The 72,089-nt window shown below is 44.0% G+C and overlaps 1 protein-coding gene across 6 annotated transcripts; it reads right to left on the bottom strand.

The window, feature by feature from the left end:
* Positions 1-19,105: 19,105 nt before the first annotated feature.
* Positions 19,106-65,569, bottom strand: LOC121271345 (transportin-2). 6 transcript variants are annotated; one of them, XM_041177290.1, is made up of 24 exons: positions 65,443-65,569; positions 50,557-50,669; positions 48,895-48,970; positions 48,363-48,512; positions 45,248-45,488; positions 45,074-45,155; positions 43,906-44,028; positions 42,600-42,718; positions 41,880-41,940; positions 41,345-41,507; positions 39,373-39,525; positions 38,111-38,336; positions 37,632-37,803; positions 36,878-36,964; positions 33,027-33,134; positions 29,428-29,586; positions 26,244-26,331; positions 25,548-25,646; positions 23,885-23,980; positions 22,860-22,935; positions 22,504-22,603; positions 21,943-22,017; positions 20,581-20,713; positions 19,106-20,052 (listed from the first exon to the last, which is right to left on the bottom strand). In XM_041177290.1, the coding sequence occupies exons 2-23, from the start codon at positions 50,653-50,655 to the stop codon at positions 20,606-20,608; spliced, it is 2,661 nt and encodes an 886-aa protein (XP_041033224.1). In that variant the 5' UTR covers positions 50,656-50,669; positions 65,443-65,569; the 3' UTR covers positions 19,106-20,052; positions 20,581-20,605. The 6 variants fall into 6 exon arrangements, with proteins under 6 accessions (XP_041033224.1, XP_041033225.1, XP_041033223.1 ...); XM_041177291.1 differs by lacking the exon at positions 65,443-65,569 and adding an exon at positions 53,813-53,882; XM_041177289.1 differs by lacking the exon at positions 65,443-65,569 and adding an exon at positions 53,654-53,803.
* Positions 65,570-72,089: the final 6,520 nt, after the last annotated feature.

Here is a 72,089-nt window from a genome sequence, read left to right as displayed (position 1 = left end):
AAACATCCGTAAGACAAAGGTCCTCTACCAACCTGTCCCCTCCACACTGCATTCCACCCCCCCCCCCCCAGGTTATCAAAATTCATGACGAGGCCTTGGGCAATGTGGAGCACTTTCCACACCTTGGAAACCTACTGTCAACAAGGGCAGACATCGACAACGGAGTTCAACACTGCCTTCAGTGTGCCAGCGCAGCCTACGCCCACCTGAGGAAGAGAATGTTTGAAGACCAGGACCTCAAACCCGGAACCAAGCTCATGGTCTACAGAGCAGTAGTGGTACCCGCTCTCCTATGTGGCTCAGAGATGTGGACTATATACAGCAGCAGGCACCTCAAAACTCTGGAGAAGTACCACCAGCACAGCCTCCGCAAGATCCTGCAAATCCATTGGCAGGATAGGTGCACTAACGTCAGTGTTCCCACTCAGGCCAACATCCCCAGCATCGAAGAATTGACCACATTGGATCAGCTCTGCTGGGCGGGCCACATTGTGCACATGTCTGACACGAGAATCCCAAAACGAACGCTCTACTCAGACCTTCAACACAACAAGTGAGCCCAAGGAGGGCAGAGGAAACACTTCAAGGACACCCTCAAAGCCTCCCAACCGATATATGGGAATCACTGGCCCAAGACCGCCCAAAGTGGAGGGAAAGCATCAGGGAAAGAGTTGAACACCTTGAGTCTCATCAGCAAGGGCTAGCTGAAGCCAAGCGTTGACAGGAAAAGGAGCGCATGGCAACCCGGGCACCCCGCCTACCCACCCATTCCCTCTACCACCGTCTGCCCCATCTGTGACAGAGACTGTAGGTTGGGCATGGGACTCTGCAGTCACCTGAGAACTCTTTTTTTAAAAAATGTGTGGAAGCAAGTCATCCTCCATCCCAAGGGACAGCCTAAGAGTCCTTTTCTACAAAGGACCATCTCAGAGATCACAGCAAGCAAGTGTAGGTCCCAGTTTTATCCTTCTTGATATGAGCTTTTAGTGGGTTAAATGAGCAACCCTAAAATAAGAACGTAACTTTAAACTCTCTTTGGTTTAAAAATCTCTCTGATCCTCATGACTCAAAGTGCTTTAAACTTAAATAAGGGCAATTACAAGGGTGTGAAGACAAGAACTGGCTACGGTGAATTGGGAAAATAGGTTAAGGGATGGGTCAGTTGAAATGCAATGGCAGACATTTAAGGAGATACTTCATAACACTCAGTGAAGATACAAATCAGTGAGAAAGAAAGATTCCAGGGGAAGAATGCACCATCCATGGAAGTTAAAGATAGTATCAAATTGAATGAAAAAGCATACAATTCTGTGAAGATTAGCAGTAGGTCAGAAGATTGAACAGAACTTAAAAACCAGCAAAAAAAAATCACTTAAAAGTGATAAGGAGGGAGAAATTTAAAAATAAATTAATTAGAAATATGTAGCTGTAATGACCATCAGATCATACTTATTTATTTCTATTCAGACAGTAAGATTTTCTTTAAAAAGGTAAAGAGTAAAACTAAGGAGTGTTGGTCCTCTAGAGAGAGTCTGGGGAATTAATAGTGGGGAGCAAGGAAGTAACAGAAGCATTGAACAGATATTTAGTGTCTGTCTTCACTGTAGAAGGCACAAATAACATCCCAGAAATACTTTTAAATCAAGAGGTGAAAGTGGGGCGGGGAGGAACTTAAAACAATCACAATCACCAGAGAAACGACACTAAGAAAAATATTGAAACTAAAGGCTGGACTTCATCCTTAGGGTCCTAAAAGAAGTGGCTGTGGAGATAGTAGATACATTGGTTGCAATTTTCCAAAATTTCTTTGATTCTGGAAAAGGTCCCAGATGGGAAATAGCAAATGTAACTCCTCTATTCAAGAAAGGAGGGAGACCAGAAAGCAGGAAACTACAGGTCAGTTAGCCCAACCTCTGTCATAGGGAAAATGTTAGAATCTCTTAAGGAGGTTATAACAGGGCACTTAGAACATCTCAAAGCAATCGAGCAGAGTCAACATGGTTATGTGAAAAGGAAATCATGACTGACTAACTTATTAGTTCTTTGAGGAAGTAACAAGCAATGTGGATAAAGGGCAACCTGTGGATGTTGTGTACTGTACTTGGACTTCCAAAAGGTGCTTGATAAAGTGCCACATCAAAGGTTACGACACAAAATAAGAGCTCACGGTGTATGGGATAACATTATCATAGATAGATGATTGGTTATCTAACAGGAAGCAGAATAGGAATAAATGGGTAATTTTCAAGTTGGCAAGCAGTAACCAATGGAATGCCACAGGGATCGGTGCTGAGGCCTCAACTATTTACGATCTATATCAATGGCTTGAACAAAGGGACAATGTATAGTTGCTAAATTTGATGATGACACAAAGATAGGTAGGAAAGTATGTTGTGAGTGTGATATGAAAAGTCTCAGAGATCTTGGTAGGTTAAGTGAGTGGGCAAAAGTTTGGTAGATGGAGTATAATGTGAGAAAATGTGAACTCATCCACTTTGGCAAGCAGAAAAACAACATATTATTTAAATAGAGAGAGATTGCAGAGGGATCTGGGTGTCCTAGTCCATGAATCACAGCATTAGTATGCAGGTACAGCAAGTGATTAGGAAGGCAATGGGAATGTTGGTGTTTATTGCAAGGGGAATGGAATATAAAATTAGGGAAGTTTTACTCCAGCTGTACAGGGCCTTGGTGAGACCACATCTGGAATACTGTGTAAAGTTTTGGTCTGCTTATTTAAGTAAGGATTCAATAGAATTAGCAGTTCAGAGAAGGTTCATTCGATTGATTCCTGGGATGAAGGGGTTATCTTACAAGGAAAGGTTGGAGAGGTTGTGTCTCTATTCATTGGAGTTTAGAGGAATGAGAGGTGATCTTATTGAAACATATAAGATCCTGAAGGGACTTGACAGGGTGGATGCTGAGAGGATGGTTTCCCCTTATGAGAGGCTAGAAGGAAACTAGAACAAGACTAGAACAAGAGGACAGAGTTTAAAAATAAGGGGTGGCCCATTTAAGACAGAGGATTTCTTTCTTTCAAAGGGTCATTGGTCCCTGGAAGCAGGGTCATTGAATATTTTTAAGGCCGAGTTAGATAGATTCTTGAAAAGGGAGTCAAAGAGTACCAGGGTAGAGAAAAATGGAGTGAGGCAAAAGTCAGATTAGCCATAATTTTATCAAATGACAGGGCAGACTCGGGGGGCCAAATGGCCTACTCCTGCTCCTAATTCATATGTCACCCCCACAGTTCTCTGGACTAGAAATCTCCGAAGCTTCAAAAGCATCAAAGATGAAATTCCACATCTCAATTTTAAATGGACGGCCCCTTATGCTGAAATTGTATCCTATAGTTGGAGATCAAAACAACAGCTCAGCATCTACCCTTCAGAGTCTCATAGGTTCCAGTAAGATCACCCATCATTATTCAAAACTTCATTAAGTATAGGCTCAACCTTTCCTCTTAAGACATGCACGTCATCCCAAGCATCGAACTAGACTGCATTCAGTAGCACTGGAAATGAAGAGTGCTTACATCTTTTAAATCCATTTGTGGGACGAGTGTTGGTGGCAAGACCTGCATTTATTGCCCATCTATTGAGCATGTTGAAAACAGAAACCTGGAGACGAATGGCATCAAGGAATATGGAGATAGCGCAGGAAAGTGGTATTGAGGTAGATAATCAGCCATGATCTAATGGCAGAGCAGGCTTGACAAGCTGAATGGCCTATTCCTGTTCCTATGTCCCAATCCCTAACTGCCCATGAGAAGATGATACTGAGTCACTTTCTCGAATTGCTGCAGTCCATGTGGTGTAGGTAAACCCACAGTGCTGTTAGGAAGCGTTCCAACATTACAACTGAGTGAAAAAACAGCAAAAATTTGCAATTCAGGATGGTGCGACTCAGAGGGGAACTTGGGATCAAATTTGGGAAGATGTGGAAAGCCAAAGAGTAGAGACAAGGCAAGAAAGACAGGTATTAATATGGGAAATGATAAACAGACTGTGACAGGAAGGGACAGGGAGTGCAATTCTAAGCGCAAATCAGATAAGGCTAGACCTACAAAAATAATAAAAATGGACAGAACTAAAGGCTCTGTATCTAAACGCACATGGCATTAGAAATGAAACAGATAGTGCAAATAGAAATAAGTATAATTTGATAGTCATTACAGAGACATGGCTATAGGATGACATAGATTGGGACCTGAACATTAAGGGTTATGTGACATTTAGGAAGCTCAGGAAGTTAGGAAAAGGTGACTCTTAATTAATGATATTAGCACATTAGAGGAGGATGACCTAAACTTATGAAACCAGGATGTAGAAGCGGTTTGGGTTGATATGAGAAATGATAATGGCAAGAAGTCACTTGTGGGAGTGGTGTAAAGGCCCCATAATTGTAACTACATTGTAGGACAGACTATAAAAGAGATAATGGGAGTTTGCCAGAAAGTTTCAGCAATCATCATGGGGTCTCTTAATCTACATATAGACTGGAAAAATCAGATGGGCAAAGATAGCGTAGATGAGTTCATGGAATGTTTCCGGGATAGTTTCTTAGAACAGCACGTTCAGAGAGCAGGCTATACTAGACCTGGTATTGAGCAACGAGATAGGATTAATTGATTAACCTTCTAGTGAAGGCACCCCTGGGTAGCAACGATCACAATATGATTGAATTTTACATTCATTTTGGAGGGAGGAATGAGTGTGTCTAAGACTATTTTAAACTTAAATATGGGCAATTATGAGGGCATGAAAGCAGAGCTAGCTAAAGTGGACTGGCAATTGAGGTTAAGGGATATGTCAATAGAAGTTCAGTGGTGGACATTTTTAAGGGATCTTTCAGAATACACCGAACAGATACATTCCAATGAGAAAGAAAAATTTCAAGGGGAATATAAATATAAAAAAATTAAAGACAGCATCAAACTTAAAGAAAAAGCATATAATTACGCAAAGACAGGTGGCAGGTCAGAAGATTGGAAAGAAAGAACTGCAAAGAATGACAAACCACTAGCTAGTAATATAAAGACGGATAGTAAGAGTTTCTGTAGAGATTTAAGTAAAAAGAGTTAACAAGGTGAGTGTTGGTCCTAAGGAGAGTGCGTGTGTGATAATAGAAAGCAGGGAGATGGCGGATGAATTAAACAGGTCTTCACTATAGAGGACACAACTAACATCTCAGAATTCCATAGATTCGTCACTCTCTAGCTAAAGAAGTTTCTCCTCATCTCTGTTCTAAAAGGTCTTCCCTTTACTCTGAGGCTGTGCTCTTGGGTCCTAGTCTCTCCTACTAATGGAAACATCTTCCCCACGTCCACTCTATCCAGGCCTTTCACTATTCTGTAAGTTTCAATCAGATCCCCCCTCATCCTTCTAAACTCCATCGAGTATAGACCCTGAGTCCTCAAACGTTCCTCATATGTTAAGCCTTTCATTCCTGGGATTATTCTCATGAACCTCCTCTGGACCCTCTCCAGGGCCAGCACATCCTTCCTGAGATATGGGGCCCAAAATTGCTCACAATATTCTAAATGTGGTCTGACCAGAGCCTTATAAAGCCTCAATAGCACATTCCTGCTTTTATATTCTAGTCATCTCGAAATAAATGCCAACATTGCATTTGCCTTCCTAACTACCAACTCAACTTACAAGTTAACCTTAAGAGAATCCTGGACTAGGACTGCCAAGTCCCTTTGCACTCCAGATTTCTGAATTCTCTCCCCATTTAGAAAATAGTCTATGCCTCTATACTTCCTACCAAAATGCATGACCTCACACTTCCCCACTTTGTATTCCATCTGCCACTTCTTTGCCCATTCTAAGGTGCCCAAATCCTTCTGCAGCCTCCCCGCCTCCTCAATACTACCTGTCCCTCAACCTATCTTTGTATCATCCGCAAACTTAGCCAGGATGCTCTCCATTCCTTCATCTAGATCATTAATGTATAAAGTAAAAAGTTGTGGTCCCAACACTGACCCCTGCGAAACTCCACTAGTCACTGGCCGCCATCCTGAGAAGGACCCCCTTATCCCCACTCTCTGCCTCCTGCCAGACAGCCAATCTCTATTCATGCTAGTACCTTGCCTCTAACACCATGGGCTCTTATCTTACTGAGCAGCCTCCTGTGCGGCACCTTGTCAAAGGCCTTCTGGAAGTCCAAGTAGATAACATCCATTGGCTCTCCTTTGTCTAACCTACTCGTTACCTCCTCAAAGAATTCTAACAGATTTGTCAGGCATAACCTTCCCTTGATGAAACCATGCTGCCTTTGCTCTATTTTATCATGCACTTCCAAGTATTCTGAAATCTCATTTTTAATAATGGACTCTAAAATCTTACCAACGACCGAGGTCAGGCTAACCGGCCTGTAATTTTCCGTCTTTTGCCTCACTCCCTTCTTAAACAGGGGGGTTACATTAGCGATTTTCCAGTCCTCATGGACACTCCCTGACTCCAGTGATTCCTGAAAGATCAACACTAATGCCCCCGCTATCTCCTTCAGAACTCAGGTGTAATCCATCTGGTCCAGATGATTTATCCACCTTCAGACCTTTCAGTTTTAGAGTTATATGGTCATAGAGTTTTTTCCTAGCACCTTCTCCTTGCTAATGGCCACCATACTCACCTCTGCCCCCGACTCTCTTGAACTTTGGGAATGTTACTCGTGTCTTTCACCGTGAAGACTGACGCAAATTACCTATTCAGTTCCTCCGCCATTTCTTTGTTCCCCACTACTACTTCTCCAGCGTCATTTTCCAGTGGCCCAATGTCCATTTTTGCCTCTCTCTTACCCTTTATATATCTAAAAAAAACCTCTTGCAATCTTCTTTTATATTACTGGCTAGTTTACCCTCATATTTAATCTTCTCCCTCATTTCTTTTTTAGTTGTCCTCTGTTGGTCTTTGGTTTTGTAAAAGGGAAATCATGTTTAACCAATTTATTAGAATTCTTTGAAGGAGTCACATCTGCTGCGGATAAAGGAGAACTGGTAGATATACTGTATTTAGATTTCCAGAAGGCATTTGATAAAGTGCCACATCAAAGGTTACTGAGGAAAATAAAAGCTCATTGTATAGTGCATAACATATTAGCATGGATAGAAGATTGGCTAGCTAACAAGAAGCAGAGAGTTGGCATAAATGGGTCTTTTTCTGGTTGGCAGAATGTGACCAGTGGTGTGGCACAGGGATCTGGGGCCTCAACTTTTTACAATTTATATAAATAACTTGGATGAAGGAACTGAAGAACTGGTGGCTAAATTTGCTGATGATACAAAGACAAGTAGGAAAGTAAATTGTGAAGAGGACATAAGGAGGCTACAAAGTGACAGATTGAAGGGGCAAAGATCTGGCAAATGGAGTATAATGTGGGCAAATATGAAATTGTTCATCTTGGCAGGAAGAATAAAAAAGCTTATTATCTAAATGGTGAGAGATTGCAGAGCTCACATTCAGAGGGATCTGAATGTCCTAGTGCATGAATTACAAAAGGTTAGTATGCAGGTACAGCAGGTAATTAGGAAAGCTAATAGAATGTTATCATTTATTGTGAGGGGAATGGATTACAAAAGTAGGGAGGCTATGCTTCAGTTGGACAGGGCTTTGGTGAGATTATTTAAAGAAAGATGTAATTACGTTAGCAGTTCAGAGAAGATTTACTAGACTAATACCTGGAATGGGTGGGTTATCTCAAAGGAAAGGTTAAGCTTGTATCCACTGGAGCGTAGAAGAGTAAGAGGCGACTTGATTGAAACCTTTAAGATCCTGAGGGGTCTTGGCAGGATGGATGTGGAGAGAATGTTTCCTCTTGTGGGAGAATCCAGAATTAGAGGTCACTGTTTAAAAATAAGGGGTCACTCATTTAAGACAGAGATGAGGAGAATTTTTTTGAGGGTTGAGAGTTTTTGGAACTCTCTTCCTTAAAAGGCAGTGGAAGCAGAGTCTTTGAATATTTTTAAGGCAGAGCTAGATAGATCCTTGATTAACAATGGGGTGAAAGGTTAGCAGGGGTAGGCAGGAATGCGGGATTGAGGTTACATTCAGATCAACCATGTTCTTATTGAAGGGCGGAGCAGGCTTGAGGAGCAAGTGGCCTACTTTTGCTTCTAATTAGTATGTTCATGGCATTCCTATGCACCTACTGCCCTTTTTCTACATAACAGAGATCACAATGGAGCCTTGGTGAGTTGCTGCCGTGCAGTCTTGTACATGCTTGTCTCCTAGCTCTAGCCTTGAAGAGACTAGAACCAGGGGCACAATTTAAGAATGAGAGCTCTCTCTTTTAAGATGGAGATGAGAATCTTTGTCTCAAAAGGTCATTAGTTTGTGAAATTCTCGTTCCCAGAAAACAGTAGTGGCTGGGTCATTGAATATATTCAAGACAGAGTTAGATAGATTTTTGATAGACGGGAAGTTGGTTAATTGTGGGGTGGGGGTGGTTGGCAGATAGGTAAGTCAAGTTAAGGCCACAATCAGATTCCTCATTAACAAGGGTGAAAGGTTATCAGGGGTAGGCAGGAATGTGGGATTGAGGTTACATTCAGATTAGCCATGATCTTATTGAATGGCCGAGCAGGCACGAAAGGCTCAGTGGTCTACTCTTGCTCTCCATTAATATTCGTAAATCAGCCACGATCTTATTGAAGGGCTAATGGCCTACTCCTGCCCCTAAGCCCCATGGCTCCTATGGTATGGGCACCTGAGATAAACGAATAGACTTCAGTCCTAGATCCATGGTTGATATTTTTATTCGCTAAGCTCAATCAATCTAAATTTCCATCCTAACTGGATTGAGTGCAAGTCCTTTCCCATGCCCATTTCTCTCCAAGAACCAGACTGTTCAACTTTGTAGTCATATTTGACCCAGAGATGGGCTTCCAATCACATCCTCACCCTCACACAGATCACTGATTTCCACTCGAGTACACTTGAATCTTGGGAACAAGCTTTTGGTCATTTACCCTGATATCTCATGTGGCTTGGCATAAAATCGTTACTTTATAATGTTATGAAGTGCATTATGTAAATGGCACTATATAAATACAAACTACTGCTGATCTGAACATCATATCACATAGTACATTTCTTCAAAGCCTACAGCTGATCACGTTACTCACCCTCGCAGGAGTGCCAACCATACAATGCCCAAGAAAGGAGGGAGAAAGAAACCAAAATTGAAGACTCAAATAAAAACAAAATGGTGGAAATGCTCAGGTCAGGCAGCTTTTGCAGACAGGAGTTCAAGTTACCAGTTCAGGTCACTGTCCTGTTGTCAGTTATGGAGCTGAAAAATTAACTGTCCTCTCTAGTGAGAACGTTTGACCATCTGTCTCCAGCTCTTGGTTTTTGTTTCAGGTTTCCACCATCTGAAGTGTTTTGCTCATTTTATCAGAAGGGCTGAGTCAGGTCAGTCACAGTGTGAAAAGATCGTGTTACAATGTGGACCAGAGATACAGAACATAGACAAAAAGGTGTCTCATATGAGCATGGAGCAGGAGTAGGCCATTTGGCCCCTCAAGCCTGCTCCACCATTTAATAAGGTCATGGCTGCTCTAATTGTAACCTCAAATCTGCATCCTGCCTACCCCTTACTCATCAAGAATCTATCCACATCTGCCTTAAAAATGCCCAAAGACTCTGCTTCCACCACCTTTTGAGGAAGCATGTTCCAAGGACTCACGACCCTCAAAAAATTTTGTCTCATCTGTTTTAAATGCATGATTCCTTACGTTTAAAGAGTGACCCCTAGTTCTAGATTCTCACATATCCATCCTGTCAAGGCCTCTCAGGATCTTAAAGGTTTCAATCAAATTGCCTCTTACTCTTAGCTCCAGTGAATACAAGCCTAGCGTGTCCAACCTTTCCTCATAAGACAACCCACCCATTCCAGGTATTAGTCCGGTGAACCTTCTCTGAGCTGCTTCCAATGCATTTACATCCTTCCTTAAATTTAGTGACCAATACTGTACACAGTACTTCAGGTGTAGTCTCACTAGTGCTCTGTATAACTGAAACATAACCTCTCTACTTTTGTATTCAATTCCCTTTGCAATAAATGACGACATTCTATTAGATTTCCTAATTACCTGCTTTACCTGCATATTAGCCTCTTGCCATTCATGCACTAAGACACCCAGATCCCTTTGAATCTCACAGCGCTGCAATCTCTCCCAATTTAGATAATATGCTTCTTTCATTCTTCCTGCCAAAATGGACAATTTCACATTTTCCCATATTATACATCATTTGCCAGATCTTTGCCCACCCACTTAACCTATCTATAATCCCTTTGTAGCGTCTTTATGTCCTCTTCACAACTTACTTACCTATCTTTGTTTCATCAGCAAATTTGGCAACCATCCCTTCCATCCAAGTGATTTATATAAATTGTAAATAGTTGAGGTCCCGAAACTGATCCATGTGGTATGCCATTTGTTACATCGAACCAACCTGGAAAAGACCCATTTATGCCTATGCTCTGGCTGGCTAACTGGAAGCAATCTTCTATCCATGCCAATATGTTATCACCTATGCCATGAGCTTTTATTTTCCACAATAACCTTTGATGTGGCACTTTATCAAATGCTTTCTGGAAATCCAAGTACAGTACATACACCAGTTCTCCTTTATCCACAGCATGTTACTTCCTCAAGGAACTTCAATAAGTTGGTTAACATAATTTCCCTTTCACAAAACCATGTTGACTCTACCTAGTTACCTTGAACTTATCCAAGTTATAACTTATTTAATAATAGCTAACATTTTCCCCTGTGACAGGTGATTGAGCCAAGTTGTGCTGCAACTGTACATTTTTGAAGGACTCAGTTAGAACATAAGAAATAGGAGCAGGAGTAGACTATTCGGCCCCTCAAGCCTTCTCCGCCATTCAATAAGATCATGGCTCATGATCTTGTGTTTCGATTTCCACATTCCCATCTAACCCCAATAACCTTTGATTCCTTTGCCTAACAAGAATCTATCTACCTCTGCCTTAAAAATATTCAATGGCCCTGCCTCCACCACCTTCGGAGGCAGAGAGTTCCAAAGTCTCTCAACCCACATGAAGCTAGGACAAGTACCTCCTCCATCACTAACTGTGTTGTGTGTTGGCTGTGATTCAGACAGGCACAGCCTGAAGCTTTATAACTCAGTGACACAACAGGCAACTATTACCCAGGGAACCTACACTCTAGCAAAAAGCAATGGCAACAACTGAGCAAGGACAGGAAAAGGAATTTGAGAGAGTGCTGAACCGCTGATGTGCAAGTTTCATATTTAGTTCTTGTATACCTTGTACACAACCCTGATGACTAGGCATGTCAATGTAAACACTAGGTGGAGTCTACAATATAATACCACAGGAAGGAGTCACTGAGTGAGTAACACAAGTAGCAATGAGTAACAGGGTGGAAAAAAAAATGATTGCGGAGAATTTGAGGCTTGGAGCAGCTGAATCTCAGTCTTTGCTACAAGTGGCAATATTGCTCCAAAACTAGATGACCAGGAACCCAGGCTCTGCAGCTAATATCTCAAACACAAACCCAAGGCTCAATCCCACAGTTCCAGGCACTGACAGCTTGCATACACTCCCACCAGTTTTGCAGTTAGTAACTCTGTACTCCATTTCCTGCACATTGATGCAGAGAACACATGGATTTGCAAATTACAGACCAACATAGTAATCCACATACCTCAAAGGCACATTAGTTTCAGTTTAACTGGCTCCACCATTACCAACTACTGGGATTGCAAGATTTTTTTTTTATTCATTCATGGGATGTGGGCATTGCTGGCTAGACCAACATTTATTGCCCATCTCTAATATGCCCTTGAGAAGGTGGTGGTGAGCTGGCTTCTTGAACCGCTGCAGTCCATGTAGTGTAGGTACACCTACAGTGCTGTTAGAGGGGGAATTCCAGGATTTTGACCCAGTGACAGTGAAGGAACAGCAATACATTTCCAAGTCAGTGGGAGGGAAACTTCTGCTGCCCTTGTCCTTCTAGATGGTAGAGGTCATGGGGTTGGAAGGTGCTGTCTAAGGAGCCTTGGTGAGTTACACATAAACTAGGAGGAAGTAAGCCATTTGAGCCTGCTCTGCCATTTAATATCATGGCTGATCCTCTATCGCAACCCCATATTCCCACTTTTTCTCCATACCCCAATGCCCCTAATATCCAAAAATTTATCAATTTCTTTTTTGAACATACTGAGTGACCTGGCCTCCACAGCCTTCTGTGGTAGAGAATTCCACAGATTGGCCATGCTCTGAGTGAAGACATTTTTCCTTATCTCAGTCCTAAATGGTCTGCCCCATATCCTGAGACTGTGGCCCCTGGTTCTAAATTCCCCAACCAGGGGAAACATCCTCTCTGCATCCAGTCTATCTAGGCCCATTAGAATTTTATACGTTTCAATCGGATCCCCTCATTCTTCTAAACTCCAATGAATACACGCTCAGTCGAACCAATCTCATACTATAATCCTGCCATCCTCAGTATCAGCCCAGTGAACCTTTGCTGCACTCCCTCTATAGCAAGTATATCCTCTCTTAGGTAGGGAGACCAAAACTGCAAGCAATACTCCAGGTGCGGTCTCACCACAGCCTTGTATAACTGCAGTAAAACATCCTTACTTCTGAACTCAAATCCTCTTGCAATGAAGGCTAACATACCATTTGCCTTCCTAATTGTTTGCTGCACCTGCCTATTTACTTTCATTGACTGGTGTACAAGGACACCCAAATCCCTTTGTACACCCAATATTTCACCATTTAAATAATAGTCTCTCTGTTTTCACACCGAAGCGTATAACTTCACATTTATCCACATTATACTACATCTGCCATGTGTTTGCTCACACACACTTGTCTAAATCACCCGAAGCCTCCTTCCATCCTCATCATCCCTGCAGTGCATCTTGTAGATGGTACACACTGCTTCTACTGTGCGTCTGTGGTGGGAGTGAATGTTTGTGGATGTGGTGCCATTCAAGCAGGCCGCTTTGTCCTGTATGGTGTCAAGCTTCTTGAGAGTTGTTGGAGCTGCACTTTGCAATGTCTGACCATCCAGCTTGGCTCAGATCATAGCACTCTGTCCTTGGAATGAGACGGCAGTGGGTGTCAGCCCCTTGGGCTGTCTTTTGGATGTTAAAGTGAAACAATGCCTGCCTATCCCAATGGTCTAGAATGTTGTTGCAACATTTGAGAAACGAGAAAATCCATGAACGTCTTCAACATTCAATTATTTTCAACAGGACCAAATAAAAAAAATCAGTTGCCCACTTATTCATTTTATTTGTGTGGATCCTACTGAGTGCAAACTATCAGATGCTTTTAACCTGATAACACCAGTCAGCTCAAGGAGCAGAACCTCATCTGATTAGGCATTTTACAGCCTTCTGGACTCAATATCAAGTTCAACAACTTTTGACTGTGAACTCTGTCCTCCATTTTGATTTTTTCCCCCATAAATTAAGGGTACAATTCTAAAGGGGATGGAGGAACAGAGGGACCTGTGTGTTTATGTGCACTGCTTTCCTGGAGAAAAGGCGGCTGAGAGGGGATTTGATAGACACATTCAAAATCTTGAGGGGTCTGCATAGATAGGAAGAAAATGTTCCCACTCATGAAAGGATCAAGTACAGAGCACTGATTAAAAGTAATTAACAAAAGTGAGAGGAGGAGAAACTCTCTTACACAGCGAATAGTTAGGCTCTGGAATGCACTGCCTGAGAGTGTGATGGAGGCAGATTCAACTGAGGCATTCAAAAGGGAAATAGACTTATCTGAAAAGGAAGAACATGCAAGGTTATGGGGAGAAGGCAGGGGAATGGTACTAGGTGAATTGCTCTGAGAGCCAGTGCAGATGTAATGGACCAAATGGACCTCACTCTACACTAACAATTCCATGATTTTGTTCTACCTGACCAACAGCATCAAACCGATCACATTCCTACCTCCCTTCAGTTCCACAGTGGAGCCATATTGGACTCTAAACATGAACTCAGTTTCTCTTTCCACAGATGCTGCTTGAGTTTTTCCAGCATTTGGTTTTTATTTTGGATCTCAAGTATCCACAGTATTTTGCTTTTAACACCAGCAGTCCATTGACTTGGAAGCACTTTCAGATCTCAAGAGATTATTGCCCCTGCAGGCTGACTGTCACTGCAGCTTTACGTCAGGTGCTGGATGGGTAGAATGCAGCAATTTGCAGTTTTTGAACTCTGATACCATTTGGCTGTAACAACATCTGACACAAGCAGAGGTCAGAGATGCACAATGCTGCCCTCTGCTCATCATTGTTCTTTTTTAGTCAGACAGATCTTATCCCAGGTCCCAACCAGTTCCCAATAGAAACAGAAAATGCTCAGCAGGTCAGACAGCATCTCTGCAGAGAGAAAGAATTAACATTTCAGGTCAATGACCTGTTTCTCTGTGAGCTTCAGCTTCACACCATAAAGATATAACCTTCAGGTGCAGACTCACAAGTGGCCTGATGGCCAATATGGCTGGGAGAGGGAGAAAGGGTGTGTGTGTGAGAGAGAGAGGAGAGAAAGAAAGAGAAAGGAGGAGGAGAGAGAAAGGAGGAGGAGAGAGAAAGGAGGAGGAGAGAGAAAGGAGGAGGAGAGAGAAAGGAGGAGGAGAGAGAAAGGAGGAGGAGAGAGAAAGGAGGAGGAGAGAGAAAGGAGGAGGAGAGAGAAAGGAGGAGGAGAGAGAAAGGAGGAGGAGAGAGAAAGGAGGAGGAGAGAGAAAGGAGGAGGAGAGAGAAAGGAGGAGGAGAGAGAAAGGAGGAGGAGAGAGAAAGGAGGAGGAGAGAGAAAGGAGGAGGAGAGAGAAAGGAGGAGGAGAGAGAAAGGAGGAGGAGAGAGAAAGGAGGAGGAGAGAGAAAGGAGGAGAGAGAAAGGAGGAGGAGAGAGAGAGGAGAAAGAAGAGAGAAAAGAGCACCCCAAACAATGTTGAGATCGTTATTCTTCATAATACAAACAGGAATAAAAACACAAGACAGATACAAAATAGAGTCACGAGAAATCAATTTTAGTCCATAAGAAAAGAAAAGCAAATTTATACATAAAATGAGAAAATAATCTCAGTTGAGCAAAGGTGCAAGCGGCCGGCATTACACTGATTGCATTACAGGAAACACACTGCACGTTTACAAATATACAACTCAAATTAAAAGGAAACAGCAGCACAACACTGGTACAAGAGAGGAGGGAGGGAGGGAGGGAGGGGATAATTCAGTGAGCCAAAAAAGTTCAGCAATGAGAGCATCTGAGAAACAGGTCATCCTTCAAGGCATACAGCCCCCTCAGCATCCACCTAATGTGAAGACTGGCACCTGCCTCCACACACCCCCAATGCTCACTCAGCACCCATCTAATGTGGTGAAGACTTTCCCTGACAAAATTACACCTTTGCAATCTTGCCTGTGCACTGGTGTGGACAGTGGTTGTTTTGTTCAGGCTAGCCTTGCTCTAGTACCCCCCCACCCCAACCCCTCACTCTCCAGATAGCCATGAGTTTAAACACAATGATTTCCTCTTGATGCTGCACCCAATTACCAGGATCAAAGACTCTAAATAGTATTAGTGAAGGAGTGGTGTTTCAACAGAGCTCAATGCTTGGATTTTCCCAGTAGTGGCAGCCAAGAAGGAGTGGGCAATAGGAATTACCACCTGAATACAGTAAGGAGGTGGCAAGTACAGTCAGCAGGGAATGGCAAAGGGCAGTGGACTAGATTGTAGCCTGTTCTCAGATACTCCCTTTGCCTGAACCAATTTTCACAGTTTAAAGACAGTATTTCTTCCTTCACACAATCCATTTTGTAAACTCAATCCCACAAAAAATGCTACTAATTGAGACTGTTAAAAGCAGTGAAGAATTAAATATGGTTAGCTTTCTCTCTCTGGATAAACTGAACTTCAATTTACCATCAACAGGATATTTTAAAAATGTTAAACCGTTTCTTATAAGCCACTGCAAGTAGTATTAGTGACACCAACACACCCCACATCCTGCAGCACAAAGTGATTCTCAGCAAGGAACAGCAGAGAGGGGGGCCAGCAAGGAGGAGGAGGAAGTGCAGCGGCAAGGAGGAGGGGGGCAGTGGTGAGGAGGGGGGTGGGAGGGTAGCAGCGAGGAGGATTGGGGGGTAGCAGCGAGGGGAAGGAGAGGGGGTGGGAGGGTAGCAGCAAGGAGAGTGGCGAGGATAAGGGGGATTGGCGGGGTAGCAGCAAGGAGGAGAGGTGGGGGATGCAAGAAGTGGGGAGAATTCAATATGGACAAGATATTTCAACCGTCTTTGTATAAAAAAATTAAAATGGTACAACGGAACTGTTACAAATAAACATAGCTCAGTTCCCTGGAAAAGTTCATCATTGCCAGATGAGCAACCACTCTACAATCCCATGTGGAAGGGGGTTCCACCTTCTCTTTGCCCCAGTTCCATCCGTTTGCAGCAGCAGCACATCAAGGTCCACCCCTTCAGCCAGTAACTCCTGTTAAAAGGTTTTGATTTCCCTCCTTTCCCATGGAAATGACAGTGAGTAGAGACAAATAAAACCTTAGTTACTCAGTTGAAACAAACCACTCCCCTTCCCCACTCCATCACCTGCCAGGATATACTCAGGATACATTTTGATTACATTAGCATGACAAAGATACAATGCTGTTTATTTCTATGTATGATATTTAAGATAAGCACCATACTGCGCATGCAACATTCACAGCCCAGAAGTGGCTAGTCAGACAGCCCCAAGGTACAGCCAGGTAAATCCAACCATTTGCTTCCAGAGGTCAGGCAAACGAGCACCATGAACCCTTGAACAGATTCATTTATCTATAATGCTCACTCTCACCTCAGTGCTGTGAGGGGCCACAGCTATCAGCTAAACACAAACTTAAATAAATTAATAGACTCACATAAACACACAATCGACTGGCAGGAATATCAAGCAAAGAATTCATCAGGGTTCCTTGGAACCAACACAAAACAAGGACATCTTCCCACTGTTGATGTCTGTTCACAAAAAAAGATTTTGGGTCACTTTTGAGAGATCAGGGCTATCACAGTGTCATTTCTTTCTCCCATAGGGAATTCCATACCTATCAACTGCCAATAAAATCCCAGTCAACTGCAGGTGGTTCCTGTTACTCCAGTCTGGTGGAAATGCTACACCATTCCTTCAAGGGCAGTTCCAGGGTCTGTCACAGCAGCCAAGTGCCAGCATCAACCATGCCTGACACCAGACACTGCTCCATAAACAATTAAAATGTCCAAGTGGTATGATTCTATTCAATGGGGAAGGTGTTCCTTCTGGGAATGTTTGTAGGAAGTTCAAATCTATGACATCAACCAAAAAGAATGGAGTTGGAGGTCCCTCACAAGGTTAAAAAATACAAGGAATGAAATGCCCATTCTTTACAGACAGATAGACAAAGAAACAGAAAACTCAGTCAGCATGCTGCAGCGAGGATTGGAACCAGACGGTGAACACAAGCAGCCTAATATTCCTCCTCATTCACCACATAACAGCAAGTGATTAGGAACAAGCCCCATCCTGCCAACATCAGGTCCTTTGAACACAAGGGTCAACATGATCCGTAACTTCACCCAATGTTGTGTGCAGTTGTGAAAATGTACCACTGACAATGCTCTACACACAACTCCATGCCCCCATTACAGCCCCTTCACTTACAATCGCCAAAGCACATTCTTCACCTTCCAACATCAGCATTCGTTAAAAACATGACTGGACTTGGATGGCAGACACCTCAGCTTATTTGAGACACCATAAGAATGGAGCACAGGGCATCGCCACCTCTCGCCAACTCAGTGATGGATGTTGGAGACACGAGTAGCATTTAGCCAAGTCAAACCATACACAGAATTGCTCATTCAATTGTTAAAAATAGTTAAGAACTTGCCAAACATTTTCAGTGAGGACAAAAGATGCTAGCTGAAATTAGTACATGCAGGAATTGTTACAGAACCTTGCACTGAAAGAGGAACTCCTCCCCCACACCTTAGCTCAGGACGAGCTACAGCCCAACAATTGCGACAGCAATTCATACAGGTGATTCAGTCTGAGGTCCCCTGTATGGTTTGTCCCAATCCTGGCTACTATAACACACCCTGACAGCGATCATGTGTTTGTGCGCATGTGCGGGGTTGAGTCAAAGACAGAGCAGCACAGACTGTCAAAGTTCATACAAACAAAGGAGACACTGGGAGCCTGTGGGCCCCACGGAACTGATCAGTGGTGACCAACATAGAGGGAGAAGGCCCATTTCAAAAAATGGGGAATGGAATCAGGGAGCAGAAATCTTTTCAGAATATTGATCCAGGAATTACACAGGTGCATTTGAATTTGCATCAAAAATGTTTCAATAATCACTCAAATTGATCAGCGAGGTAACATTGCTGATTAATCGTGAGAGGGGAAAGACATGTCACTTCAAGCAGCTACCAGCCAACATCACACTCTGACGGGTTCTCAGGGCTGTTATAACAGGGCTGTGTCCGTCAGTTCCAGGCCTGGTCTTCAGTCTGCAGGTTTTTACCATGACAAATTGCCACAGGGGTGATCAAAACAGGAAACCATCTGTATCCTTTTGGTGAGAGCAAGTTTAAAGAGAGGGTGGGAGGGTACTTCCAACATGAAATCTAATTCCAACGTGCGTTTGACACCAATGACTAAGATCGGAAACAAACTGCCAAAAATTCTAATTGAAAGGGTTTAATCTGGGAACATGAAATCCCTGTCAATGCACTGATTAAAAGGGATGCCACAGTAAATATACTGCACCACCAACACACCCTGGGCCCCCCCCCACCTCCCCCCCCCAACACTTCCACCCACCCCCCGCAATGATGCAACTGCCCTCTCTAGCTCCAATTCCTTGCTGTCATTACTAGCTATTCAACACTTGTGCTTCTCCCCTCCTCCAATACAGCAGCTACGGACTGGTCAGTTCCTAGGTCTATCCAGTCAAAAGTCAACACTTCACCAGTGTCCAATGCAGCACATGGGTCAAATTGTTCAGTTACATGGAGCTAACTATTAATATTTAAAAAAAAGGTCACAAGTGCAACTAAGAGTCTTTTTAGAAAAGGTTTGGGTTTTTCTCTTTTTGACCACTTGCCATTTTAGTTTACACTTCCGTTTTAAGGATAAGACGACAAGAGAACGCAGCAGCACATTATCACAAAAAACAAACCCAAATGGTTCATTGTTTGACAGGGCATTGCCACAGCATGACAGCACAGACATGCTTCATTACAGTATCAAGGTACAGGCTTTCATACCAGCCTCTCCTACCCACTTCCGGCCTCTCGAGGGGAGCGGAAGGCTGACCGTCGGTCCACGTTGGAACGATCCTTTACAACCCAATCAGAAAAGATAGTGAAGCCTTGATCTACACACACACATTACCACTCATTACGTTCTATTCAGAGATCACTAGACTATTACAGCTCACCTCCATGCAGTCTAGCTTTAAACAGTGACTCTCTTTTTGACGACTGCTGGGGTATCTATGCGACAGTACAAAGCTCGGTATGCTTTCTAGTTTTAATGTGTTAAAAAAAGTTTGTTTTCTTTTTAATTTTAAAAACTTCTACCCTTAAACCACGGCACAAGCATCAGGCTTGTAATGTCCCAAATTTAGATGGACAAGGCCGATTGATTCTAGCTGATTTTATTAATCTTGTGGAATTCTTCACTACGCTTGCCTATATTTTAATTTATTTTCCTAAATTTCCCACACTTTGCCCCCTCCCGAGTTGTCCAACTGAGATTTGACCCTCGGGATCTTTGGAATGTCCCGTGTGTAGTGGCAGATTCCCTCTTCAGAAAGAAGGCGTACCAGATCTTGCTGCCGAATTAATCCAGTTTGCTCTGGTTTAGAGGCTGTTTTTCCCCCGATATTTTCGGAGAAAGGGGGCGTGTTTTTAGTCCCACCAACTCCACCCTAACCCCCCAATGACAGGGCAGTGCAACTCTTAGATGTGGATGATTTCCCAGTAGCCCTCCCAGCAACAGAAACCTGATGAAAGAGAGAGAGAGAAAAAGAGAGACACTTTAGTATTAATCCAGAGCATATCAGAAATTAATAAATAGCATTCAAAGTAGTCACAAGGACTCTAACAGTCAATGAATCAGCTTTAAATTCCACAATTAAGCTGCACAATAATTGTTCCTCCCCACTTCCCCAAAACAGACCTTAGCAGTGCCCAGAATCTCCGCCAGTTCACAATCTGCCAGGACAGACCAGTGCCCGGCATCGAGATTCTTTTCAGCACTGGAGTAGAACGTGAATAGGGGAGGGGGGCAAAAACTTCCCAACCTCATTCCCATTTCAAATCCCTTTAAGAGAAGGCTGTGCTTTCCAGCCCAATGCAGAGAAAGAACATGAACCACACACCAGGAAAGGAGACAGCTTCCAACAACACTCCAAATCCCAAAGGATCTCAAAGTGAACAAGTTGGGTCAGGGAGATGCTGCCTGTTGGAGAAAAGCCTGACTGCACTCCTCAGGACAAACCCAAACCTATGCCTGATCTCAGGATGCCCACCTGACGTTGTGTCCCTTAATTTCAGCTATACGCCATAGAACGCAGACAGCCGCTCCTTCAGAAGTGGTGGGAACTGTTCTGAAAATTGTTGCCAGTTCTCCTCACCAACTTGTTCCTTGAAGCCATGCAGGATCTGCAAGATGAAAAACACCAACCACAATGTTAGAAAGTAGCAAATAATAAGTCTCTGTGAAACCTCATCATTCACTGAGCTCTTCTGGCAGTAATACAAGTGAATAAAGACAAAAAGCATCATGGATAAACATCCCCTTTCTTCCCATGGCTTTAACTGTAGCAAGTAGTACAAATTTGAAAGCAGGGTAAATGCATCATTCAATGTAACAGTCACCCATATGTACTACAGGCTTCCTGCTTCAATCCTGAGTCTGTACCACGAGTTGTGCACTGGTGCTTGGGAGAGCCTTCAGCAGGCCTAAACACCGCTGTACTGGATTACTCATCACTCACCTATGTTGGAAGGGACTTGGCTGCCAGGAACAACACACCAGCTTGAATGTATATAACTATCTCTAATGTAGTAAAATGTCCTAGTGAACTTCACCAGAGTGTAATCAGTATAATTAAAACTAAGCCAGAGGTGAAGACATTAGGTCAAGTGACCAAATGCTTCAGCAGCTTCTTAGCAAGTTGGAGAGGAAACTTCACAGCTTATAGTCTTAGCAGCTGAAGTTTGGAGGCAGGAGGAACTCAGTAGAAGAAAGGCTGATTTAGGGACAGAGGCAAGGAATGAACAGAGGTGGAAGCAGTTTATCTTGATCGAGAGGATATGGGGAAGTTCAGCTCCTGTTCAAATAGGCCACCAAAGTTTCGAACAGTGGGTTGGAATGGCCAGGAAACAGGTGGGGATGAGGACAATAACTTCAATCTTCCTGATATTTAATTGGAGGGCATTTCAGCTCATTCAACGTGCCACATGGGACAAGCACTTTATCACAGAGGCAATGAAGCAATTGAGAGAGGAAGAGTTGGGTGCCACGAATGTACACATCAAGATTCTTCACTTGGGCAAGGCCGAGAGACCCAGAAACATCCACCCCAAAGGCATGCCATACCAGATTAAGCCAAGAGAAATGCTGAAGTATTGATGTGAGTTAAAGTCCCCCAATCCAGAGATTAGATCGCTAAACACCATATCCACCATAGTAAGAGTGAAGGGACAAATGAGTTCCTGGCTGGTTTTTGAGTATATTACCATCGTGCTGTGCATCCCACCCGACAACATCAACACTTCACATCAGTGCATAGTTCAAATGCCGAGGAAGTATCTGCCACTTGGAGTAGCTGCAGTGTTTGGTTGTGGGCAACTGGAAGTGCAGGAAAGAGGACAGAGTTCACACCCACCTTATAAAACATGTCACGCAGGTCATCCTTTGGACTCACCCATGAAGCAACAGCATCGCAAAAGAAGATGAAGTCCTACAAGAAACAAAATGCTCAGTTTTAATCTGTTAACTCGTACACCGTTGAACTGGATGTACAAGGCCCAGCTATATATAGAAGCTGCTTAAACCAGGCATCAGCAAATGGACAAAGACAAATGGGCTGCAGCAAGTGGAGGAATATTCCACATTAACTCAAAATACCTCAGAATGCCTAGAATTGTGATCATCACAGCTCTGCTGCTTCTCACAACTGTGTGGAGTCCCAGAGACACAGACACTCCGAAACCGCACCCACAGTCATACATGTGAACCCAATAAGTGTCAGCATGAGCCATTCTAGATGAGGTCAATCCTGTCTTTCCAATATCTATATTTTGCAGGAATTACTAGATTGCAATCAGAAGCAGGAACCCTGGTTGATGCTGTCCTCTTTAACCAAGTGATCCAACACCATGGTCACTCAGGTTGAGATCAACCAACTCAGCACAGTCACACTTCAGACAGCAAAACATTTCCTTACCTGCACTACACCCCCTGGATTCACTCCAATCATCATACAGATCCCACGGAACGCAGAATCCTTCTCTTCATTATCACGGATATTTCTCAAAGACGTGCACCTGGGAATTACAAAGCCACACTGTGGGAGTCCGAATGTAGAGAAATGTGAAACTCCACCCTACTCATGCCAGGATCTGGGTTTCAGCCATGACCAGCTCTCAGCGAAGCTGGCACACAGCACTGACCCAGGCTGGCCTGAAAAGTCAAAGTGGTTAGTTCACCTATGAGGTCAGAGAACCCACCTCTGGACTGTAAACAGTGAATGGTTCTGGAACCAAATGGAGGGGAGGGAGGGAAAAAGAAATTAACACTCACCATGGTCTGATGAACTGTTGTAGCATGGGCGCAACTTCCTGGGGACATACATAACCTAGACGGCCAATGGTTATAGCTGCGGGGAGGAGACAGGAAAATCAACCAACAGCATCACCACTATTAGTCAGAGCTTCTCCCAGAGTCAACATGCTCAGAATAGAAAAGTTCAACATTCTTTAGTTCAGAATTCAAATGTCTGCCTTTTCTAATCATCACAGCAGTGTTGCAAGTGCCAGTCACCACCTCATCCGTCCATTTGATAAAATACACTGGTGCTCTGTCCTGTGAGCCTCACCTGGTAGTCACAGCTACAGATCCTCAGGGGGACACAGAAGAACACTCTCAAGATGGTAAAGGGCTTCCATTTTGATGAAAGACCACTGGGGCTGCAGAAATGTATTGCAGATAAGGGTTGGCTTACAGGGTGGGGTAGCAGAACAGGGAGACAGACATTGGCTCACTATCGAAGCTATATGAGTGCAATAATTTCAATGGCAGAATCATATCCAAAACAAGGAAGTTTGTGCCACCATGCTGCATATTTTCAGGAAGTTATGAGATTTTATAACAACAAACCTGCCCCAAAAGCAATTATGAGAAACCCACAAAAATTACATTGCACTTGCCTCCAGAGTAGGGACAGAAGGAAAGAGGCAGTAGTCTCCAAGTGGTCCAAAATGCCCTGGAGCATCGCCATTGGGTTGGAGATTGTATTAAATATCTGTTGTGAAGTGAAGCATAGGTGCATCGAGTGCCTACAACACCCAGTTCTCACACAGTTGAATGCCGGCCTCATTCCAAAGCTGCTGGCTATAGCTCAATGACGGTGGTTATTTTCCAACCTTCACTGCACTCACTCAGGCACCATGCTTATTACACACTGCTTTCATGAGGTCAGCATCTCAGTGGTGGGCATGGTTAAACCAGGAAAATTGTTTGACCGATTTTGGTAATGCTTGTGCTCCTTTTTGATCCCAAGCTCAGGGCCAGGACCCCCAGGGAATGTACATCAGTTTGTAGCTTACCAGTGTTCTCAAGTAGAGTCTTGGGAGTGTTCGGTCTGTTGATGATCTCCACCAAGTTATTCAGAACCAGTGACACATATGGCTGCATCTCAGCACCTGCCAGGGTAGGAGATTAATATTCAGATTCCAACTCCACTGATATTCCAGTAATTGAAGGGCAATTAGGGATAGGCAATAAATGCTGGCCCAGCCAGCGAAGCCCACATCCCATGAATGAATATTAAAAATTACTTGCATTACAGCATCTTCAACACACTAAAATGCACTACAGCGTTCCACAGGAGTTTTATAAAACATTCCTTCATCACTTCAAGATTCTCTTTCTTATATATTCATGGAACGTGAGCATCACTGGCCAGACCAGCATTTGCTACCCATCCCTAATTACCCTCAGGGTGGTGGTGGGGAGCCATTGCACCCCATGCATTGTAGGAACACCCATGTGTTGTCAGGAGGGAGTTCTAGTATTTTGACCCAGCGACAAGGAAGAAATGGGGATATATTTCCAAGTCAGGATGGCTTGAGACTTGGAGGGGAACTTGTAGGTGGTGATGTTCCCATATACCTGCTGCCTTTATTCTTCTAGGTGATAAGAGGTCACAGGTTTGGAAGGTGCTGTTGAAGGAGTCTTGGTGAGTTGCTGCAGTGCATCTTGTAGATGGCACACACTGCAGCTACTGTGCATTGGTGGTGGAGTGGGTGCTTTGTCCTGGATGGTGTCAAGTTTCTTGAGTGTTGTGGGAACTGCACTCATCCAGGCAAGTGGAGAGTATTCCATCACACTCCTGACTTGTGCCTTGTAGATGGTGGACAGGCTTTGGGAGGTCAGGTGGTGAGTTACTCACCACAGGATTCCAAGCTTCTGGCCTGCTCTTGAAACCACAGTATTTATACGGCTAGTCCAGTTACATTAATGGTCAATGATGACCCACTCCCCCTCTCCAGGATGTTATTTATTTTTAAGTTCAAACTTTACATTCCTTCTGCCCTTCAAGGCCGACAGTGAATTCATTAATCTGAAAGTTACTACTGTTAAATTAGGTTGCTGCTATACAGTGCAGTCAGTAAATTTATATTCTTCATCAGTGCTATTCCTTTCCCACATTAGTATGCAATTTAAAGTTTCATGACCATGATATTCTTATAGATCACTGAATCAAAGGGCCCTCACATTGTACCCCTTGCTGGGGTAGTTCCACTGGAGCAGGGATTATGATTACATCAGCCTGGGTCTATGGGTTTGAGGTTTATGATTATCTCACCCAGTTTCCATTGTTCACTCAAGCTCAATGAGTGTCTGTGGGATGTAGATGACCTCAAATCTCAGCCCAATCCTCTCACATTTACATGGAGCCAGTCACTGGGTATGATCAGGATCCATTTCCTAGTCCAAAAAAATACCTAACGTGCATGTGAAGTCCTAGGTCAAGATTAAGCAATTGCAGCCACAAGTGAGGTTAGCTTTACAGCACAGGCCAGGGTCAATAGCTGGTGGATTTTGGTCTGTGGGGTTCATAGCACATTAAGACAGACCATATCTCACTAGGCCATGCAGCAGTGTCTATATTACATCTCTAGTCAGATTATATTATGAAAACAAAAGATTCAGTAAATGGTCCACCACTCTCCTCCAGCTCTTCAGACTTCACCGAAAGCAACTCACCCATCTGCATGCAGATTTCTCCGATTGCCCAGGTGGCATTATTGCACACAGAAATAAACTCTGGGTTCAGGTTGGTTCCCAAAATTGGCATGAACTCAGCTAAGAGATGGGGAGAAGAAGGAAAAGAGGAATGGCGTTAAAAACAAAATCACATCAATCCAGCAATAACAGGGAAATATTTCAGCCCTCAGCCCACTTTACAAAGCTGCATCTTCTCCACCCTACCAAGATCACCTGGAACCTGGATTTGAGGGTCCAGATCATCCTGAGCTCAGCACCGGGAGCAAGGATTAAAACAGCTCCTCAGTACAAGGACAACTTGGCTATGCCAATGGTAAGGGGCAACCACCATTCCTGCTGCCCACAAATCAGCTGGCTGCTAGTCACAGGCCATATACCCACCAACTGGACAGGGAGGAATGGGATGGCAGCAGGCACCTGAGGGCAGGTAAAAGAATATTAAAAGAACTCTGGATTAGACAGTATGAATATATGAACTATCATAGAGGTCAGTAACACATTATGCATGACATCCAGAGCAGGAATTACTTCCAAACACTGAAGAGTTTCCCCACGACCTTTCACCCCCGCCTTCTTACCACCTCACGGCAGGGCTTTAAGAGGCCAGTAAGAAACCAGCTCTATACAATAGAAGGTATACAGAAGCCCTGGTGTCTTAATATCGACTGCACTCACCTATACATGGCTTCACATGCTGGAAACAGGCTTTGGTGAGATCACCCAAAAGTGCAAATGAACTCTGCCGAACCTCAGGCATTGTATCCTAGAGAGAGAGAGATAAGGCAGCACAGGTCACAAACCCCCATAATATAATGATCAAAGCATCATTGCATCAACCTCCCAGCACACCCTCACCCTGTTCGGCAAGGCAGGCTTCCTTTATGAATAGGAGTTTCCTTTCACTGCCCAATATCTAGTTAAGCAGGGAGTTAAAAGTAAAGAACTGCAGATGCTGCAAATCCAAAACAAAAACAGAAACAGAAATACTTGGAAAGACTCAGCAGGTCTGGCAGCATCGGCGGAGAAGAGCACAGTTGACGTTTCGAGTCCTCCTGACCCCTCAACAGAACTAAGTAAAATTAGGAAAGGGGTGAAATATAAGCTTGTTTAGGTGGGCGGGGGTAGTTGTTGGAATAAGAAGCCAGTAATAGGTTGAGATAACCAAAAGATGTCACAGACAAAAGGACAAAGAGGTGTTGAAGGTGGTGATATTATCTAAAGGAATGTGCTAAATAAGGGTAGAAAGCAGGACAAGCAAGGTACAGATAGCTCTAGTGGGGGTGGGGGTGAAGGAATACTTAAAAGGCTAAAAGGTAGAGAGAAAACAATGGGTAGATATACATTTAAAAATAATGGAAATAGGTGGGAAAAGAAAAATCTATATAAATTATTGGAAAAAAAGAGGGGGGATCATAAAGGGGGTGGGGATGGAGGAGAGAGTTCATGATCTAAAATTGTTAAACTCAATATTCAGTCCGGAAGGCTGTAAAGCGCCTAGTCGGAAGATGAGGTGCTGTTCCTCCAGTTTGCGTTCAGCTTCACTGGAACAATGCAGCAAGCCAAGGACGGACATGTGGGCATGAGAGCAGGGTGGAGTGTTGAAATGGCAAGTGACAGGGAGGTCTGGGTAATGCTTGCGGACAGACCAAAGGTGTTCTGCAAAGCAGTCACCCAGTCTGCATTTGGTCTCTCCAATGTAGAGGAAACAGCATTGGGAGCAATGAATGCAGTAGACTAAGTTGGGGGAAATGCAAGTGAAATGCTGCTTCACTTGAAAGGAGTGTTTGGGCCCTTGGACGGTGAGGATAGAGGAAGTGAAGGGGCAGGTGTTGCATTTTCTGCGGTTGCATGGGAAGGTGCCGTGGGTGGGGGTTGAGGAGTAGCGGATGATGGAGGAGTGGACCAGGGTGTCCACTTTACCCCCTGGCAGCATTCCGTGGGGATCATTCCCTCCGGGACACCCTGGTCCACTCCTCCATCACCCGCTACTCCTCAACCCCCTCCCACGGCACCTTCTCATGCGACCGCAGAAGATGTAACACCTGCCCCTTCACTTCCTCTCTCCTCACCGTCCAAGGGCCCAAACACTCCTTTCAAGTGAAGCAGCATTTCACTTGCACTTTCCTCAATTTAGTCTACTGCATTCGTTGCTCCCAATGCAGTTTCCTCTACATTGGAGAGACCAAACGCAGACTGGGTGACTGCTTTGCAGAACACCTTTGGTCTGTCCACATGCATTACCCAGACCTCCCTGTCGCTTGCCATTTCAACACTCCACCCTGCTCTCATGCCCACATCTGTCCTTGCTTGCTGCATTGTTCCAGTGAAGCTCAACGCAAACTGGAGGAACAGCACCTCATCTTCCGACTAGGCACTTTACTGCCTTCCGGACTGAATATTGAGTTTAACAATTTTAGATCATGAACTCTCTCCTCCATCCCCACCCCCTTTCTGTTTCTTCCCCCTCCTTTTTGTTTTTTCCAATAACTTATATAGATTTTTCTTTTCCCACCTATTTCCATTATTTTTAAATGTATTTCCACCCTTTGTTTTATCTCTACCTTTTAGCCTTTTTAGTATTCCTTCACCCCACCCCCCACTAGAGCTATCTGTATCAGTTCTGTTGAAGGGTCATGAGGACTCGAAACGTCAACTCTTTTCTTCTGCGCCGATGCTGCCAGACCTGCTGAGTTTTTCCAGGCAATTCTGTTTTTGTTTTGGATTTCTAGCATCTGCAGTTTTTTGTTTTTATTTCTATCTGTACTTTGCTTGTCCTGCTTTCTACTCTTAATTAGCACATTCCTTTAGATAATACCACCACCTTCAACACCTCTTTGTCCTTTTGTCTGTGATATCTTTTGGTTATCTCCACCTATTACTGGCTTCTTGTTCCAACAACGCCCCCAGCCCCCTTAAACCAGCTTATATTTCACCCGTTTCCTATTTTTACTTAGTTTTGTTGAAGGGTCATGAGGACTCGAAACGTCAACTGTGCTCTTCTCTGCCGATGCTGCCAGACCTGCTGAGTTTTTCCAGTTATTTGTTTCTGTTTTTGATCTAGTTAAGCGGGGCTGCACAACCAGGTTAAGAGTACACTCCTCAGGACTAATGCTCAGACCAGATTATGAGACAGACTTGAAGGTGCTGTCTAGCATTGAATAGTTCAGACCACAGCAGTAGGGCCGAGATCAGATAATATGTTCGTCCAGCCATCCCAAGTTCATCTTCAAAAATTTATTCACCCAGTGCAGGCTCAGACAGCCACAGCAGCAAGGCTACCTTTTCACAGACCGCTGATGGTAGCACTCTCACTGCAGCCAGAGGTCAACACTTCAAGCACTGCTTGAGCACATAAATTAACACAGTATTGAGGGAGGCACTGTCTTTCAGGTGTGACATTAAACCAAGACCTCATTGGGTGGTTATAAAAAGATATCTTAGCATTACTGGAAGAGCTGAGCTCTCCTACAGTCCTGGAGAATGCTTTACTGCTCAGCACTGTTCAAACAGAACAGATGGGTGGCATAAGTCTATGTTCCTTCACAGCAAGTGTATGCACCTCACAGTATCCCTCCAACAGACACATGCACACAAAGGACAATAGATTTAAAAGGTTATCAGCAATACACATAAAAAAGTTCAAAGGTTGTTCAGCATGTTCCGATTCAGATCCTTTGCAGAGTTGTTTACCTTTACACAAACACTAGGAACAATTAGCTTGTCATTTATCTGTGACATTGCTGTGTGAAAATTGGTCATCTACATTACAGTGACTACACACTCTGTGAAGCACATTAGGAAATCCAGAGGTCACAAAAGGCCCTATAGAAATCTAAGTCTGAGTTTCCTTTTCATTCACCTGCATACACTGGAAAAGAAGGGTCATGATGTTGCTCCGTGCTACCAACTGCTCAACGTGACCACCCAAACCCTCCGCCAGGCCGCTCAGCAGGTCCAGTGCTACAATCATGAAATCCTTGTCTGGAGCCTCGTACTGATCTGGTTGCGTGTTATACATCTGGAAACAGCCAGAGCAAAAATCTATCAGTGGGAAACAGGTAGTCTACAATTATGCAAAGTACATGAGGGTGAGCATCAGCTGTTGGTTTTGGGGTGCACGATGATTACTGCCCTCATATGAAACCAGTGGGTAGTATAGGTCCAACAGGGCCAGGTTGGTGTCAGCATCTCATGTTCCCACACAAAAGAATCACTCCACATTTCACATCAGCCCTCCCAACCGATCGTTTTAGTGTGAAAGGAATAGAGGGAACAGAATTCTTAAAGTGCATTCAGGAAAACGTTTTTGGCCAGTATGTAGCAAGTCCAAGAAGAGAGAGCATGGTCTGGTCTTAGTTTTAGGAAATGAAGCTGGAAAGAGTGACAGATAAAGAGCATTTTGGTGGTAGTGATCATAATTCAGTTAGTTTTAACATAATTATAGAAAAGGACAAAGATAGAATGGGAGTTAGAGTTCCAATTTGGGGCAAGGCCAATTTTACTAAGCTGAGTGATTTAGCAAAAGTGGACTGGAAGCAGCTACTTGAATGCAAACCAGTGTCAGAGCAGTGGGAGGCAAAAGGGGAGATCCAAGGGGTTCAGGGTAAACATGTTCCCACAAAGAAAGGGGTGGTACAGCCAAATCTAGAGCCCCTTGGATGTCAAGGAGCTTAAAGGGTAAAATGGTAGGAAAGGAAAACTTATATCCAATACTGAGGACTCAGTACTGAGGGGAATATAGAAAGTGGAGGGGTGAAATCTAAAAGGAAATCAGGAAAGCAAAGAGAATGTTGGCAAGAAAGAAAAATCAAGGTGAACACGAAGATGTTTTTATCAATGCATTAAGAGTAAGAGGGTAGCCAAGGGTAGAGCAGGGCCTGTAAAAGACCAAAAAGATAACCTATGTGTGGAGGAGGAGGATGTGGGTATGGTTCTGAATGAATACTTTGCATTTGTCTTCACAAAAGAGGAAAATGATGCAGACATTGTAGTTGAGGAAGAGTATGAAGTATTGGGTGTGATAAACATAGGGAGAGAGGAAGTATTAATGGGATTAGCATCCTTTAAAGTAGATAAGTCACCAGGGCCAGATTAAACATAACCCAGGCTGTTAAAAGAAGCCAGGGAGGAAATTGCAGAGGATCTGGCCATCATTTTCCAATTTTCACTGGATACAGGTGAGATGCCAGAGGATTGGAGGCCTACTAACATTGTACCTTTGTTTAAAAATTGAGTGAGGGATAGACTGAATAATTACAGGCCAGTCAGTCTGACCTCAGTAGTGGGCAAATTATTGGAATCAATGCTGAGACACAGGATAAAACTGTCACTTAGACAAGGTTCAAGGATAGTCAGCATGGATTTGTTAACGGAAGCTTGTGTCTGACTATGTGTCAGACTGAACTGAATTTTTTTGAGGAAGTAACAAAGGGGGATTGATAAGGATGGTGCAGTTGATGTGGTCTGCATGGATTCTAGGAAGGCTTTTGGCAAGGTCTCACATGGAAGGCTGGTTAAAAAAAAACCCATGGGATCCAGGGGAATGTAGCAAGCTGGATATAAAGTTGTAAAAACAAAAAAACTGCGGATGCTGGAAATCCAAAACAAAAACAGAATTACCTGGAAAAACTCAGCAGGTCTGGCAGCATCGGCGGAGAAGAAAAGAGTTGACGTTTCGAGTCCTCATGACCCTTCGACAGAACTTGAGTTCGAGTCCAGGAAAGAGCTGAAATATAAGCTGGTTTATCTGTCTCTCTATCTCTCCGCCCCCCACACACACACCTTAAACCAGCTTATATTTCAGCTCTTTCCTGGACTCGAACTCAAGTTCTGTCGAAGGGTCATGAGGACTCGAAACGTCAACTCTTTTCTTCTCCGCCGATGCTGCCAGACCTGCTGAGTTTTTCCAGGTAATTCTGTTTTTGTTTTGGATATAAAGTTGGTTCAGTGACAGGAAACAAAGGGTACTGGCTGACAGGTGCTTCTGTGACAGGAAGGCTGTTTCCAGTGGGGTTCCGCAGGGCTCAGAGCTAGGTTCCTTGCTTTTTGTCGTCTAGATTAATGATTTGGATGTAAACACAAAGGGAATGATCAAGAAGTCTGCAGTTGACACAAAAATTGGCCATGCAGTAGATAGTGAGGAGGATTGCTGTACCATAGGAAGACATCAATGGACTGGTCAGGTGGGCAGAAAAGTGGCAAACTGAATTCAACCCAGACAATTGAGAGGTGATGCATCTGGAGGAGTCAAACAAGGCAAGGAATACACAATAAATGCAGGGAGACAGAAGTGTAGAGGAGTGAGAGACCTTGGCGTGAATGTCCACAGATTCCTGATCCCAGGGCAAGTTGATAAGGTGGTTAAGGCAGCATATGGAACCCTTTCATATTCTATGCCTTGGCTAATAACTAAGAGCAGGGAGGTTATGCTGGAACTATGTAAAACATTAGTCAGGCCACAACTTGAGTACTGTGTGCAGTTGTGGTCATCTCATTACAAAAAGGATGTAATTGCATTAGAGGGGGTACAGGAGATTTATGAGGATGTTGCCAAGACTGGAAAATTACAGCTATGAGGAAAGATTGGATAGGCTGGGGTTGTTTTCCTTGGAACAGAGGAGGCTGAGGGGAGAATGATTGAGATGTACAAGATTGAGGGGCCTGGATAGAGCAGATGGGAAGGGCCAGAGAGGTCAGTGGCTAGGAGGGCACAGATTTAAAGTGATTGGTGAGAGGATTAGAGGGAAGGTGAGCAAAGTTTCTTTCATCCAGAGGATTGTAGGGGTCTGAAAATCACTGCCTGAAAGGGTAGCAGAGGCAGAAATTCTCAACTCCTTTAAAAAGTGTCTGGATATGCACCTCAAGCACCATAGCCTTCAGGGCTACAGACCAAATGCTGGAAAATGGGATTAGGCTGGGAGGCTTGTTTTTTGGTCGGCGTGCACATGATGGGCCAAGTGGCCTCTTTCTTTGCTGTAATCATTCTATGATTCTACAAACACCACCTATATGCAGTAGATAAAGGAGTTAAACTGTCTACAGCAACAGTGAATAAAAATAGAAGTTGACAGTTTGGTTAGTATGGGTTTCTGGTCCTGCTCAGCTATTAGCCAAATCTCTATTTCAACAAACACCCCAACCACCCCCTATGCCCACCTCTCCATTTTCAAGTATTCTACTGATTAAACAGCACCCAAGCAAATCTACATTAAAACCAAAAGAGGCTGAAGATGAGACCATGGAACTTTGGGCCACTATTCCCAGCTCACACTAGTTCATCCACTGCAGCAGCTACAGACAGCATGCATTCTGCGATGATGTACCTTACTACTGAATCTCAATCTGTGAAGCTACTTTGGATGAGGACGAGTGCAGAAAATTCACAGATTGAGAGACTCCCACAATCAAACTTCACAATGCATGTTCTCCTCATTCAAATGCCAGTTAAAAAGAGCTTACCATGGCTTGGGCGAGTGTCTTCTGCACAAGTGTTACACAGCGCTGATACACAGGCTCACAGTAGGGGAGGAAGCCACTCTGAAGAGCAGTGGCCACTGAAGAGAGGCACTAAGGAAGAATAAAGAGCAATGAATATCGATACCACAAATGAAAGGCAGAGAGTTAGAGGGCAATAGCAACAGCCATCAAGGTAACCACATCTGTAACAAAACCTTTAGCATTGGCTGTACATCAGATAACTTATCTTCGGATCACAGCCTGGAGTCAAGGAGATATGGAAGCTTCAACAGTAAGAGCAGCAAAAGCTAACTGAACAATCTAAAACACTCTCTACAACATGACAGCTTCCAGTAAAAAACCGCACCCCAAAAAAAAAACTGAATTCCCTCATCTCCTGGAATGTTAACTATGGCTGGGATTCAATATCAAAGGAGCAGTGAAAGTGAATGTGACAGAGAGTTTTATATGTCCAATGTTGTCCAAATGAGGACATCCATTCACACTTTTCAGAGGAGAGTTCCTGGACAGTGATCAAGAGCAAGGAGCCCAGGTAGTGTACCTCTCCAAGCCGAGATGCCCCTGGTGCTGTGATTAGCACTGACCAAGGGTTAAACTAGCAATCTTCCTGCTTTGTGAGGATCAGTACTATAAACAAAGTGCACCAATTTAAGCAGCATTTAAAGACAATAGTAATGCATAAAATGTAACTTCCATGGAACATTCAGCCCAAATAGTCTATGCTATTGATTATACTCCACGCAAGTCTCCTTCCATCCTACCTCATCTCACCTTTTCAGCTTAGCTTTCAATTCCCTTTTCTTTCATGGACTATATATTTCCTTTTGAAACCATTAAAACTTCATTGTGCTCCACATTCTAACCACTGAGTGAAGAAATGTATTCCCATTTTCCTATTGGATTTATTAGTAACAATCTCGTCATTATGTCAAAAATGCAAAACGCTAGAAATACTCAGGTCAGGCAGCATCTGTGGAAAGAGAAACAGAGTTAATGCTTCAGACTGATGGCCTATCATCAGAACTGGAAAAGGTTTTATGCAAGCAAAAAGTATTGCTTAAAAAGAAACATGTCTAAGCTTTTCGTCTTGCACTCACAAGGACACTCCAATAAGGGGAAAACAACAATTTATACTTATGTGAAGAGAGCTGATTGATTGGCAAATGGCGTTGCCATGGAGAATGCACCACTGAAGGTGACTGACAATTAAACTGCCAAGCATGGTTTGAAATTTAAACCAGGGAGCTTGACCCTGATTGGTCAAGGCATTGTCCTGAGGAATGAGTCAGCGAATGGCTGTCACTTATTTTGTTTAGCTGAAACAGGCGCAGCGCACGTACATGTTCTTTCTGTCTGCAAAGATCAGGGCCCTGTGTATTAATATATGTAGTTTATAGTACACACAAATGCACCACATTACGAGCCTGACTGACCATCTTACATTGGTTGCCAGTGTAATTCTTAGCATACTGAGGGTTATTTAGCAAATGTTGTCCAATCACAGAATCACATCTAATGTTGGACACTGTGTTTTGAGGTTTGCAAGCACAGGCTGGTTGGGTATGGTCTGTACCTGCCCATTGCGATCAGCAGCTGGGACATGCTGCTTGATACAATCCGCCAGTCTTTGGTACACATGGCCTACATACCTAGGCCCCTTGAGCTCCATCCCATGCTCAATTCACCTATGAAATGGAGCAGTCAAATGAACTCTTCCTTGATAGACTAGTTGAGAAATCTGCCAAGGGATTCTCTACTACAATCTACCACAAGCCTATCTTCACTGCTCAATATACGCATTAGGATTCTTACAGTTTCACAGCTAAGATTGGTCTTATTGGCAATCATGTAAAATAGGGCCCAAGCCATTTGCTTGATGTTGAAATAGGGCTCAAAGGCATCCTGCAGGATAATGGCTACCCTGATCAGATCAGATCATTTCACCCTGTATATCACGCAAACTCATGAACAGGCCTAAGGCCATCACTTTCAGCCCTGAAAAGTGCACAGTCCGCCTCAGATTGCCCTAGAAGAGAAAGGTATCTCAAAAATTTGAGTAACAGGTGAAGCTAGCTGTTGCACACTGCTACTATGCAGTAGCAACATGAGTGGTATTTGCCATTAACAGGATGCTGCCGTTGAGCCAAAAAGACGTTCTGCTTATCACACAAACAAGTAATGTGGGATATGAGTTTCAGTGCCAGTGTGATGCCAGGTATATAGACCGTATGTCCCAAACACTGGCAGATTGCATCAAACAGCATGTCCCAGCTGCTATTTGCAATGAGCTAGGTTCAGACCATATCCAACCAGCCCATGAGATGCAAAACTCAAAACAGTGTGCAACATTAGGTGTGATTCTGTGATTGGACAACATTTGCTAAATAATCCTCAGTGCGCTAAGAATTACACTTACAACTAATTTAAGATAGTCAGTCAGGCTCGTAATGTGGCACATTTGCATGTAATAGAAGCTACATATATCAATACACAAGGCCCTGTTCTTGGCAGACAGAAAGAACATGTACACACATTGTGCCTGTTTCAGCTAAACAAAATAAAGAGACAGCCATTCGCTGACTCATTCCTCAGGGTAATGCCTTGACCAATCAGGGTCAAGCTGCCTGGTTTAAATTTCAAACAATGCTTTGCAGTTAACTGTCAGTCACAATCAATGGTGCACACTCCATGGCAATGCCACTTGCCAACCAATCAGCACCCTCTTCACATACAGTATAAATTGTTGCTTTTCCCCTTATATTGGTATTCTTGCGAGTGTCCTGATGAGTACAAGACAAATAGCCTAGACATGTCTCTTTCTTTCAGCAATACTCAAAGTTCTGTACTACGAAACAAAAGTCAGAAAAGCAGGGAGGGTGGCGGGAGGTGGGGTGAGAAAGAACAAAAGGAAAAGACTTGATAGGGTGGAACGCAGCAAAAGATTAAATAACAGGAGATGGTAATAGGACAAGTAAAGAGACAAAAGATTGGTCTATCTTTGATGCTGAAAAAAAATGGGAGTGGGGTTATGATCTTTTATTTCAAATTTTCAGCATCTGCAGTATTTGCTTTTGTATTTAAAACCTCTACTTTTCGATTTTCTCCATCCTATCCAATCTATTTATAATTGGAAATATCTGTTAGGTATCCTCTATGTCTTCTCTATTTTTTAAAAGAAAAAAAAAGCCCCAGCTAGTTGAATCTTCCCCGATTGCTGTAATCTCAGAGTTTGGTAAAATCTATTTTGTGCTTTTCGCCAATGTTTCCATATCCATTTTTATAAGATGGAGACCAGGACTGTACAGAGCACTGTAAGGATGGCCTGAGCAGGGTCAGGCAACATTGGACCTTCAATGTTTTTGGGGTGGGGTGGGGGAATGCTTTATTCAGGTAATATTAGAGTGACAGGGGCACAAGTTTTCCACTGGTTAGTGAACTGGTAACCAGGTGAATCAATTTAAGATCACCGGGAAAATATGAGATGATAAGCAGGACATTTTGCTGCAGCTTGATGTTAGGACACAAAGTTCCTGGCCAGAAAGCGGTGGAAGCAGAATCCATAACTTCATAAAGCATGAGGGATAAATATTCAACAAAGATGTGTTTTAAAGAGCTGAGGAAAGGAATTAGGTGGGTCAAAGAGGGTTACAGTCACAAGGGACCAAATAGCCTCCTCCTGTGCTTTAAAGCTCTAGGATTCTATTAACTTAAACCCTGTGCTTTTTAGTGGCTGCAGATGCAGAGATAGAATATGCAGCCCATTGATCTTCATGTAAAGCTTCAGCACTACCTCAATTGTCGCTGGGTTACCATACTGCTCAATGGACACTCACCTCCAGCAGTGGGAAGAGATCTTTATCTTCATCCTTCAACTCGTTCCATTTCTGAATGAGAGGGGGCATTAGTTTCTGGATGTATTCCTGTGGGTGCAGAGTGGAGCATTCTGCCATTAATGCATGCAGAACTCAAGTATCCTTGTCCCTCCAACACAGTAAAACAGCAGCACAGCAGCCACACACACAATGAAACCATCTCCCTCTTGTTCAGTCAGATTCCAGGGAACAGGCAATCACCAATACATAGTTAATTTCTTTAAGCTGCAGCCTCAAAAGTCAAAATTCAAGCAAAAACTAATGTATGGAGTGAGCACACCAAGCCAGAAAGACCCAGAACAAAGACTCCAGGAAATGGTCTCCATTACCACAGGTCAGCCATATCGTGTTGGCAGTTCTAACAGCTTTAAGCTATCCAGCAATCAGTAAAAGCAGGTGCTGTCCTGTGCACTGCTATAACTTCAGGTGGTGGAGAATGAATTGCACCTCCTGAGCCAACACTGCCAATTTAGAGCAACATGCTGAGTGACAAATGCAGTGAGCAGCCGGAGCCCATTGCTGCAAGGGTTAATTTACAACTCTTGCTAATGTCCTTTAGGCCTCGCTCCCTTACCCAAGAGTTCCAAATAAAAACATTGCCTGAATTATGCATTGGCTTCAGCACCCCAGGCTGGCGAATTTGAAATCAATGCATTGCATACTTTGACCCCGCCCCAGCCACTATATAAAAGTCAGATCCACAGCAACTGCCTACTGGCTGATTGAGGTGATGTCCCACAGAGTCGGCCAATGTACCAATGGCATCGTACAGAATCAGCAAATTCTTGTGCTGGTACTTTCCAAATGCAAAGACCAGTGTGTCGAGGATGTAACTGAGATATGGGACCAGCTCTGTGCAGGCCTCCTCCTCCAACGTAGCAAACGCACTGCAGGCAGAAGAAAGGCAGAGTCAGGGACACAGATTGGAGTTGGCAAGGTCAGTCAGGAGAAACTTACAACCACTCAAAACAGGAAGTGAAAAGTAGCACTGTTACTGAATAAGATCTAAATTCGAACACCACCCTCCCCCACCAACTGCTAAATCCCCAGCAGAATAACCCTAAGGATCCTCTATAACAGAGGACTGATACTGCAGTCTCCAATTCAGACACTATGAATACACATATTATCACTCTATTCATCACTTCTAGAGTCACAAGCAATACAGAGCTGAAAACACAAGGCCTAATTTACCTGCATGCTGCCTCCTGTACTCGCTTATTTCCATCCAGGATTCGCTTCAGGAGTTCAGTCATCAGTGGTTTCAGATACTGGTCTGGCGGCTGGCTGACCACCCAGTGTGCATAGCGGCTGAGCGTCCAGCAGGCGATTGAGCGCACTAGTGCCTTCTTATCCGGCAGACACTGTATGAGGTGTGGGATCAACTCAGGGAGGTACGGAACCATCCCTTGCATACAACCTAGGGGTAGAAATAAAGCAGGATTAGGCACAAACTAACAGGGTGAGGATGAATAGGATCACTATCCACATTGTGTGGGGTTATTAACAGGCTCTACCGTATATCGCAAGAGAGTCATGAGTTTTTGGAGGTGGAAGCAGAATATTTGAATATTTTTAAGGCAGAGGTAGATAGGTTCTTGATAAGCAAGGTGGTGAAAGGCTATCGCAGGTAGGCAGGAATGTGGGGTTGAGGTTACAATCAGATCATGATCTTATTGAATGGCAGAACAGGCTCAAGGGGCTAAATGGCCTACTGCTCCCAATTTATATGTTCACCAGGAATAGACAGAAATAGATATGGGGAGGGGTGCAAGATCGATATAACTGGAGGAGGAGGAGGGTGCATTGTACGCTACAGGTACAGAATCTCAAAACCAGCGACTTCAGGACTGAGTCCATGCCAGATTTCATGTCTTGCTGGTTTTCGGGTTGGGCAGTTCAGACCAGGTCAAGGTCAAGGGTTGCCTGGACCACTTAGTGTGGGAAAAGACGGGTGTTGGCATGTCACTGCAACACCTAGCCAAACAAGCCAGTAAGTTATATCTTACTCAACTAATATTAAAATTCATGCATGGCAGCCTTAAAAAATGTCCGGTTTTTGGATAGTCAGATTTGAGACACTGTACTTGTACTTACAGATTCAGATCAGGTCAAATCAAATTCAAAGCTCAACTTGTTGTGTGCCTGATTAACTCAGACTCTTGTATTGAGACAGATCTTAGAGCTGAAAGTAGCACATTTGAAGCATTGGGGGGAAAAAAGCATTTATAAAACTTGTGGAATCTAGGTCTAACTGCAACAGCCTGAGTTATAAACTGAATGTTATGTAGCAGTACAAGGACAAGTTGAAACCAGCTGTCCAGAATTCAGGCACAAACACATCAGGCATTAGAGGCTTTCTCACTGATTTCTGCACTCAGAGAACATGCCGCTTTAAGAGCTGCTCTCACTCTCAGCTCAGCTCACATTTCCAACATTCAATTCTTGCTTCATACCTTCTGCGATTGCTCCCAAAACCAGGATTCCGGACTCTTTAATAACCCAATCTGGATGGAACAGCAGCCCCTTTAGTAGTGGCAGAAGATGAGGAAGAAGATCGTCCCGGAAAACATTGGCCAAGACATCCAGAGCAGCAGCTGAGCATTTCCCTGAAAGGAAAACAGTAGCATGAAGAGCAGTGTTCACCCAGTACATACACACCAGTGTGCACAAGCACAGTCACACAACCTAGAGTCTGTATAGTCACCCAGTGTGTTTGCAAACACAACCATTCCAGAGTAAACAGCATACCAGGCCCACCATTAGGTCAAACTACTCCAATGTGACAAATGTCCAGCTAATGGTTCATATTAATACTTAGTGGCAATGTTTAGTTCTGGGAAGATTGTTGTTGTGAAGGTAAGGTAACTAAAACGCTCAGCTTCAGAGACTGCCAAAACATCTAAAAGAAAATGGCAGTTCAGAAGGTTACCCATGATTGTCTAAAGCAGTCAGAATAGAAGAGATGGAGCCATAAAACAGCAGGTGGGCTTACTTAGCTGGAGATAAGATGTCTAACACTGCTTGGAAAGAAGTGCAGTCCAGAGGAGATGTTTTGTTTTCGGAGTTAGAGCTAAATTAGTTTAAAAGCATCCAGTGAACCCTGAAAGGTGATGTCATTATGCAGATGGGTGGAGCTTAGTGTGGTTCTCTGGTTTCAATTTATCTGTGTTTCCTGGGAGAGGTGGTCAGTTGTAATTTGAACCTTATTGATTTGCAGCTCCCAGAAGCCCTGGGAGCTGTTCAGTGCAGTTAGGGCCCAGAAAAGTCCTGGGGAGCTGAGAAGGTGGTAGAAGATCATTGGCTCCATGCTAGGCAGATAGGGCTCAGAGAAGCCCTGGGAGACATTTATAGCTCAGCACATTTGGGAGACTGGAGTCCAGAGAAACCAAGGGGCAGCGCCATATTAGTGAAGTTAGCAATCTGCGAAAGGTAATTAGAGGCAAGAGTGCAGCTTTGTGAATCACATGGAACAGTCTCAGCAGGAGAGATTTAACTATCCGGAGGTGAGCAATTGTTGAGGCAGTCCAAGGTAGGGTGGCTTTTGAAGGAATTCAGGAGGCTAGATTTTCAAAAGTGAAGAGTTGAAATCCCACTTGGTGGAGAGAAAGTTTTAATGAGATTTTGAGACTCAGCGTCAATAAGATCTGGGTGGGTTGCGCAGTAATCTGAGAGATGTATCTTAGTCACGTCTGCCATGTAAATTTGCAGTGTGTTGTGTTAGATCACAGCTTGCCTGTTAATTCATATTTACCTCATGTTAATTCTAAATATTAGAGTAGAAGAGATATTGCAGATTGCTTTTTTTTCTTTGTATGGTTATGGTAAAGCTTATTTTTTTTGTTTAAAACCATGGAATCTTCTGGCTTTATTCTCCCAGTGAGTAACTAAGATTTCAAACTTTTTCCACTTTAGACAACATGTTACTGGTCCCTAACTGGATCATAACAAATGCCTACACTAGACCTCAAACAATACCACAATAAACCCAAACAAGATGGCAGGTTACACTGTGGTGGACAATTCCAACTGTCCTGTGGGAGAAAGGGTCCATTCTCGCACCTTCTCATGATTTGTACCCCACCTGGTAACAAGTAAAGACTTGTACCGAGTTTGGAAACTACAAACCTAAGGTTCCTTCTGTCATCTTCCTGATGAGCTCCCCCTTCCCATTTATCTCTTTTGTTACTAAAAGTACTGACTTGTGATTCATAGAGGTCAGGAGAAGGGCCCTTCAGCTTGGCACAGTTAACCCAGCACAGATCAGGGACCTACCTAGTCAACACGGCTCAATACCAGAGGTTGGTGCACTAGCCCACCAGTTCAGGTGGGAGGCTCAAAGTCTTGGCACTGCACCCCCCCCCTCCAAAGTGGCTCAATGAGTAAACAGACACTTCCTGGGGAAGTAGTCACTCTACACAAACATACTCAGGTTCCAGTCGGAAAGAGTGTCATCATCATCATCATCAAAGTCTTCATCTTCCTCAGCAGCATCCTCCTCATGCTGCAATGTAACCGTGCGGGACTTATGAAACCGGGGCTTTATGTCCTGCTCACTATCCGGAACTGCTTCATCCTCTTCTACGTCACCCTATACACAGGCACAAAATAGAAAGAACAGGTGTATAGGCACAAAATAGAAATAACAGCACAGATCAGCAAATAAAAGGATAATATTGTAGAGTCTTGGAAAGAGATAATTTTACTAGTGCAGCACAGAATAAAATGCCCTCACACTAACCCAATATCAGAACACAGGGTCTACTGCATTAGCATGCCATTTCCCATTACTCACCAGTCATCCTTTGAACTCCCAGCAAAGCTGTCAACAAGATTCACCAGGAACTCCAAGTTGGCCTCAAACTCACTTCTTACAAGACTGGTGATTGAGTTTGGAACCAAAAGTTGACCAACTAACCCACTGCCCAATCCACAAAGCATTACAACAGCTAACTGTTCTCACCTTTAAAAGTATTATGTCAATCTCCGAGTATTTCATCCCATTCACTAAAATAGGAATCAATCTAAAAAAGACAAAACATCAGATCTTGTTTATTAACAGAAAGAAGAACACCCTCCAAAGTAGAACACAAAGATAGGGTATCTGATAGTAGTGATAAGGCACCTCTTATTCAAAGGTGCACCTCGTACTTCCTGTGATATTATAATCCAGAATCTGTTTCACTTTGTCCATGCTAGCAGAATCAGGAAACCATGTCCTGCACACATAGGGGGGGGTAAGTGCACAACTGACTTGTGGAAACATCATTACAGTAAGCAAGCAGTGAATTTATGGAACAGGCTCCCTTTGGACGCAGTGGAAGCAATTTGTACTGATTTATTCAAATGTAAATTAGATTTATTTCAGAAAATAACAGAGACCCAGCTTATGAATAATTGGGGACCTGCAGGGTGGTGAGTGGAGTATGCCTGGAAGGAACAGGTAACTCTGGACCCATGATTCCCAACTCTTTCCACCACTGGGGGTTTTCCACACCTCATGTCTGGGTCTGTTGTAGACTCATTGAGAGAGACTGATCACTGTGATTAGACAATAACTCCTTCGTTGTAACATGCAGGATGGTAGAAGAGGAACTAGATGGGCCGTGATCCGTGTGACTAACAGTTCTTTGCTGTGAAGGCAGTCCGCTCCCACTATCCCCACTCATTTGCTGATCCTTACTGTATGAGGTGTCCTGATAGCGCCTCCTTACAGATGGGCTGTTCAGCCAATGTCAGCCAGAACTCACACGCTTCCAAAGCCACGTTTTCATCAGCATCCTGTGTCCTCTGCAGCATGTACTGGGAGTTAGAGGTAAAAGCAAAACAGGGAGTTACTGTGAGCTCCAGAAAACCAGCATAACCCTGGGGTCTGCCCAGAGAGAGAGCTTACTCACTAGCACTCACCAACAGTTAGTGACTCAGCAGGGGGGTTGGGTGGAGGTGTTTTTGGGTAAAGTTCAAGTCCGTGTCCATGTCTATGAGCATTGGCCACCCTCAGTACCTTTCCCATGAGGGAGGGACACCACATCTACATCTGACCCTGTTCCCACACATCTACACAGGAGTAGGATGAATCCACCCCTCTGAAATAAACAGGTGAACTGTAGCCAGTCCAGAGAGGAGGCTGGGATTGGAACCTGGACTTTTCCAGCTTCTCAATGGCTCAGTTACCATGATGTGCATTTATCAATGGAACTAGCAGAGACCCACTTAAACATGTTCAAAGATACACCCAACTTTCCAAGTCTCAACACTCACGAGGAAGTCAGCTCTACAGCAAATCCACGAATAAACCTCCTGTGTCAATGATTCCAACCCAGCCTACATAACTCAGCTGGGCAGAACCGTCCAAAGGGCAGAAATTTCAGCCCTATTTCAGGGCATGAGCACAGGAACTAGACTGACAACAGCACTGTAACAGAGAATGCTGCATGCCATGGCAAGACAGTACCAAAAAGAGAGGTGCTCTGCCCAAGGTGCTGTCTTTCTGATGAGATGTTAAACTGCAGCTATGTCTAATGGTTTCACGGGTTCGGTACATGGCATGGGTGATAATTCTGAACTAGGTTATCATGCTGCCTTGGCCAATGTCCTTCTGTCAAATTTCAGTATCAAAAGCAGTTTGACAGTCAGCTCACTGCTGCTGGATCATGTCAACTCTAACAAGTGACTACACTTCTAAATCATTTATTGATCTGGCACAAAATGTTGGAGCTTTTCTTTCCAAATCACAATGAACTGAAGTTATTTCATATGGAATTTACTGGCGATTAACTTGTTTTTCCCAGTGTTATGGTCTAACCGATCAATCAGAACAAATAGGTCGACAATTACAGAACCCCAGCTGCCAAACTAAGTCTAAAACCAAAGACCAATACACAGACCTAAATTATACCGTGTACACTCATTCAGCAGACATGTATCTCTACATAGCTGGATCGTGTGAACACTACCTGCATCTCACTACACACAATGCAGATACATACCTGGATTATACTGTGCATGTGTGGGATAAGACGATCTATCCGAACCTCTAACAGCATCACCAGCGCCCGACACACATTCTTCCTCACTTCTGAATCATCATCTGTTGCCAGTGCAAACAAGTGCTGCAGGAAATAAATCAGAGCTTTGTTTTAGCATAGCCCAATCCTGAAAATGCTATACAAGGGACCTTACGGTTACTTTCTGAACCCTTGCTAAGGGCTGATTTTATTTTAATGCTGTCTTTTACGTCTGTATCCAATTAAGTTACCCATGCAGGTCGTGTCACGAGTCAGTCAGGGCACGTTCAACACGATTGGTCTCTCCACTTCTACACAAAGGCAGGCCAGTTTTCCCAGTGTGGGCACTAGCTTCAATTGAAGGTGCAGCCAAGGAGAAATAAAATGAAACTTAAAAAGTTAAACAAAAATAAATAGAGCAAAGGAAGAAGAAAGTGTATCTTTCCTACACAGTATGGTCAACTGGCAATATTGCAGCTCCTTCCTGTCACATGGAGGGCTGAAAGCTAAACAGTCAGCAGAGACACAGTTGCGATGTGCATACACCTTTTAATATTCAATTAAAATAATTGAATTGTGACATGTAAATAAAAATGTATCTCCCCTTTAATAACATGAATGTTTGGAAGAAACTTTGGAGGGAGCAAACTCTTGCTGCATCCTGAACATTGCACAATTCTCCCAGTATGTCATCAAGAGGATGCATCATTTTGCATTGGAGAAGCACACAGCTCGGAATCAAAAGGAAATCATTTCAAACAAAACACTAAAGCAAAGTGTCCCGAGGCACTTCATACCTGCAAGCAACAGAACAACTCAAAAACAGAATTTCAGACTAATTTGTTGATTTTTTTCCCAATCTATCTCCACAGAATCAGGTTTTTCTTTCCACACTTGAAGATGCTGAAATACAGGAGCCACTAGGCCCCATTATTCATGCCTGAGCCAGTGTGTTGTTGGGCATAGCCAGAGTCAACTCTGTTCATGCAGGCTTTCCAGCAGGATTCTCTCGATAGGGAGCATATGCACAACCCTAACCAACTTTCCTCACCAGTTCAGGGGTTCCCACTGCTGCACATGTCAGGAATGTACAAATGGCTGACTGGGACAGTGGCAATTAGTCTATTACTCAAATGCTCAAACACCGTACCTCAATGAAGGTGTCGACATTGTCCATCAGTGCCTGGGCCCTGCCAATGATGAATTGATTCACACAAGCGATTGCATGGGACCTGAGAGAGAGGGATACATGTGAATTATGACCCCTGCTGCTCCAGCACATAAACCTTTCACAGCTGAGCAATAGGATTTAATAAATTCTTACCTGATTTTAGGACTACAGTGTTTGAAAAACTGCAGAAACTTGGGAATCATGATGTTGAGAGGTCTATTCAGGGCATCGCTATCCAGCATCTCTGATGAATCCTCACAAATCTTCTGCAAAGCTCCAAAGGCTCCCTCACAGGTGTTGTAATCCTCAGAGTTAAGCAGGTTACAGAGTTGAGGCAGAAGCTCTGGCCAAGCTTGCAGCTCTCCCTTTGAAGCAATGGTGGTGATCAAAATACCTGCAAAAACCCGACCATAAGGTCAGACAAACGCCTGCATTTCAATGGGTCAATGCTACTGACTGCGGTCCCACACACTATAACCTGATGGTGGTGTGGGGTTGGACAGGGTGGGAGTGGGGGCGTTGGACTGTGCACACACTCCAGAAAAGGAAAATACTCACTGACAGATAGGGCTCTGAATCTCAGTACGAATACACAGATCATCAGCATCACATTTTTATTCATCACTTCCAGAGATTGCCAACCACAGCATGCTCCTCCCTCAATACCTTATCACAACACTGAAACCCATGACTTGATCCCAGTTCAAAGACAGCCACTTCTGAAGGACCCCAAAGTCACTGAACCAAAAGAAATACACTTGGATTCCTTGTAGTGGGCAAAGTTCCAAACAAATCACTCAAGGTTAATGATGTAACCAAATCAACACCAAACAGATATACACAAACTTAAATTAAACCCCTTTCTCCTGTAGCCATCTGCTGGGACTCACTCAGGACCCTGTACCTTTCTGCAGCAAATTGCAGCTCTGAAGTTTAAAGATCATGAGCAGATGGGATTTTTGTAACAGGACAAGTGCAATATTTTACTGTTAGTAAAACCTTCCCAAGTGAATTATAGTCCACTAACCAGCTACTGAACTTCAGAGCTGAAGCCGACCCCTCCAGCACTGTCACTTTAATCTGAGGAGCTGACTGCTTAACTGAAGAGACTGTATATGCACCCAGGCACCAGGTGGTGTCTGTAAATCTATTGTCTCATTAAAGGAGGGCAAATTAAAATTATTCTGAACAAATAATGTTCAGAAGATTCACATAGTTGATCAATAATTAACCACAGGAAGAAAGTGCTGGGCAAGATTACAAGAATAAGGAACTGTACTGATAGTTAGCTCAACTTTTGAGTGATATACATTTACTATTAGGAACTCAACTCAGTTCAACTATAAGCATTACTCATTAGTTAGATAGTCAATTTTACTACATTAGCAATGAGGTAAAAGCTCATTTAGTTACACCTTATATAGGTTATTAACTCAGTTCCCATGGCATATAACCAGCATGTCCAACTGAACGCAAATGCCTGTGATGCGCATGGATAATTTAATGTTTGACAGGCTTGATGACAACAGAGCATTCATTATAATAAGACTTCTCTAATTCTTCTAAATCGTATTGCGCAAACTAAGTTGTAGATCTCCATACTGCAGCAATTTGTAATAGGGATTTATTAAATTTAACAGGAGGAAAAACAAATAATGGTATCAGTAATTTATTGAGAGAATGAACTACTTCTCACTTGCTTGCAGGTAAAATTCAAACAAAAATAGTAGAACTTTGGCCTGAAGGATGTTTTTAAACTGCCAGAGCTTTCTAATTTTGACTCAAAAACTGCTAAGTGTTTGCAACAGATGACATGATGCGCATTACAAACTAGATCAGCTTTGCATTAATTATGCAGAAAATGCTACAATATCAGGGTGTTCGTTTTACTTTAATACTGAATTAACCTTAATGAGAAAGCAGTTGTTTCTGCTTGAAATAAATGAGCATTGAAGGGATTATAATTGGCAAGTTTGAAACTGATACTAAAATAAGTAATGGTTTCTGTCGAAGGGTCATGAGGACTCGAAACGTCAACTCTTTTCTTCTCCGCCGATGCTGCCGGACCTGCTGAGTTTTTCCAGGTAATTCTGTTTTTGTTATGGTTACTGCTGTTGGCCAATATAAACCGCTGCCTGTTTTAAAGATGGCTGTTTGAAACAATGGGTCTGCATGAACATGACGTGGGGAGGTGCGAAACTCCTCACAAACACCTGCAGCCTTTAGGGTTTAAAACAAAATTTGGAACAGCTCTGTGATTAAACTGTCTACTGAACACATGAGACTAGAGATAATTCTTGTGTTTCCTAGGTCAGCTTCCCATAACATTCAAGAAGCTTGACACCATCCAGAACAAAGCAGCCTGCTTGATAGGCACCACATCCACAAACATTCACTCCCTCCACCACCAACACACAGTAGCAGCAGTGTGTACCATCTACAAGGTGCACTGCAGGAACTCACCAAGGCTCCTTAGACAGCATCTTCCAAACCCATGGCCACTACCATCTAGAAGGACAAGGGCATCAGATAGATGGGAACACCATCACCTGCAAGTTCCCCTCCAAGTCACTCACCATCCTGACTTGGAAATATATCGCTGTTCCTTCACTGTCACTGGGTCAAAATCCTGGAACTCCCTTCCAAACAGCACTGGGTGTACCTACATCACGCAGACTGCAGCAGTTCAAGGCAGCAGCTCACCACCACCTTCTCAAGGGCCATTAGGAATGGGCAATAAATGCTGGCCCAACCAGCAAAGTCCATATCCCGTGAATGGATTAAAAAAAAGTGCTTCACGGTAAAGTCTCGAATCTAAATTACCATCTAAATTTTAAGAGCAGTCATAACCCTCAAATTCTAATTGTCTAACAAGACAGAAACATTTAATCCTTTTAAACACAATGTCTAGATAAAGTCCCTTTACTAAAGCAGGTTATTTACACAAGCCTTATATGCCCAAGGCTGCAGACCATCACAATTTGAACAGCAGACCAGACAAGAGGAAAAGCCAGGCATACACATACTACATACGATGATCTCTGTAGGGCTGACTCTAAACACAGTAGTACAAATTCACTGAACACTCTGCTTACAAATGGGCAACAGGTAGAACACCAGGGTAGGTCATTAAATGTTTCATTAATCTTGAGGATTTTCTCATTCTGCAATACAGGTCGAGAGGTTGAATAAACAGGACGTTAGGTTAACTGGTGGTTGAATATCAGAGGCCACAATGCAGCTATTAGAGCCTGGTTCATTGAGTTACCTATGGTTGCTCTAATGAGTGGAGAGGCATCGCCAATGTTATTTAAACACTCCTGTTTGATGAAGTCAGCAACACCCTGTGGGAAACTCTGGTAATGAGCCTTGACATTGTTCTTGAGAATGAGACCACTAAGGGACCGTGTCGGTTCATCTGAAAAAAGAGAGAATGTTACACACTAGAATGGTTCCAAATACCACAGCATAACATTCGCCGCTCATCACAGGGCTTTTCCGTAACTGTTTATTAAAAGCAGTGCTAACATATTACATGAGACAGTATATGTAACACAAACAGGCAATTCAGCCCATCCTGGCATTTGTGCTCCATTTGAGTCTATTAAAACACCAATAGGTTGCAATACAGGGAGGGAGCACACTTCACCCTAAGATTTAGCTGCAAGGCAACAATCACCCTGTGTCCTGCCAGAGACTTGGCCACATCTCCTGCGGATGAACCCATGTCCTGCCAGGCATTGAATGAAATGGAAGTGTACAAGTTTTTTTAATGGAACAGATAGCTTAATTAACAGCACCTTCAGATTTCAGTCTGGTTAGTACAAAGATCAGGTAGTTGTTGAAGTCTGGATACTGGTTCAGCTGCTCCAATTTCTGAGAAGTGAAGCTCAGGACAATAAAGCAATGCAGTACAGAAATCCCCCTCACCCTCACATGAACTACAGATGCTATAAGGTAGACTAAACAGAAGTCACACATTAAACTCAGATCATTAATTATTCAGAAAATCATTAGTGGTATGATTTAATTGCCATTACAGAAATGTGGCTACAGGGTGACCAAGATTGGGAACTGAATATTCAAGGGTATTTATCATTTAGGAAGGATAGGTAAAAAGGAGGTGGTGGTGGGGTAGCATTCTTGATAACAGATGAAATCAATACATTAGTAAGAGAGGGTCTTAGATTGAAGGATCAAGGTGTAAAATCAGTTTGGGTAGAGCTAAGAAACAGCAAGGAGCAGCAAACATCGATGGGAGTTGTTTATAGGCCAGCAAACAGTAGTGGTAATGTTAGACACAGTATAAATTAGGAAATTAGAGATGCATGTAATGTGGGTAATACACAACAATAATGGGCAACTTCAACTTACACAGACTGGGTGACCCTAATCAGCACTAATGCTGTGGAGGATGAATTCCTGGATGTGTACAAGATGGGTTTCTGGAGCAGCACATCGAAGAACTATTTTAGTATTATATTAGTATACTATTTTACTATTATATAACGAGAAAGGACTAATTCATAAGCTTGCTGTAAAGGAGCCTTTGGGTAGAGTGGCCACATGATAGAATTTCACATTAAGTTTGAATGCAATATAGTTCATTCTGAAACTAGGGAACTCTGAACAAAGGAAGCTATGAAGGTATGAGGGGCAAGTTGCAACGGCGGATTGGAAAAAATACGCAAAAAGATTTGATGGTAGACAGGCAATGGCTAGTACTTAAAGTACTACATGGTCTACAAAAAATATACACACTTCTCTAAGGCACAACTACCCAATGGGAAAGGTGAATTTACTGTGGCTAACAAAAGTAGTTAAAGACTGCATTAGATCAAAGGAAGTGGCTGATATGCAAGCCTGAGGATTAGGAGCAATTTAGGACCCAGCAAAGGAGGACCAAGAAAAGGAAAAGAGAATATGAATGCAAACTAGCGAGAAACAAAGGCAGGCTTTAAAAACTTTTTTTTTTAAGGTATGTGAAAAGGAAAAGATCATTTAGGACAAATGTGGGCCCATTACAGGTGGACACAGGAGAATTTATAGTGGAGAAACTAAACAATTAATTTGGTATGTCTTCATGGAAGATGAAACAGAAAATCTCCCAGACAAAAAGTTAGCTGGATTGCAGGCTGATAAACCCCCTGGACTAGGTGACCTATATCCCAGTGTGCTGAAGGTGGTGGCTATAGAGATAGTGGATGCATTGGGGGTTATATGTGGGGAACATACTCTTCATGCACACCATATTCACACATCTGTTGGTGAGGAGTATCTGGGTAGCAATGAGCTCAGATCAATGAGTTTGATCACACAAAGAGCCAATAAGAACACTAAAGCAAGAATCAGAGCCTGGCAGAGATGAACAGTCAGGCCAGTCATTGGGATAAAACAATGGAAAGCCAGCATTGTGAACAGATTTCCCTAAAGTGATGCAAATCTTTAAACAGGTAGGATACTTGTTGCACTGCACGCTGTGTTGCTGTGTCTGGCGACTGAGAGTCTTTGAGCAGCTGAAGCACTTGTTGAAGACCCTGCTCATCAGGCTGCCACTCCATCACGAATAACAAATCTGCAACAAAAAGAGGGGTAGCTATTGAGAGGCAGTCACAAACCTGACCGAACCAAAGTGCACCATACTAGCTGGGCACAACCCAGACACCTTGCCAACACCCCCTCACCAAATAGCTTCAGCACCAACACCCCCCCCTCCAAACAGCTTCACCCACCTCTCCTGTCTCTCCAAACGGCTTTACGAACATAGAAATTAGGAGCGGCAGACCACTCGACCCCTCAAGCTTGTTCCGCCATTCAATAAGATCATGGCTGATCTGATTGTAACTTCAACCCCACATTCCTGCCTACCGCGATAACCTTTCAACCCTTTGTTAATCAAGAATCTATCTAGCTCAGTCTTAAAATATTCAAAGACTCTGCTTCCGCTTCATTTTGATGAAGAGTTCCAGACTCAATCCTCAGAAAAAAATTTCTCCTCACCTCTGTCTTAAATGAGCCACCCCTTATTTTTAAAGGGTTTCCCCTTGTTCTAGATTCAGCCATAAGAGGAAACATCCTCTCCACATCCACCCTGTCCATCAGGCCCCTCAAGATCTTAAAGGATTCAATTAAGTCACGTCTTACTCTTCTAAATTCCAGTGGAAATAAGCCTAACCTGTCCAGTCTTTCCTAATAAGACAACCCGTCCATTCCTGGTATTAGTCTAGTAAACCTTCTCTGAACTGCTTCTTTACCTTTTCTGGGAGAAATAACACCCTTACAAAAGGATACTTCACTATCACGAGGATTGGTGCGGCTGGTCTCAATCAAGAGCTCAGCTGACCTAGCTCTCTACAAGCTCCAGACATCTAATCCTCAACAAAGGGTACTTCATCACTCCATTCCAACGAATGATCACCATAAACACCGGGCATAATTTACAGAAAATTCTTCTACCCTCTACCAAGCTCCAGAGGTCCTGCTCACTGGGGGCCTGTGCTAGAAGGTATATGTGAACACCAGATGTGCGCAGGATCTGGGTTCAGTTGAGGCCTCCTCACAATTGGAAAATGCTGAGCAGGAACTTTCGAAGTCACGAATGTACTTGATTGAAGCAGAAATACTCACCTAACAATCACTCAAACTGTAGCACACTACTCAGCAGCTACAGATAACCAATTATTAAATTACAATACGTTCGCTGGCAGGAGATGGGAAAGGTCACAAAGGCAGCAACTGAACCCGGAGATTTAAAATCCAACGCAACTGGCTTTTATAAGGGAGCGGGTGTTTAAATCATGTGATGTAATTCCATTATTCCACTAGCAATTGCAGCTAAGTCCCCATAAAGCCACACAGTAAACAGGCCTGAGGCCAACCAGGATCATTGTTACTCTAACAAATTGGAAACTGGTTCATCATTTTCACACAACCAGCCAATTACATACTTTTTAAAAAGAGGGTTTATAACTTTAACAGAAGATCTGCCAATGGGGGTGGTTTCTGTGAGGTTGAGCAGAAACAGCTTTGTGCAAACATTTTTAACTCAACTGTTATCAGTCTCTCTTTTTATTTATTCATTCATGGGATGTGGGCGTCACTGGCTGGGCCAGCATTTATTGCCCCCCCCTAATTTCCCTCAAGATGGTGGTGGTGAACTGCCTTCTTGAACGGTTACAGTCCATGTTGTGTAAGTACACCCACAGTGCTGTTAGGGAAGGAGTTCCAAGTTTTTGACCCAGCGACAGTGAAGGAACGGTGATATATTTACAAGTCAGGATGGCATGCGGTTTGGAGGAGAACTTCCATGTGTTTGCTGCCCTTGGTGGTACTGCTCATGGGTTTGGAAAGTGCTGCGTAAGGAGCCTTGGCAAGTTGCTGCAGTGCATCTTATAGATGGTACAAACTGCTGTCACTGTGTGTTGGTGGTGGTGGTGGAGGGATTGAATGTTTGTGGGAGAGTGTGAATGTTTGTGGTAGGGGTGTCAGGCAAGCAGGCTGCTTTGTCCTGGATGGTGTTGAGCTTCTTGAGTGTTGTTGGAGCTGCCTCATCTAGGCAAGTGGAGAGTATTCCATCACACTCCTAACTTCTGCCTTGTAGATGGTGGACAGGCTTTGGGGAGTCAGCTGGTGCGTTACTCACCACTGGATTGCCAGCCTTTGACCTGCTCTTGTAGCCACAGTATTTATATGGCTAGTTCAGTTTATGGTCAATGGTAACCTGCAGGATGTTGATAGTGGGGGATTCAGCAATGATAATGCCATTGAATGTCAAGGGATGACGGTCAGATTCTCTCTTGTTGGAGTCATTAACTGGCACTTGTGTGGCGCAAATGTTACTTGCTACTTGTCAGCCCAAGCCTGGATATTGTTCATGTCTTGCTGCATTTGGACATGGACTGCTTCAGTATCTGAGGAGTCGCAAATGGTGCTGAACATTATGCAGTCATCAGCGATCATCCCCACTTCCGACCTTATGATGGAAGGAAGGTCATTGATGAAGCAGTTGAAGATGGCTGGGCCTAGGACACTGTCCTGAGGAACTCCTGCAGTGATGCCCTGGTACTGAGATGATTGGCACAATCAGGGATCCCCAGTGGGTATCCTACAAACCAGATGTTTCAGTCACTCAGCCCCAGAGCAGACAGATGAGACTGATGAGGCACACATCTCAGCAGCTTCCTCAGAGCAGTCACCACTCAACATCCAAACAGTGAAAGGTTCAAAGCAAGAGCCTTGGCAATGACGGCTACTGGATATGAGATCCAAGTTCTCACAGGCGGATCCTGAACTGGATGTCACACCCCACCAACTCCCCAAGTTCAATGCATCCCATCTGCAGCTACATATTCCCCCCCAACTACAAACACTCCCTTTGCAACCCCCTCCCCGCCTACACCCCTCTCACCCCCTCCCCAGCTACACCGCCCCCCACCCCATCCCATCGACGCCTACACGCTGGCTGCGCCCACCCCTCAAACATCGCCCCCCCCCCCCCCCCCCTCCCTGAACCATCCCGGCTACAAACACCCCCCTCCCTCCCTCCGAACAAACTCCCACCTTTACCGGGTCCAATCCCCGTCTCTCCCACCACAATGTCCGAGCGGCCTGGGCGACAGCCCAGCCCTGGACTCCCCTAGCGATCAACGCGGCTCTGAGCTTCCCGGGCCGGGGGAATCGAGCGGACGGGAGGGGCTGCGAGGCCCGAGGCCTACTCACGGTCTGCGTGTGCGCGGCCGGCAGCGGAGTCAAGGCCGCGGGCTCGGCTGAAAGCGGAAGCTCCCCATCGGGCGCTCTCCCCGCCCCCCACCCCGAGGCCCCGAGCGCGCTCTCCTCCCTCCCCCCGCCCCGCTTTCCCCCGCTCACATTCTCTCTATCACCCTCTCTCTCTCTCACATTCTCTCTATCACCCTCTCTCTCTCACATTCTCTCTATCACCCTCTCTCTCTCACATTCTCTCTATCACCCGCTCTCTCTCTCACATTCTCTCTATCACCCGCTCTCTCTCTCACATTCTCTCTATCACCCTCTCTCTCACATTCTCTCTATCACCCTCTCTCTCACATTCTCTCTATCACCCTCTCTCTCTCACATTCTCTCTATCACCCTCTCTCTCACATTCTCTCTATCACCCTCTCTCTCTCACATTCTCTCTATCACCCGCTCTCTCTCTCACATTCTCTCTATCACCCGCTCTCTCTCTCACATTCTCTCTATCACCCTCTCTCTCTCACATTCTCTCTATCACCCTCTCTCTCTCTCACATTCTCTCTATTTTTCACCCTCTCTCTCTCACATTCTCTCTATCACCCTCTCTCTCTCACATTCTCTCTATTTTTCACCCTCTCTCTCTCACATTCTCTCTATCACCCTCTCTCTCACATTCTCTCTATTTTTCACCCTCTCTCTCTCTCACATTCTCTCTATCACCCTCTCTCTCACATTCTCTCTATTTTTCACCCTCTCTCTCTCACATTCTCTCTATCACCCTCTCTCTCTCTCACATTCTCTCTATTTTTCACCCTCTCTCTCTCTCACATTCTCTCTATCACCCTCTCTCTCTCACATTCTCTCTATTTTTCACCCTCTCTCTCTCACATTCTCTCTATTTTTCACCCTCTCTCTCTCACCCTCTCCCTCTCACATGCTCTCTATTTTTCACCCTCTCTCACATGCTCTATTTTTCACCCCCTCTCTCTCACATTCTCTCTATTTTTCACCCCCTCTCTCTCACATTCTCTCTATTTTTCACCCTCTCTCTCTCACATTCTCTCTATTTTTCACCCTCTCTCTCTCACATTCTCTCTATTTTTCACCCTCTCTCTCACATTCTCTCTATTTTTCACCCTCTCTCTCACATTCTCTCTTTTTCACCCTCTCTCTCACATTCTCTCTCTCTCACATTCTCTCTATCACCCTCTCTCTCTCACATTCTCTCTATCACCCTCTCTCTCTCACATTCTCTCTATTTTTCACCCTCTCTCACATTCTCTCTATCACCCTCTCTCTCTCTCACATTCTCTCTATTTTTCACCCTCTCTCTCTCTCACATTCTATCACCCTCTCTCTCACATTTTCTCTATTTTTCACCCTCTCCCTCTCACATGCTCTCTATTTTTCACCCTCTCCCTCTCACATGCTCTCTATTTTTCACCCTCTCTCTCTCACATTCTCTCTATTTTTCACCCTCTCTCTCTCACATTCTCTCTATTTTTCACCCTCTCTCTCTCACATTCTCTCTATTTTTCACCCTCTCTCTCACATTCTCTCTATTTTTCACCCTCTCTCTCTCACATTCTCTCTTTTTCACCCTCTCTCTCTCACATTCTCTCTATCACCCTCTCTCTCTCACATTCTCTCTATTTTTCACCCTCTCTCTCTCACATTCTATCACCCTCTCTCTCTCACATTTTCTCTATTTTTCACCCTCTCCCTCTCACATGCTCTCTATTTTTCACCCTCTCTCTCTCACATTCTCTCTATTTTTCACCCTCTCTCTCTCACATTCTCTCTATTTTTCACCCTCTCTCTCTCACATTCTATCACCCTCTCTCTCTCTCACATTCTCTATTTTTCACCCTCTCCCTCTCACATGCTCTCTATTTTTCACCCTCTCTCTCTCACATTCTCTCTATTTTTCACCCTCTCTCTCTCACATTCTCTCTATTTTTCACCCTCTCTCTCACATTCTCTCTATTTTTCACCCTCTCTCTCACATTCTCTCTATTTTTCACCCTCTCTCTCACATTCTCTCTATTTTTCACCCTCTCTCTCTCACATTCTCTCTTTTTCACCCTCTCTCTCTCACATTCTCTCTATCACCCTCTCTCTCTCTCACATTCTCTCTATTTTTCACCCTCTCTCTCTCTCACATTTTCTCTATTTTTCACCCTCTCCCTCTCACATGCTCTCTATTTTTCACCCTCTCCCTCTCACATGCTCTCTATTTTTCACCCTCTCCCTCTCACATGCTCTCTATTTTTCACCCTCTCCCTCTCACATGCTCTCTATTTTTCACCCTCTCCCTCTCACATGCTCTCTATTTTTCACCCTCTCCCTCTCACATGCTCTCTATTTTTCACCCTCTCCCTCTCACATGCTCTCTATTTTTCACCCTCTCCCTCTCACATGCTCTCTATTTTTCACCCTCTCCCTCTCACATGCTCTCTATTTTTCACCCTCTCCCTCTCACATGCTCTCTATTTTTCACCCTCTCCCTCTCACATGCTCTCTATTTTTCACCCTCTCCCTCTCACATGCTCTCTATTTTTCACCCTCTCCCTCTCACATGCTCTCTATTTTTCACCCTCTCCCTCTCACATGCTCTCTATTTTTCACCCTCTCCCTCTCACATGCTCTCTATTTTTCACCCTCTCCCTCTCACATGCTCTCTATTTTTCACCCTCTCTCTCTCACATTCTCTCTATTTTTCACCCTCTCTCTCACATTCTCTCTATTTTTCACCCTCTCTCTCACATTCTCTCTATTTTTCACCCTCTCTCTCTCACATTCTCTCTTTTTCACCCTCTCTCTCTCACATTCTCTCTATTTTTCACCCTCTCTCACATTCTCTCTATCACCCTCTCTCTCTCTCACATTCTCTCTATTTTTCACCCTCTCTCTCTCTCACATTCTCTCTATCACCCTCTCCCTCTCACATGCTCTCTATTTTTCACCCTCTCCCTCTCACATGCTCTCTATTTTTCACCCTCTCCCTCTCACATGCTCTCTATTTTTCACCCTCTCCCTCTCACATGCTCTCTATTTTTCACCCTCTCCCTCTCACATGCTCTCTATTTTTCACCCTCTCCCTCTCACATGCTCTATTTTTCACCCTCTCCCTCTCACATGCTCTCTATTTTTCACCCTCTCCCTCTCACATGCTCTCTATTTTTCACCCTCTCCCTCTCACATGCTCTCTATTTTTCACCCTCTCCCTCTCACATGCTCTCTATTTTTCACCCTCTCCCTCTCACATGCTCTCTATTTTTCACCCTCTCCCTCTCACATGCTCTCTATTTTTCACCCTCTCCCTCTCACATGCTCTCTATTTTTCACCCTCTCCCTCTCACATGCTCTCTATTTTTCACCCTCTCCCTCTCACATTCTCTCTATTTTTCACCCTCTCCCTCTCACATGCTCTCTATTTTTCACCCTCTCTCACATTCTCTCTATTTTTCACCCTCTCTCTCTCACATTCTCTCTATTTTTCACCCTCTCTCTCTCACATTCTCTCTATTTTTCACCCTCTCTCTCACATTCTCTCTATTTTTCACCCTCTCTCTCACATTCTCTCTATTTTTCACCCTCTCTCTCACATTCTCTCTATTTTTCACCCTCTCTCTCTCACATTCTCTCTATTTTTCACCCTCTCTCTCTCACATTCTCTCTATTTTTCACCCTCTCTCACATTCTCTCTATCACCCTCTCTCTCTCTCACATTCTCTATTTTTCACCCTCTCTCTCTCTCACATTCTCTCTATCACCCTCTCCCTCTCACATGCTCTCTATTTTTCACCCTCTCCCTCTCACATGCTCTCTATTTTTCACCCTCTCCCTCTCACATGCTCTCTATTTTTCACCCTCTCCCTCTCACATGCTCTCTATTTTTCACCCTCTCCCTCTCACATGCTCTCTATTTTTCACCCTCTCCCTCTCACATGCTCTCTATTTTTCACCCTCTCTCTCTCACATTCTCTCTATTTTTCACCCTCTCTCTCTCACATTCTCTCTATTTTTCACTCTCAGCCTCTCTCACAGTCTCTCAGCCTCTCTCACAGTCTCTCAGCCTCTCTCTCACAGTCTCTCAGCCTCTCTCTCACAGTCTCTCAGCCTCTCTCTCACAGTCTCTCAGCCTCTCTCTCACAGTCTCTCAGCCTCTCTCTCACAGTCTCTCAGCCTCTCTCTCACAGTCTCTCAGCCTCTCTCTCACAGTCTCTCAGCCTCTCTCTCACATTCTCTCTATTTTTCAGCCTCTCTCTCACATTCTCTCTATTTTTCAGCCTCTCACATTCTCTCTATTTTTCAGCCACTCACAATCTATTTTTCACCCACTCACAATCTATTTTTCACCCACTCACAATCTATTTTTCACCCACTCACAATCTATTTTTCACCCACTCCCTCTCACACGTTCTGTTTTGCCCCCTCTCCCACGTTCTGTTTTGCACCCTCTCCCACGTTCTGTTTTGCACCCTCTCCCACGTTCTGTTTTGCACCCTCTCCCACGTTCTGTTTTGCACCCTCTCCCACGTTCTGTTTTGCACCCTCTCCCACGTTCTGTTTTGCACCCTCTCCCACGTTCTGTTTTGCACCCTCTCCCACGTTCTGTTTTGCACCCTCTCCCTCTCCCACGTTCTGTTTTGCACCCTCTCCCTCTCCCACGTTCTGTTTTGCACCCTCTCCCTCTCCCACGTTCTGTTTTGCACCCTCTCCCACATTCTGTTTTGCACCCACTCCCTCACACACACGTTCTGTTTTGCACCCACTCTCTCACACATTCGCTCTATTTTGCACCCACACTCTCACACATTCGCTCTATTTTGCACCCACACTCACACATTCGCTCTATTTTGCACCCACACTCACACATTCGCTCTATTTTGCACCCACACTCACACATTCTCTCTATTTTGCACCCACTCCCTCACACATTCTCTCTATTTTGCACCCACTCCCTCACACATTCTCTCTATTTTGCACCCACTCCCTCACACATTCTCTCTATTTTGCACCCACTCCCTCACACATTCTCTCTATTTTGCACCCACTCCCTCACACATTCTCTCTATTTTGCACCCACACTCTCACACATTCTCTCTATTTTGCACCCACACTCTCACACATTCGCTCTATTTTGCACCCACTCCCTCACACATTCGCTCTATTTTGCACCCACTCCCTCACACATTCGCTCTATTTTGCACCCACTCCCTCACACATTCGCTCTATTTTGCACCCACTCCCTCACACATTCGCTCTATTTTGCACCCACTCCCTCACACATTCGCTCTATTTTGCACCCACACTCTCACACATTCGCTCTATTTTGCACCCACTCCCTCACACATTCGCTCTATTTTGCACCCACTCCCTCACACATTCGCTCTATTTTGCACCCACTCCCTCACACATTCGCTCTATTTTGCACCCACTCCCTCACACATTCTCTCTATTTTGCACCCACTCCCTCACACATTCTCTCTATTTTGCACCCACTCCCTCACACATTCTCTCTATTTTGCACCCACTCCCTCACACATTCTCTCTATTTTGCACCCACTCCCTCACACATTCTCTCTATTTTGCACCCACTCCCTCACACATTCTCTCTATTTTGCACCCACACTCTCACACATTCTCTCTATTTTGCACCCACACTCTCACACATTCGCTCTATTTTGCACCCACTCCCTCACACATTCGCTCTATTTTGCACCCACTCCCTCACACATTCGCTCTATTTTGCACCCACACTCTCACACATTCGCTCTATTTTGCACCCACTCCCTCACACATTCGCTCTATTTTGCACCCACTCCCTCACACATTCGCTCTATTTTGCACCCACTCCCTCACACATTCGCTCTATTTTTCACCCTCTCTCACATTCTCTCCATTTTTCCCCCCTCTCTCACATTCTCTCCATTTTTCCCCCTCTCTCACATTCTCTCCATTTTTCCCTTTCTCTCTCACATTCTCTCCATTTTTCCCTCTATTTTTCACCCTCCCTCTATTTTTCACCCTCCCTCTATTTTTCACCCTCCCTCTATTTTTCACCCTCCCTCTATTTTTCACCCTCCCTCTATTCTTCACCCTCCCTCTATTCTTCACCCTCCCTCAATTCTTCACCCTCCCTCTATTCTTCACCCTCCCTCTATTCTTCACCCCCCCTCTATTCTTCACCCCCCCTCTATTCTTCACCCCCCCTCTATTCTTCACCCTCCCTCTATTTTTCACCCTCCCTCTATTTTTCACCCTCCCTCTATTTTTCACCCTCCCTCTATTTTTCACCCTCCCTCTATTTTTCACCCTCCCTCTATTTTTCACCCTCCCTCTATTTTTCACCCTCCCTCTATTTTTCACCCTCCCTCTATTTTTCACCCTCCCTCTATTTTTCACCCTCCCTCTATTTTTCACCCTCCCTCTATTTTTCACCCTCCCTCTATTTTTCACCCTCCCTCTATTTTTCACCCTCCCTCTATTTTTCACCCTCCCTCTATTTTTCACCCTCCCTCTATTTTTCACCCTCCCTCTATTTTTCACCCTCCCTCTATTTTTCACCCTCCCTCTATTTTTCACCCTCCCTCTATTTTTCACCCTCCCTCTATTTTTCACCCTCCCTCTATTTTTCACCCTCCCTCTATTTTTCACCCTCCCTCTATTTTTCACCCTCCCTCTATTTTTCACCCTCCCTCTATTTTTCACCCTCCCTCTATTTTTCACCCTCCCTCTATTTTTCACCCTCCCTCTATTTTCACCCTCCCTCTATTTTTCACCCTCCCTCTATTTTTCACCCTCCCTCTATTTTTCACCCTCCCTCTATTTTTCACCCTCCCTCTATTTTTCACCCTCCCTCTATTTTTCACCCTCCCTCTATTTTTCACCCTCCCTCTATTTTTCACCCTCCCTCTATTTTTCACCCTCCCTCTATTTTTCACCCTCCCTCTATTTTTCACCCTCCCTCTATTTTTCACCCTCCCTCTATTTTTCACCCTCCCTCTATTTTTCACCCTCCCTCTATTTTTCACCCTCCCTCTATTTTTCACCCTCCCTCTATTTTTCACCCTCTCTCTCACATTCCCTCTATTTTTCACCCTCTCTCTCACATTCCCTCTATTTTTCACCCTCTCTCACATTCCCTCTATTTTTCACCCTCCCTCTATTTTTCACCCTCCCACTATTTTTCACCCTCCCTCTATTTTTCACCCTCCCTCTATTTTTCACCCTCCCTCTATTTTTCACCCTCCCTCTATTTTTCACCCTCCCTCTATTTTTCACCCTCCCTCTATTTTTCACCCTCCCTCTCACATTCCCTCTATTTTTCACCCTCTCTCTCACATTCCCTCTATTTTTCACCCTCTCTCTCACATTCCCTCTATTTTTCACCCTCTCTCTCACATTCCCTCTATTTTTCACCCTCTCTCTCACATTCCCTCTATTTTTCACCCTCTCACATTCCCTCTATTTTTCACCCTCTCTCACATTCCCTCTATTTTTCACCCTCTCTCTCACATTCTCTCTATTTTTCACCCTCTCTCTCACATTCTCTCTATTTTTCACCCTCTCTCTTTCTCACACATTCTCTCTATTTTTCACCCTCTCTCCCACATTCCCTCTATTTTTCACCCTCTCTCTCACATTCTCTCTATTTTTCACCCTCTCTCTCACATTCTCTCTATTTTTCACCCTCTCTCACATTCTCTCTATTTTTCACCCTCTCTCTTTCTCACACATTCTCTCCATTTTTCACCCTCTCTCTTTCTCACACATTCTCTCCATTTTTCACCCTCTCTCTCACATTCTCTCCATTTTTCACCCTCTCTCTCACATTCTCTCCATTTTTCACCCTCTCTCTCACATTCTCTCCATTTTTCACCCTCTCTCTCACATTCTCTCCATTTTTCACCCTCTCTCTCACATTCTCTCTATTTTCACCCTCTCTCTCACATTCTCTCTATTTTTCACCCTCTCTCTTTCTCACACATTCTCTCTATTTTTCACCCTCTCTCCCACATTCCCTCTATTTTTCACCCTCTCTCTCACATTCTCTCTATTTTTCACCCTCTCTCTCACATTCTCTCTATTTTTCACCCTCTCTCTCACATTCTCTCTATTTTTCACCCTCTCTCTCACATTCTCTCTATTTTTCACCCTCTCTCACATTCTCTCCATTTTTCACCCTCTCTCTTTCTCACACATTCTCTCCATTTTTCACCCTCTCTCTTTCTCACACATTCTCTCCATTTTTCACCCTCTCTCTCACATTCTCTCCATTTTTCACCCTCTCTCTCACATTCTCTCTATTTTTCACCCTCTCTCTCACATTCTCTCTATTTTTCACCCTCTCTCTCACATTCTCTCTATTTTTCACCCTCTCTCTCACATTCTCTCCATTTTTCACCCTCTCTCTCACATTCTCTCCATTTTTCACCCTCTCTCTCACATTCTCTCTATTTTTCACCCTCTCTCTCACATTCTCTCTATTTTTCACCCTCTCTCTTTCTCTCACATTCTCTCTATTTTTCACCCTCTCTCTTTCTCTCACATTCTCTCTATTTTTCACCCTCTCTCTCACATTCTCTCCATTTTTCACCCTCTCTCTCACATTCTCTCCATTTTTCACCCTCTCTCTCTCACATTCTCTCTATTTTTCACCCTCTCTCTCACATTCTCTCTATTTTTCACCCTCTCTTTCTCTCACATTCTCTCTATTTTTCACCCTCTCTCTTTCTCTCACATTCTCTCTATTTTTCACCCTCTCTCTTTCTCTCACATTCTCTCTATTTTTCACCCTCTCTCACATTCTCTCTATCACCCTCTCTCTCACATTCTCTCTATTTTTCACCCTCTCTCTCACATTCTCTCTATTTTTCACCCTCTCTCTCACATTCTCTCTATTTTTCACCCTCTCTCTCACATTCTCTCTATTTTTCACCCTCTCTCTCACATTCTCTCTATTTTTCACCCTCTCTCTCACATTCTCTCTATTTTTCACCCTCTCTCTCACATTCTCTCTATTTTTCACCCTCTCTCTCACATTCTCTCTATTTTTCACCCTCTCTCTCACATTCTCTCTATTTTTCACCCTCTCTCTCACATTCTCTCCATTTTTCACCCTCTCTCTCACATTCTCTCCATTTTTCACCCTCTCTCTCACATTCTCTCTATTTTTCACCCTCTCTCTCTCACATTCTCTCTATTTTTCACCCTCTCTCTCTCACATTCTCTCTATTTTTCACCCTCTCTCTTTCTCTCACATTCTCTCTATTTTTCACCCTCTCTCTTTCTCTCACATTCTCTCTATTTTTCACCCTCTCTCTTTCTCTCACATTCTCTCTATTTTTCACCCTCTCTCTTTCTCTCACATTCTCTCTATTTTTCACCCTCTCTCTCACATTCTCTCTATTTTTCACCCTCTCTCTCACATTCTCTCTATTTTTCACCCTCTCTCTCACATTCTCTCTATTTTTCACCCTCTCTCTCACATTCTCTCTATTTTTCACCCTCTCTCTTTCTCTCACATTCTCTCTATTTTTCACCCTCTCTCTCACATTCTCTCTATTTTTCACCCTCTCTCTTTCTCTCACATTCTCTCTATTTTTCACCCTCTCTCTTTCTCTCACATTCTCTCTATTTTTCACCCTCTCTCTTTCTCTCACATTCTCTCTATTTTTCACCCTCTCTCTTTCTCTCACATTCTCTCTATTTTTCACCCTCTCTCTTTCTCTCACATTCTCTCTATTTTTCACCCTCTCTCTTTCTCTCACATTCTCTCTATTTTTCACCCTCTCTCTTTCTCTCACATTCTCTCTATTTTTCACCCTCTCTCTTTCTCTCACATTCTCTCTATTTTTCACCCTCTCTCTTTCTCTCACATTCTCTCTATTTTTCACCCTCTCTCTTTCTCTCACATTCTCTCTATTTTTCACCCTCTCTCTTTCTCTCACATTCTCTCTATTTTTCACCCTCTCTCTTTCTCTCACATTCTCTCCATTTTTCACCCTCTCTCTCACATTCTCTCCATTTTTCACCCTCTCTCTCACATTCTCTCTATTTTTCACCCTCTCTCTCACATTCTCTCTATTTTTCACCCTCTCTCTCACATTCTCTCCATTTTTCACCCTCTCTCTTTCTCTCACATTCTCTCTATTTTTCACCCTCTCTCTCACACATTCTCTCTATTTTTCACCCTCTCTCTCACATTCTCTCCATTTTTCACCCTCTCTCTTTCTCTCACATTCTCTCTATTTTTCACCCTCTCTCTCTCACATTCTCTCTATTTTTCACCCTCTCTCTTTCTCTCACATTCTCTCTATTTTTCACCCTCTCTCACATTCTCTCCATTTTTCACCCTCTCTCTTTCTCTCACATTCTCTCTATTTTTCACCCTCTCTCTCTCACATTCTATTTTTCACCCTCTCTCTTTCTCTCACATTCTCTCTATTTTTCACCCTCTCTCTCTCACATTCTCTCTATTTTTCACCCTCTCTCTTTCTCTCACATTCTCTCTATTTTTCACCCTCTCTCACATTCTCTCCATTTTTCACCCTCTCTCTCTCACATTCTATTTTTCACCCTCTCTCTTTCTCTCACATTCTCTCTATTTTTCACCCTCTCTCTCTCACATTCTATTTTTCACCCTCTCTCTTTCTCTCACATTCTCTCTATTTTTCACCCTCTCTCTCTCACATTCTCTCCATTTTTCACCCTCTCTCTCTCACATTCTATTTTTCACCCTCTCTCTTTCTCTCACATTCTCTCTATTTTTCACCCTCTCTCTCTCACATTCTCTCCATTTTTCACCCTCTCTCTTTCTCACACATTCTCTCTATTTTTCACCCTCTCTCACATTCTCTCCATTTTTCACCCTCTCTCTCTCACATTCTCTCCATTTTTCACCCTCTCTCTCTCACATTCTATTTTTCACCCTCTCTCTTTCTCTCACATTCTCTCTATTTTTCACCCTCTCTCTCTCACATTCTCTCCATTTTTCACCCTCTCTCTCTCACATTCTATTTTTCACCCTCTCTCTTTCTCTCACATTCTCTCTATTTTTCACCCTCTCTCTCTCACATTCTCTCCATTTTTCACCCTCTCTCTTTCTCTCACATTCTCTCTATTTTTCACCCTCTCTCTCTCACATTCTCTCCATTTTTCACCCTCTCTCTTTCTCACACATTCTCTCTATTTTTCACCCTCTCTCACATTCTCTCCATTTTTCACCCTCTCTCTCTCACATTCTATTTTTCACCCTCTCTCTTTCTCTCACATTCTCTCTATTTTTCACCCTCTCTCTCTCACATTCTCTCCATTTTTCACCCTCTCTCTCTCACATTGTATTTTTCACCCTCTCTCTTTCTCTCACATTCTCTCCATTTTTCACCCTCTCTCTCACATTCTCTCCATTTTTCACCCTCTCTCTTTCTCACACATTCTCTCTATTTTTCACCCTCTCTCTCTCACATTCTCTCTATTTTTCACCCTCTCTCACATTCTCTCTATTTTTCACCCTCTCTCTCTCACACACACACACACACACATTCTCTCTATTTTTACCTCTGTCATACACACACACACGTTCTCTCTATTCTTTATTATTCTCTCTCACATTCTCTCTATTTTTTTACCTCTTTTTTTCTCTCTCTCTCTCGCGCCGCTCCCCCGGCCCCGGGTTTAAATTCTCTCCGGCCAATCCGAGCCGCCGGCTCGCCCCACGTGACCGGGACCCGCTCTTACCCAGCAGGCCCCGCTCTGCGGACCGGCATACCCCGCCGGTCCACGGGGTTTCCTTCCCCTGCCCGCGGCGGTCCGCCCACTGGCGGTCACCATGGAGACGAGGGGGCGGCGGGGGGTGGGGGCCTGCTCCTCAGTCTGAGGCCTGTGCCTAACTGGCAATGGGTGCAGTGTTAAGAGAGGGAAATGTCCCTGGGTCCAGCAGCACAGGTAGGATCAAATAAGGAGCAGGTTGGGGGAAAGAGATGGCTAAAGCCTCAAATCCAGGACCAGGCACTTTTCATGATGGACTGGGAGGAATGATATGGGTTTGTTTTTGAAAATATCAGGTTGTGCACAAGTGGATCTAATCCCTCAAATGGAGAGGGTCAAGGCTTCCCCATCACTTCAGTCCACTGCTACAAGCAGTTCCACCAGATGTGGTACTTTTTATTTTGTACCTGCATGGATGTAGTCACAGCTTGAAGAGAATTCCACACTCTGCCCACCACCAACTTTCATCCCTAGTACAAACGTCTTGATGGGGTCTGGACAATGTAGATGTAGCAAAACTAATACCCACTGTTGAAAACCATAGAAAAGTTACAGCATAGGAAGAGGCCATTCAGCCTGTCGGGTCCACGCTGACCGAAAAACAATAAAAGACGAGCTGCAAGTTTTAATCCCACCTTCCAGGACCTGGTCTGTAGCCTTGCAAGTTACAGCACTTTAGGTGCAAATCCAGGTACCTTTTCAATGACTTGAGAATTTCTGCCGCCTCCGCCAAACCAGACAGTGAATTCCACACACCCACCACCCTCTGGGTGAAGAGGTATTTCCTCATGTCCCCTTTAATCTTTCTACCAGTCACCTTAAGTCTATGCCCCCCTGGCAATTGATCCCTCAGCTAGGGGAAACAGGTTATCTCTGTCCACGCCCCTCAATCTTCTACACCTCAATCAGGTCACCTTTCAGCCTCCTTAGTTCTAAGTAAAACAACCCCAGCTTATGCAATCTTTCCTCATAGCTGCAATTTTCAAACCGTGGCAACATTCCTGTAAATCTCCTTTGTGTACTCTCCAGAATTATGTCCTTCCAGTAATGTGGCAATCAGAACTGTACACAAAATGCCAACTGTGGCCTAACCAGCATTTTATACAGTTCCAGCATTACATGCCTGCTTTTATATTTAATACCTCGTCCAATAAAGGAAAGCAGTCCATATGACCATAGACCATAAGACAGGAGCAGAAATGAGGCCATTCGGCCCATCGAGTCTGCTCCACCATTCAATCATGGCTGATAAGTTTCTCAACCCCATTCTCCCGCCTTCTCCCCGTCACCTTTGATCCCCTTACCAATCAAGAACTTATCTATCCAGTCTTAAATACACTCAATGACCTGGCCTCCACAGCCTTCTGTGGCAATCAATTCCATAGATTCACCACTCTCTGGCTAAAGAAGTTTCTCCTCATCTCTGTTCTAAAAGGTCTTCCCTTTACTCTGAGACTGTGCCCTCGGGTCCTAGTCTCTCCTACTAATGGAAACATCTTCCCCACGTCCACTCTATCCAGGCCTTTCACTATTCTGTAAGTTTCAATCAGATCCCCCCTCATGCTTCTAAACTCCATCGAGTATAGACCCAGAGTCCTCAAACGTTCCCCATATGTTAAGCCTTTCATTCGTGGGATCGTTCTCGTGAACCTCTTCTGGACCCTCTCCAGGGCCAGCACATCCTTCCTGAGATACGGGGCCCAAAATTGTTCACAATATTCTAAATGTAGTCTGACCAGAGCCTTATAAAGCCTCAGCAGCACATCCCTGCTTTTATATTCTAGTCCTCTCGAAATAAATGCCAACATTGCATTTGCCTTCCTAACTACCGACTCAACCTGCAAGTTAACCTTAAGAGAATCCTGGATTAGGAGTCCCAAGTCCCTTTACACTCTAGATTTTTGAATTCTCTCCCCATTTAGAAAATAGTCTATGCCTCTTCTTCATACCAAAGTGCATGACCTCACACTTCCCCACATTGTATTCCATCTGCCACTTTTTTGCTCATTCTCCTAACCTGTTCAAATCCTTCTGCAGCCTCCCCACCTCTTCAATACTACCTGTCCCTCTACCTATCTTTGTATCATCTGCAAACTTAGCCAGGATGCCCTCAGTTCCTTCGTCTAGTTCATTAATGTGAAAAGTTGTGGTCCCAACACTGACCCCTGCAGAACTCCGCTAGTCACTGGCCGCCATCCTGAGAAGGACCCCCTTATCCCCACTCTCTGCCTCCTGCCAGACAGCCAATCTTCTATCCATGCTAGTACCTTGCCTCTAACACTTTGGGCTCTTATCTTACTGAGCAGCCTCCTGTGCGGCACTTTGTCAAAGGCCTTCTGGAAGTCCAAGTAGATAACACCCATTGGCTCTCCTTGGTCTAACCTACTCGTTACCTCCTCAAAGAATTCTAACAGATTTGTCAGGCATGACCTCCTCTTGATGAAACCATGCTGACTTTGCCCAATTTTACCATGCACTTCCAAGTATTCTGAAATCTCATCCTTAATAATGGACTCTAAAATCTTACCAATGCCCGAGGTCAGGCTAATTGGCCTGTAATTTCCTGTCTTTTGCCTCACTCCCTTCTTAAACAGGGGGGTTACATTAGTGATTTTCCGGTCCTCTGGGACCCTCCCTGACTCCAGTGATTCCTGAAAGATCACCACTAACACCTCCACTATCTCTTCAGCTATCTCCTTCAGAACTCTGGGGTGTAATCCATCTGGTCCAGATGATTTATCCACCTTCAGACCTTTCAGTTTTCCTAGCACCTTCTCCTTGGTAATGGCCACCATACTCACCTCTGCCCCCCCGACTGTCTTGAACTTTGGGAATGTTACTCGTGTCTTCCACCATGAAGACTGATGCAAAGTACCTATTCAGTTCCTCCGCCATTTCTTTGTTCCCCACTACTACTTCTCCAGCGTCATTTTCCAGCGGCCCAATGTCCACATTTGCCTCTCTCTTACCCTTTATATATCTAAAAAAACTCTTGCAATCTTCTTTTATATTACTGGCTAGTTTACCCTCATATTTAATCTTCTCCCTCCCTATTTCATTTTTAGTTGTCCTCTGTTGGTTTTTGTAGGCTTCCCAATCCCTTGGTTTCCCACTGCTCTTTGCCGCATTGTATGCTTTCTCTTTAGCTCTTATGCTGTCCCTGACTTTCCTTGTCAGCCATGGTTGCCCTGTCCTCCCTTTAGTCTGCTTCTTCTTCCTAGGGATGAATTTTTGCTGTGTCTCCCAAATTACTCCCAGAAACTCCTGCCATTGCTGTTCCACTGTCTTTCCTGCTAGGCTGATCTCCCAGTCAATTCTGGCCAGCTCCTCCCTCATGCCTCTGTAATTGCCTTTATTCAACTGTAATACCGTTACATCTGATTCCAGCTTTTTCCTCTCAAATTGCAGGGTAAATTCTATCATATTACGGTCACTTCCTCCTAAGGATTCCTTCACCTTATCAAATCTGCCTCATTACACATCACTAAATCTAGAATTGCCTGTTCTCTAGTGGGTTCCACCACAAGCTGCTCCAAAAAGCCATCTCGTAGACATTCCACAAATTCCTTTTCTTGGGATCCACTACCAACCTGATTTTCCCAGTCTACCTGCATATTGAAATCCCCCATGATCACTGTGACCTTGCCTTTCTTACACACCTTTTCTATCTCCTGGTGTATCTTGTGCCCCACATCCTGACTACTGTTCGGAGACCTGTACATAACTCCCATTATGGTTTTTTTTACCTTTGCGGTTCCTCAACTCTACCCACACAGATTCTACATCATCTGACCCTACATCATTTCTTGCTATCGATTTAATTTCATTTCTTACTAACAAACAACCCCATCCCCTCTGCCAACCTGCCTATCTTTTGGATAGGATGTATATCCTTGGATATTTAGCTCCCAGTCCTGATTCCCTTGCAGCCATGTCTCCGTAATGCCCACCACATACCTGCCAATTTCAATCTGTGCCACAAGCTTATTTATCTTATTTCGTATACTGCGTGCATTCAGATACAACACCTTCAGTCCTGTATTTCCCATCCCCTTTCTCATTGTCGTCCCTTTATCTGACGTGCTTGAAGTTAGATTCCTAGCCCTTTCCAAACACTCTGTCCTATTTTGTGTTCTGGAGACTTTAATAGCCTGTCCTGGGCTCTCCTTTCTTTTCAGTTTTTTTATAATTTTCCATGAAGTTGAATCCACCCCCCCACAATGCTAACCTGCTGCTTTGTTTCCCATTACTCATTGTTCTTGGAGTTTTACCCTTCCCAACGCCCCCCCCTCTAGTTTAAAGTCCTGTTGACCACCCTGTTTTCCCTTTTCGCTAGAACATTGGTCCCAGATCGGTTCAGGTGGAGACCGTCCCAAAGGTACAGATCCCTCCTGTTCCAATACTGATGCCAGTGCCCCATGAAATGGAACCCCTCTTTCCCACACCACTCCTTAGCCACGTGTTTACTTCCCTTATCCTCGCATCCCAATGCCAATTTGCAATAGCTCGGGTAGTAATCTGGAGATTATAACCCTTGAGGACCTATTCTTTAATTTAGTTCCTAGTTCCTGATAATCCCCAAACAGGTCCTCTTTCCTAGTCTTACCTATGTTATTTGTCCCGACGTGGACCACAACAACTGGATCCTCCCCCTCCCTCTCCAATATCCTTTCAAGCCGGTCAGAGATGTCCCTCACCCTGGCACCATGTGGGACTCTCGATCCTGCTTAAAAGGATGCTATCAATTCCCCTAATTATAGAATCCCCTACAACCACCACTTGTCTTTTTGCTCCCCCCTCTTGAATGGCCTCCTGTGTCACGGTGCCGTGGTCAGCTGGCTCATCCTCCCTACAGCCCTCTTCCTCATCCACACAGGGAGTAAGTACCTTGTACCTGTTGGACAAGGTCAAGAGCTCAGGCTCCTCTGTTCCTGAACACAGGATCCATCTACCTGCCTCATTTGCAGTCACACCCTGCTGACCCTGACCACTGACCAAGCTTGAGGTACTTAATCTACCGGGTGTGACCGCCTCCTGAAACAAAGCGTCCAAGTAACTCTCTCCCTCCCGGATGTGCTGCAGCGTCCGGAGCTCGGACTCCAGCTCATCAATTCTGAGCCAGAGTTCCTCCAGCAACCAACGCTTGATGCAGATGTGGTCACTGCGGCTCACAATGGGATCTGCCAGCTCCCACATCATACAGCTACAGCACATCACCTGCCCAGCCATCTCGACTTAGATAATTAATTTATTAATTAGCTTTGCTTTCTTTACCACCTTACACACCTGTGCTGCCTCCATCAGGGACTTGTGGACATGCACACCAAGGTCTCTCACTTCCTCTACCCCTCCCAACATCATACTGTTTATTTCCTCCCTGGTTTCCTTTAACAGTCTGGGATACAATCCATCCGGCCTGGTGACTTATTCACCTTCAAGGATGTCAGTCCCCCCAGTACTCCCTCTCTCACTATGTTTATTGTATCTAACATCTCACACTCCTCCTCCTTAACTAGAATGCCTGCACCATTCCCCTCCTTCGTGAAGACAGAGACAAAGTACTCATTGAGAATGCTGCCCACATCTTCAGCATTAACACACAAGTCACCATGTACATCTTTGATAGGCTCTACCCTTTCCCTAGTTATTCTCTTGGTCTTAACATATTGGTAAAACATCTTTGGATTTTTTTGATTTTACTTGCCAATATTTTTTCGTATCCTCTTTGCTTCCCTAATTACCTTTTTTACTTCACCCCTGTACTTTCTATATTCCTCTAGGCTTTCTACAGTATTAAGCTTTTGGTGACTGTCATATGCCTCAAAAAATTCCAGGGGTTGAAGAAACACGAAATGGGAGCCTATGAAACTAAAATAGGCCCAGATTTCCAGCAGTAGCAGTATTTTGCTTATGTTAAGATAGACCCATGTATGTATTAATAGTCATATATGACCAACACTCATCATCTAACTCAAGTTGCAGATGGACATTTGTCAGGATCTAATTCTGATAACATCTGGCTTCCTGACAACATTGTGAACAGATCCTCCACGTTAGGCAAAGTTTCGGGTGGATTATATTCCACTACCTGATTTACAGTTACCTTATAATCCCCACATATTCTTACACTACCATCTGACTTTGGTATTACCACTACGAGAGTAGCCCAATTAACTCTGTTCTACTTTCGAGATAATGTTCTCTGTCTCAGGTCTTTTCAGTTCTTGCTCTGCTTTTTTTAGGGCAGGGGATGCTGGTTGAGGCGTGCAATAAACTGGTGTTCTGTTCCCCTGGACCCGTACATTGACCTTATAACCTTGAATCAGTTTGTCGGTTTCACTAACCATTTGGGGGTCTTTGCAATCACTTCAGCTTGCATTGTGAATTTCGCACCTATGTTTAAAGCTTCAGTTATGAGGAAAGATTGGAAAAGTTTGGACTGTTTTCCTTAGAGAGGAGAAGGCTAAGAGGAGACTTGATAAAAGTTTTCAAAATCATGAGGTGTCTA

The sequence above is a fragment of the Carcharodon carcharias genome, chromosome 30, assembly GCF_017639515.1.
Source record: "Carcharodon carcharias isolate sCarCar2 chromosome 30, sCarCar2.pri, whole genome shotgun sequence".
Classification (NCBI taxonomy): Eukaryota; Metazoa; Chordata; class Chondrichthyes; order Lamniformes; family Lamnidae; genus Carcharodon; species Carcharodon carcharias.
This window is presented reverse-complemented; position numbering and strand designations above follow the sequence as displayed.

Coding starts and splice junctions, on each gene's coding strand:
- LOC121271345 (XM_041177290.1), bottom strand. CDS start 50,655: ATGGAGTGGCAGCCTGATGAGCAGGGTCTTCAACAAGTGCTTCAGCTG. Junction 48,971..50,556: donor CACAGCGTGCAGTGCAACAA/GTATCCTACCTG, acceptor TTCACTTCTCAG/AAATTGGAGCAGCTGAACCA. Junction 45,489..48,362: donor ACTCATTAGAGCAACCATAG/GTAACTCAATGA, acceptor GGGTTTTTGCAG/GTATTTTGATCACCACCATT.